Source organism: Epargyreus clarus, unplaced genomic scaffold (assembly GCF_041222505.1).
Source record: "Epargyreus clarus isolate Ecla_fem2 unplaced genomic scaffold, WU_Ecla_fem_2.2 ptg000021l, whole genome shotgun sequence".
In the NCBI taxonomy this organism is placed as follows: domain Eukaryota; kingdom Metazoa; phylum Arthropoda; class Insecta; order Lepidoptera; family Hesperiidae; genus Epargyreus; species Epargyreus clarus.
Genome location: NW_027332228.1, coordinates 16220676 through 16276803, shown reverse-complemented (window position 1 = coordinate 16276803; position 56128 = coordinate 16220676). Strand labels below are relative to the sequence as shown.

At 34.7% G+C, this 56128-nt stretch overlaps 2 protein-coding genes across 2 annotated transcripts; both read left to right on the top strand.

Moving 5' to 3' along the window:
• The first annotated feature begins 21173 nt into the window (after nucleotides 1-21173).
• On the top strand, nucleotides 21174-38445 carry LOC140750677 (salivary peroxidase/catechol oxidase-like). The gene is made up of 12 exons (XM_073084367.1): nucleotides 21174-21450; nucleotides 25865-26007; nucleotides 27853-28023; nucleotides 28648-28835; nucleotides 30143-30347; nucleotides 30848-31045; nucleotides 31747-31891; nucleotides 32834-32984; nucleotides 35738-35905; nucleotides 36233-36431; nucleotides 37344-37449; nucleotides 37956-38445. The coding sequence occupies exons 1-12, from the start codon at nucleotides 21305-21307 to the stop codon at nucleotides 38098-38100; spliced, it is 1965 nt and encodes a 654-aa protein (XP_072940468.1). The 5' UTR covers nucleotides 21174-21304; the 3' UTR covers nucleotides 38101-38445.
• Nucleotides 38446-41079: 2634 nt separating this feature from the next.
• Nucleotides 41080-50930, top strand: LOC140750894 (peroxidase-like). The gene is made up of 12 exons (XM_073084620.1): nucleotides 41080-41234; nucleotides 42191-42333; nucleotides 44569-44733; nucleotides 45794-45981; nucleotides 46556-46760; nucleotides 47138-47335; nucleotides 48018-48162; nucleotides 48610-48760; nucleotides 49073-49240; nucleotides 49766-49964; nucleotides 50460-50565; nucleotides 50849-50930. The coding sequence occupies exons 1-12, from the start codon at nucleotides 41080-41082 to the stop codon at nucleotides 50928-50930; spliced, it is 1905 nt and encodes a 634-aa protein (XP_072940721.1).
• Nucleotides 50931-56128: the final 5198 nt, after the last annotated feature.

The window sequence follows — 56128 nt, the reverse complement described above, 5'->3', positions numbered from 1 at the left end:
GTGTGCGCGCGCGCACGTGTGCGTGTGGGTGTGTGTGTGTTTGAGTGATCACTTTCTACACACAATGTCAAAGGTTTTGCGCACTTTTTTAATAAAAAAGAGCAAGGGTTCTACGAGTATATCACTAGTATAAATCGTGCCAATTATTTGTAGCTACTGATTGTCTTTGGCGCGGATTAAAAGAAAATAACCCTTTATTTGTGTAAGTATAGGCAGAAAGTATTACCTATTCACTACACTACACTTTACCTCAGAATACAGAAAATACAGAAGGCATTGGATTAGTCTATTATGTAAAGATTTGAATTTTTCAGGGTTTGGCAGTGATGGGAATTCTAATTTTATATGGTCTTCTATCCTTAAAATGATTGTATCTTATGAACCGCAATGTACATCATGTACCTATAACAATACAATGTAATGACATATCCTGTGTCAATCAATCAATCAATAATAATAATAATAATTTCACGAGAATATGCCATAAGAAGTTCAAACTAATTTCATTCATATTGCTTACATATATTTTTACATTCTCAGACATTACAGACCTCTTACTATATATGTTCCGTTAGTAATTTTCGACTTTGCATATCCTTTACAATCTAAGATATAACAACGTTGCTATACAATTAGCGTTCAAACAGTTCCGTACAATCAGACGTAATGCACCCCACGGTAATTACAAACCAGTTTTCAACAGGAAATCTGCAATTATCTTCTTATAGAACCCTCGGAGAGCTGAATGGAGCGCTGATTGCTGGGCTCAAGGACTTAATGTGGCAATTTGATATTTTCTTCCGATTCTATTGAATATGGCTTGGGTATCGGAAGAAACAATACGTAGTTTGATGATTACACTGTTGATGTTGTGCTGAGGAGGATTTGCTTATTTTGATCGACAACAGCTAGCTGATATAACACTTTGCTTGAGAAAGATTTTTAAATGTAATTTCATTGAATATGACGTATTGTCATGCAATTGTACTGGTGAGCTTGACTTTTTATATTATAGAAGAAATAAATCATCAAGTACATCTGAGTGAGGTGAGTAGCCACTGCCGCCCATAGACAACTGTAATCAATCCGAGCAGAATACAGTCTTTACTAAGGTCGGTCATACATGCGGATGGGCATATCTGAAGATTAAATTGCAAAGTCTTGGAAAAGTATTGCTCAAGTTCAAACCAGAACATACCAGCGCTTAAAAGTGATGATATAGCTATTATGGAGGCTATATTGCCTACGAATAGGTTCTAACCACCACAATAGGTTCTATCATTTTCCAATACTTACTATTAGTTGGCCTGCATTCTCCTTGGATAATTTAATTTCATTATTTTTATGCAGTTTATTTACCCTGATCTACAGTTAAATCCGTTTTTGGAAGGACTCTACTTAACATTAACTCAGGGCTATTTCGTAAGCTGATTGACGAATAAATAAGTAACCAGTATAATGTTACAATACAAATTGAATTCAAAGTACAAAAATAAAAGGCGTAATCAGATTAACCGCAACAAATCGCGTTTTCTATTTCAAATAAATCACATTAAGCGGAAAACTTTTTGTTCTACCCTTGCGGTAAACGTGGAGACAGGCGGCGGAACTCTGGGCTTCAATAAAACACTAATTCTTACCAACAGGCCACTGTCACAGTGTAACGGCATAGCTATACTTTGCTCTGAAGCTAACAATTACTGTACATTTGTGTTTTAATTTTTACGATTTTTTATAGCACGTACACACTAAGTCCAATTTTTATTTGTTTTACAAGATTGCACAAGCCAACACTCCAATGTCTTTATAGAAATAGTGCAAAGTGACTACTTGAGAGAGTCGCAATATATTCGTTTTTAGTGTTTTAGAGAAAGCAAGAATGTTTTAACAGTTGCTTTTACTTATCTTAAGTATGTAAAAATTGAGAAATGACAAATGCATTTTTATCAGCACTTACTTTAATATAGCTTACTTTATAATATAGGAGTACCAGACGAGCATGCAGTCCAGCCGATGGTAAGTGTTTAACACTGCTGTTATAACAGAAATAGGTGTGGCGATGGTGTCGCCGCAGTCGAAACACAAAGGGCTCTACTACCTTCAAAGCATTAAAAAAGCTACGCTTGTACATTGCACATGCTTAACTATCGTCAACTGGACGAAACAGGAAATTAACTTTCGTTCTCCGGCGTGACAAGTTTATTAAGAATACCTACTTTTGTTATTTATTCTTTTTATTTGTTCTTGTTATTGCCTCGCGTTGGCGCCGGTTCGGGCCAAATTTTTAATTTGCTTTATTAAAGGACAGTTTATGAATTTTGACCGTTCCCAGCGTCAGATTTCGGCAAATTTCGAATTTTTGCTCAGTAACAGAATTTACGGAGTGTTTCATTGTGATTTCTTATTTTTTCTGTGTTAGCGTATGTCGTGTGTTAGTGTATGTCATGGCATAGAATTTAAATTATGGCAATTAGATAATTACACATAGATATGTGCCCCAGTTACTGAGAGTTGTCATTATAAGTACTCGATTATTTCTAAATGAAGAAATGCATTAAAATTAAATATACCTTAAAACACAAAAATATTGACGCTATAATTTTAAACATATTTTTTTATATATATAGAGGTTGCAAGTGAATACACAGTCACTTGATGGTGAGTAGCAACTGCCACCCATGGACTTCTGAAAACAAACCCAGATAGGATTAGTCTTATCCAAGGTCGGCCACATATTATGCAGTGATATCGTTAAAAACTAAGTTAAAACATCTCGCTTCAAACCAGAACTCAGCAGCACATAACATTACTTGTATATGGTAGAAAATAATTAACTATTGGAGATTTTGAAGAGGGTATACTTTTCTACAGAAATTTTATACGAATTATTGTAACATGAGTAACATTTTGTCACTCCTTTCCATATTTTTCAAAACTAAACGGTAAAATCATCTCAAAACATAACCAACGAATGTTATGTCCAATAATGCCCAGTGTGGGTACCATTCTCAGACACATAAAACTGATTTACCGTCCTCTTCGAAGAACGACGTGTGTATTGCATTCAGTCTGCATTCTTAGTATCTTCAGGTCTTCGGTAGATCTGAAGGAATTTACTCATAGTATCTCAAAGATACGCTTTAGTACTTTTAATATGTACTCCTTATAGTACAGATGGTTTGTGGCTTGATTGACGGTACCGCTACCATATATTTTTGGTTTAGCAAAAATGTCGAAATATTTTTGATACTCAAGATTGTGGTCAACCAGAGAGTTTTTAAGGGTAGCAACGCATTTAAGGCACGGTGTCAATATTGTATAGTCTATACAATATTGACCACTTGCCATCACATGGTTTTTAATGGACGAGGACGTACCACCGCCGCATTTTTTTGCGTGGCGGTGTCACCTTTGTTGGCTATTGTTGGTGTGCATGCTGGCCGACTTACATATGAGTTCACCATCATTCTTAGTCCTTAGGCAATGGCTACGTATCTTTGAGCATCTTCAGATAGAACACGTGTTCTTTATGATTGGATTGCATCATTGCATTAGCTAACATTATTTAGGACTTCAATCTGTAGCTGATGTTTTAATAATAATAATGTATTTATTGGCAACAATGATCACTTACTCACGGATAGACTGCAAGCTCGTTTAAATATAAAATAAATCGTAAAAAAATAAATCCTTTCATTTAAAATCGTATCGTATCGTCCCATCTGAATGGTTCGCGAACCGTGAACGTGAATAACTTTGCAATACAGAAGTGGTAGTCAATTACTTTGTAGTTTCGGACAATGTATGTTTTATGAGTTGTAGGCTCAACAAAGGCTATTGAGTCTTCAATGCGAATGTTTTGTAACGTAATAATGTTGTGGCGTTCCAAGTATAGTTGTTGACGTTATGATTTATGATAGAGTTGGGAGTTGGGAGCTTATTGGTGAAGAAGGTATTTCTGAAATGACTTTTACTGCTCACAGGATATGGGCTTCCTTTTAAATTATTTGATTTGGAGAAAAGGAACGCAAAGAGGATTCCTCTAAGGTCGCCGATGCTTTGACTCTAGTTGCAAAAGTTCGTATGCGGAGATTACTTTGCAACAGGTTGTATCTGGTTTTTCGTAGTATATTATATATATAATCTATGAAACGTACGTGTAAACCTACTTACGTATAAGAAATATATTTTTTAAATTACTCGTAGTTATTTGAGCTTTGTCCGATTATTGCGACAAAGAGGTTTAAATTACTAGCACTAGGACTAGCAGTTTGACGCGGACTATAATGGTGTATGTAAATCTTAGATACCCGTTTTTCCGCGGTATTACTTTTTAAGAGATGAATAATATATATTTTTTGCAATTAAATAATTAAACTATAATCTCTATATCGATAACTTTATTCGCAAATCAGCCACTCCACTTTTTGTTAAAATGTTTTTTTTTTATTTATTTTGATATTGTTCAACGCCATTTACTTTCAAAATAAATAAAAAAATCATTTTGACAAAAAGTGGAGTTGGCTGATTTGCGAATTAAGGTATCGATATGAAATCTTATTCTATTCAGTTATTTGGGCACGATTAAATGCCAAGTATAGAAAGTTACACATTAATAATATTGTACGTATTGCATACTTCTTCACCTATGTATGTAAATTGCTTATTGTTAAAATTCAACTGTAAGTGTGCAATACAATTCTATTCTATTATATTCTACGAGTACGAGTTACGTTCCTAACAAGCACTTATTAGCACTGCGTAACAATCGCATCGATTTCTATGTTTTAGTATCGTTAACAGTGACGTGGTATCGTTTAACGAGCTCTCTTCACACGATGCACGTAATTATGAAACCACGATGTGAACTAGGTTGTTAGTACTTAGCGCTTTGTTTAGATGTGTTGGGAGAAATTGTGTTGTACTCAACTTAACGATGAGCATTTTAAAGTAAGATAAAAGTTGGTAAAACTCTCTGTGGTTCTTCGGCGGCTCCAGCACTACACCTACATTTGATAATAAATGTATTATTATATTTTTCTAATAACAGCAGTGTTGAGCGCTGCTGTGTTCCGGTTTAAAGGGTGTGCAAAGGGACACACTTCTTTTTCTTGTGGCAGTTCTTTGAGACGTTTCAACTTATTCCTCAGAGATAGCATAGTATGCGCGAGGTTGAGAATTCTTATCTTATCTGGGCTTGATTACATATGTCCAGGGGCGGAAGTAGTTCCTGCATGCTCCTTGACCACTTTTGTTTTCTTTAAAAAAACAAAAAATCAAAAACAAGGTCTAAAGAGTGCTACCCAATGATAACAACCAACACCGATGGCTTAACGTGCCCATCGAAGCAAGGAATTTAACTGTACAGTTTTATACAGTAGAAATAAGAATATATCAATAAGGCATCTACTACAGTTGTTGATCGTCACGTAGACAAAGTCGCGGGCACACGCTAGCAAATTATAATCGAGTACACTGGCCTTCTCAGAAACCGGAACATGTTAATGCTCAATAATCCATCGAGTAAGGCAACAACCTCGTTATACACTTGAACATTACATAGCTGTGCCTGCGACTTCGTTCGTATGGACTTAAAATATGACGTCGATTACGACGCCATCTGACAAGCTCACGAAGCATATCGGTAAACTGAAATTGTCCCCTCCGCGTAAACTTCATGCAATGCTACAAAAAAATATTTCTTACTTTGAATTGTAATACCTTTTGATAGAGGAGATCGATTTCAATTAAATTTAGACTAAATGTTAAGGCAAAATACGGACAATGATTATATTAACAATCTATTGAATTCAATTTATTAGTTTTGGTTTGATGCTTTTTCAAACACACAAACAAACAATCAGTCAAAAATTCTAAAAATGATAAAAATGGCTATTATTACTTGTTCTCAATTCTCCTAACTACTTTTACAAGTACATTCGATGTACAGACTTATGCAGCTTACGTTTTTATTATATATGTGTGTAATGTGTGTGCGTAATTACATAAAATTACATAAAATTACATAAAATTACATCGAGTTACACTTCAACGAACACTTCCGAGGTTCTAATTAAGCACTGAGTGCGTTTTAGTTTAGGGTTCCCACAGTAGATCCGTTAGCTAAGGTTCACTACACATGTAGCATATTCACATTCACACATAGATTTTTTCTAGAATTGAAGTAGCATGCAGCCCCTTTGATATTATGGCTTCTGCCATTCACACACATATGACACCTAACTAAAACAAAATTGGACTCTCTCTTAATGTTGGCTACAGATGCATTTCTATTCAGTACTAAATTGGAACGCCTTATATGCCTTACCATACTCTTTTTAATCAAAACAAATCCTATCTCAAACATAGAAGCGTAATTTCCCTGTAATCAAAAATGTCAAATCAACCTTTGAATTGCAATATGAACCGTCATTTTCAACGCCCCATAATAATAACATGAAAACTCCATGTGTTATTTTGTATCAAATTATAGGTTACAAGACACAGTAATGAATTCCAACCCCCTAACTCCCCCACCCCATATTTGTAGACGCCATGAAATTATAGCTTGCGGTTTTCAAAGGAAAATTGATGTCTCTACAGTAATTTCAGGGCTGTAAAAAGGTTTAATTTTACATACCGATTTTTCTTTGATCCAGCTCGAAGGACCATTTTTGTGGATGTTGTTATATGAATAATGTTTAAATAAGGAATATTTTGTAAATATAAAGTAAAGTGCATAGCCTAATTCACTAGTACGACAAATAGGGCAAAATCTTTCTATGATGGTAGAGGGTAGAGCTTTCTATGATGAGAATGTGTTCATAACTTTTTATTGTTTGTTTTATTGTTGAAAAATTGCGTGAATATGTAATTCACTCCAACTTACACATAATAATATAATAAAAAATAATTTTCTTTACATTTTTATTCAAGTCTTTTAGTTCATACAACTTTTTTCATTGCATAGAATTAACCGATTAACTTTATTCTCATTAACTATGTACTCAAGTCCGATAATCGATACGGTTCAAGTAGAATGCACGTTGAATAAAAAGGGTAGAGATGGGTAAATAGGAGGGCGGGCTGCGGGTAATTTGTGCTTACCGACGAGGTAAGCGGGCGACTGGGTAAAATGTGAACATTGGCTAACTTACTATTAATAAATTTACTAACAGTAAGTTACTTAGATTCAACTGTATGTAATCATTAATAATTAAGTTAAATCGATTGGCTTAAAACAAAAAAATACGTAAAATAAAATACGTAAAAAAAAATACGTAAAATAAAAATAAAAATCGACATTTTTTAATAGTCAAATTAACGTAGGTTTTTAAGAGTCAATCTCCACGCGATCTTCTTCATATACAGTGATTATTCCATATATTTTACCTGTGTGACGTATCGATCTGACACTCGCAGCGTTCCGGGATCGATCCACGACCAGACGAATATATAAATGATGAGTTTTTATTTTTGTTCTGGGTCTGGGTGTTCGTGTATTCATCTATGTTTGTGCCTATGGTACCGACACGACACAAGCAAATCTAATATGGGGCTGAGAATGAAGGTTTTATTTTTTGTAGAAGATCCATAGAAAAAACAAAAAACTTGTAATAAAGCGTTTCCATGCAGTAAGACGATGTGTTATATATTGGGAGGTCTTGTTCCAATTTCATATAAATGCCTAAGTTCTCACTTTAAAAGTCTCAGTTGTACGCAGACAAGCAAATAACCGTTGACGCTTGACCAGGGTTAGGGCGTGGTCACACTACAGCATAATTACACGAGAATCTAGGAAAACGGATGTTTTGATTCACATTACAAGTTAAGTCTAACACCACCCGATTAAATTGCATATAATCCGTGAGCGTGTTTTAATCATACAGTTCATACCTTTAACTGGTTTTATACCCCGCTATTAAACGGTAACTAAAACAGGAAAGACATGTTGGATTTCCAGTCTATTTATTACGTAAAAATATATAATGTTGAAAGGACTGTCTGTTAATTTCAAAATGATAATGTTTAATAATAATATTTCCATTTGTATGATGATATCAAAATGAAAAATCAAGGTTAAAAATGTCTATCTGTATGTGCTATTATTGAAAATCAAAAATTTATCGATAGATACCAGTGGATTCTTGCATTGATTTAAGTTTTGCTTAATTGCGAAGTATTCTTTGATTCCAGATCTAAATTTCATAACGATTAAATAACCTTTTGTTGTACTTATGTTTATAACAGTACCTACAGTTTACGAAAGCCTTGAAACAGTAGATAGTTTTAATAAAACTACGAGTATAAACGATTTATCAATGTCGGACCTCAAAAAATACGCAGAAAAAGTCACAGTTAGTAATGCATATATCATTTTAATTGCATTTGAAGTGTATGATTATAATCTTATATATATAATTCTCGTGTCACAATGTTAGTTACCGTACTCCTCCGAAACGGCTTTACCTATTTTCATCAAATTTTATATGCATATTCAGTAGGTATGAAAATCGGCTACTATCTATTTTTCATACCCCTAAGTGATAAGGGTTGTTCACCCTTAACATTTTTTATTTATATGGCAACACAACGTTTGCCGGGTCAGCTAGTCATAATATAAAAATCACAAAATCCACAACGAAGCCAATGACATCGATATAATTGATGCCTTGCCATAAAGCAGTGGTTTTCTAAACTGCGATTATATTTCACGTATAATCCCCATAACGGAACTGCCGAACGAAGAACAAAAATAAACAAAATGTTATTCAATCTACCCTCCAGTAAGCAATCACTCCATAGCGGCAAGACTTGAGGAGACAAGACAATAGCGGCGGGGCCATAAAACAACCGATTGACTTAACGACTAAGAAGATTTGTAATCATTACCTGTCAAATAAATTGACTTCATTGCTCTAAAGTCTGAGATAAAAGGGCAACACAATGAAATGTGACTCACAATGACACATCAGTTGTCAAATAATATTGACATTGTGTATACTAAACAGAAGAAAAAGAATATTGCATTCCTTCAAGGTGTTGTGTTGTTATTCATTTTAATCATAAGTAATGTATTATAACAAAAATAATTTTATTTATTGAAGTAAGGATTATATTTACATATTTAGGTGTAAACTACAAGGCATACAAAATATAACGTTCGTAACGATTCGTTTCATCTTTTTGTAAAATTCTATGCGGACATTAAAAATATATTGTCTCAAATATGTTTTCTTTTGAGAAGTCAAAAACATAAAATTTTACAACGTCCTCACGTTTATAGTTTTTTAAATAAGTAAAAAATCCTTACTCTTTCCTCTCATTCTCCTTTTACAAATAGTCTTTCTCTTCATTTGCTGTTGGATTATGTAACAAGTTACCCATGTCCATACGCCGTGTTGAATCACTTGATTCGTTTAAAAACCAGCTGTTAAAATATTATTCAAAATTATGATTTTCCACCTCGTTTTCGTGTTTTTCATCTACTCGAATACCGTGTCATTGTTTGTATGTGTACTTTTCTCTCTCTATTTTTGTTGCTTGTATTTATCTGTTTCCAACATATCATTGCTTTAACACTAATACTACATGTATCCCATCCTTCATTACCTATTCCTTCTCTAACTTAGACCTTAGACCGCCTATTGCATACTGCTTGAGTAGGTAGGTAGGCTACGAGTAGGTCGTATGTATGTATATTGCTTTTGTTACAATTCAACTGTATATGTGCAATAAAGAGTGTCTATTGTATTCTAAAATGAATTTCAATACAATTATGTTAACAAATTATAATTATTGTACAAACAATTCATTGCGATACATTCGTTGAGTATTATTTCCGCAAAATATTACTGTTAGGTAACGCACGCTTGTACAGACGGTCAATAAATACGTAACATAGTTGGAATTAATTGTACTCGATTTTTTATACATCAGTATAAACTAATTGTTTGTAATTAAAGTATGATAATTATAAAATAAAACATAACAAAAACGGCAAAAATATCATATATAATAATTACGAAACACTACACTTATTATTAATTAAATAAAAAATAATAATTACACTTACTAATTTTAACGAAGTAATTAGTCAACTATTAAGTGTAATCAAGTAATATTTACCTAACAGATTACCAGAGATTTGCGAGGTAATAGTGCAGCATAGATATAATCAATTGACGAAAATCAATTCTTTACAATTATCATTGTACTTATACAGGTAAACAAGGTACATAGCTATGTATTTGTATGTATGCCTAGACATACATGTATAGGCATACAAACACATAGTCATGACGATATATAGATAGAAAATAATTAACATATTATAATCATCTACATAAAATTCGCTAGTTTCCTGGCCCCGCTATCCCCCGTGCAGCGCCACGCGTCTTGACAGTTAACGCACGAGAGTGACATGTCCGAAATCGGTGCGACATCCACGGTAAACGTCTTATACGAGGGTGTAATCATCTTCATGCGATTTTCACACTAATATCATTGGAATAGTGGCGATTTTTCTGTATATTTTATTGCAAAAATTGTGTTTGTTCCTAGTACACATCTGGATACGACGTTATGTTTAACGCACTTAGACCGAATTTGGTTTGTCTAATTTAATGGTATAGTCTGGGAGCCGGATAAATGCACGTTTAGTTCTTATGAATAGCAGTTTATATGATTTCTGCGTTGTAGACTGAGAGGCGGTTTTTCTTTGGCTCAAGTTACAATTGCTTGGTATTTGGGGTAAATACAGGGGTGAAAAAGTTTTCTATTTCTGTAGTGATGGATTCGCTTTTAAATTGTTTATTGTTTGGTGCGTTTATTTTTAAGATTATTCTGGTGTTAATATGGTAGTCTGTTACAATACCTACTTAGATTAGGAACCAAAGTGGAGAATATAAAATATTTTTGACAGTAGATAAAAAATTAAAGTAATTTTTAAGACACTAGTTTAATCATTTCCGTCAAATTAAATGCCCGTTTTGAATAATATTACATTCCCCTAAAAATATAATAAAATTTAGGGCTAAACATTCATGTCAGGACCGTTCATATTGATTAAGAAAGTTCGTACTAAGTATAATTATCACACTGAAGGCCTGGTGTAAAAAATGCAACAGAGTCAGGTAATGGAGTAAATAAACCCTTCTTCCAATCCAATTATTTCTGAAAAAAAAAACTAACTCCCCAACTAACTGTAACTGTAGCAATTTTTTTACATCTTTTCATCTGTCGCGAATGTCATTTTTTAATGAAAAATAACTCAAATACACTTTCCAGTTTAAAACAAAGAGTTCCTCAACAATAAGGCGACCTAGTTAAACAGTTCTCAAGCACTGAACAAAAATACTGGCCTAAGGCGACCACCGGACAATAAAGACTTTGTTAAACCAAAAGCGATTGAATCATAAGAGATCAGCTTCTATTTATTATGATATATTTATGAAAAAAATAATAAAATACTATTCTTATAATTCGGTGCCTTGGCATAAGAATCAAAATTCATATTTGAAGCTGGACGCAATTGTTTTTTTGTCCTCTGGGCGAATATAGAACGCCTCAGAGAATAACTTTTTTGAGGGAGACAGGAGGAGTGCTTTATTACTTGTCACTTGATTCTTATTTAATCGTTTCCTTAATTCTGTATCACTTAGGTAACCTTTTCTGCCTATTTATCTAGTCTTAAGAAAAATACAATGAATCGCGATAATTTTGTTATTCTTCATTGGTGTGAGATGTGCCTATGACGGCAAATTGGCGACTCTTGCCCATTTAAAGTGTTTTACGCCGTTTGTAAGTGGCCAGCTTCAATAATAATTAAACATCGTTCGAAGTTCGTTTCGAACTTAGAACAATTAATTTTGAAACTTTTATGCGTCTTAAAATTAAGGGTCAATTCGATAATCGTATAAGGAATCGAGTAAACTAACAAAAACTGCTACGGCACTTTTATGGCTCCACTGTTCATCGTAATTGATAGCTGCCGCCACGTTTCTGCATCTTTCGTGACATGTGCTTGTTGTGACAAGACACGCTGACAGGTGAACATGTGACTGAACGGCTATTACTATAAATAGGAGGTATTTGCCTGCGGGTCACGGAAAGCAAATGTCAATACACCGTTACAGTTGTGTTCTTAAATTGTTCTCAACTGTACTTAAGTATTTATATTTAACCGTGGCTTTATGGCTCAGTTAATAGGTCTGTTCATAATTGTCTTGTCTTTTGTCTGTGTATCGATACCAAATTCGGGATTTGGGATTCAAGAGTATTTCAATATAGTTTCTTTTTGCAAATTTTCTCAATAGTAAATAATCAGTTTTTAAGTTGCCGTTTATTAAGTGCAATAATTTAGGACTTCTTTTTAACTACAATACCTATATTTTTGTTTATCATCAGTTCTGATTTAATTAATCCTTTTATGTTCCTGTACTTTTTTACTAATTGCTAACATACTCGAACAAGATAAGTTTTTATAATCGGATTATTAATTCCAATATTCCTAATGACATACGCAAACCACCAACCGTGTATGCCATCCATAAAATCCGCAACCACAGTTTAGACGGCAACTGAAATCCAACATTTAAAAGCTTTATCAGGAAAATAAATAAAACATGAGCCCTCGCAATAAGTTGCAGTTCAATCGGACGTTGAATAGGATTACGACGCACTGCGATCATCAATTAACGGATTACAATTGAACTGCCGATTAGCGCACCATTGTTTACTACAAACAATAAAGGTATTGATGAGATTGGTAAAGGAGCTGTTACAGCAAAATTTGGTAGTACATACATATGGAAGATAAAACCAATTCGGACGTAGACTTATATGAAAGTTATGAAATTGTAGTAAGAATAAAGGGGTAGTTATAACATAAATATTGTATTCAAAAATATTTATGTGTGTTTCAATTGTATTGCATCATATCCTTATATTGTTTCTAACATAGATACTTAGTATTACCAATAAGTTGTTTGATATTTTATACGAGAGAGTTAGCGAAAATGAGAGTGACAATATTCCAAACTTTTAATCTCAAAAACATTTTTTGCGCTTAATAATGATAAAAATATTGCGTACCTATAGATTAATTAGTTTAAGCTATAGGCATATAATCTTGTTACACCATAATATCCTTTTAATGCTAATACTGCATCAAAAACAGGTTCAGCAAATAGTAAATAGGGTTTCCTAAGTGTCTTACAAGTGTTTTTAAACCGTAGTGCACTTTTATGATCAGCAGTTGAACACTTTATAGGTTGTTGAGTCAACGGAACTATAATATTCTTAAAAGATACAGGTCGTTTCCGCAATGTATATAAGATCATTAAACTCAAGTGCTTATGAGTCAATTCAATTAGTATAAAATAATACAATGAAAATGTGGAATTAAATTTCGCAGTTTTATTTAATTATGTACTACATGTACTTTATGTACTACATTTAATAACAAACGATTTGATGTAGAAATCGTACATTATTATTGTATTATGTGATTCATAAAGAGTAACTTTTGAGTACATTATAATTGCTTTTTATACTATTTATACACGAGTAATACTTCGTATAATTACCATACCTTATTACAAAGGTTCCATTCTTGTAATCAAATTGCCTAAGGACTAACGCCTCCCCTATGTACTGCTACCTTATAAAAGTCTTAATTAAAAATTAATTATGTATTACATAGGTATGTGTTACTTAAAAATGTATAACATAGGTATTTCAAATTAGGTTAGGTTTTGACCGCAGTGGCAAATATTCGAGATCGTTTGATCGCATATTATCCTTGGCCCTGATTATTGCACATAATTATAATCATAAAGGTAACTGACGTGTAACCTTGCCAAAAAACGGCCGATTTACAATTTGTTGACACGTAGATGATTTAAAACATCAAAGATATGTAATATTTACTCTTTGTACCCTTTACTTCTTAATAATTATTTAAGTTAATAGATCAAAGATGTGATAAAGACAAAACTGTACACTTTGACCAGAATGTAACTAAGTAGGTTTCAAATCTACAGCGACATAATGCGACTACGAAGGTGGTTATTTCTTACGAAATCGCATTCGCTACCAAATAAACTATAACAACCTAAGCTAGAATATGCAAACAAATAGACCACACGCATATTTTATGGGAAAAGCCACAAGCCATAAAATATGTCTCCAGCCTCGGAACATTCTCGTATTTTGCCGAGTTTCTTTCTATAGGATCTCATAAATTCGAAATTTTAAATGCAACAGTGACAATCTTTCTACGCAACTAGAAAATGGTTTTACTAACGATGACTAAACTAGCGAGCGATAAAGCAAATCAATAGATAGAATTTAGGTACACCGCTGACGTAAAAAAAATACATCTAAGGACAATGTTAAATGTTGCATTGTGGATAAACACCTTTAATGCATGAACTATGATTATTTAACTATAGGTGAATATGAGCGGATTGATTTATAAAATTAAATACAGGCTACGTATAATGGAAAACAGTATAAATAATGTATTTGACTAGTAGTTATAACACCCAAATAATTATTTAGTCTATAACAAAGTATTTTTGGTACATATTCCCTACAATCTTTACGGGTATGTTCAACATATCCATCCATTAATGAAAAAAAGCATCAAAAGTCTTGTACGTACTCGTACATTGGTACCAATGGATACATAAATACGAATATAAATATCCAGATCATCTAAACTCATTACTTCTATCCAATCCATTACTACTAGTACTTGTAAAGTTGAATTACGAGTAACTTATCTTTATTGAAATGTATGTCTATCGCTTGCCGCTCGCGATGGAACAATTACCTAAGTCGCAGTGCAACGTGTTGATTTAATACGATATAACATTCGTGAATCCAAAGTGAAATAAAAATATAAATATTTTGCAGTGAATCTTACGGGCTTGAACGATTTATAGCGCGCTGATAGATAAGGGATATTGCACAGAAAAGATAGATACTTATGTTAAAGTAAAGATATGAGAAACTTTAGTCCGTTGCATTAGTAGTGGAAAACTAGAATGCCCTATTGTATAATGCTGGCTGCAGCCCAAAGATGTATGTAATTTATTAATTGTAATTAATAATGTAAAGATGTATGTAAGAGATGAAAGTTGGTGAAGCTCTCGATATACATATCGATAAGTAAACTACAATATCGCTAATATCGATTTAAATGAGAACTTTATCAAATATTGAAGTAGGAGGATTTTTACCCGTGACTAATTTCAAACATTATTAATTAACGATCTCTTTGTCCACCTAAATAGTTGTATTGCGATATAAAATATTTGAAATTGTTGTTATCGATGATATTTCCGATATAACAATATTATACTATCGGCTTACCGCATTATAGGTTTAATATCGGTAAAAATATCGATATTCTAGATTTGATATTATCGAACTTAACGTGTATCGTGGCATCTCTACATGTATCGAGTGAGGCACACAGGCACACACGCCTGCCGTACGATATCTCACACACAATCCTCGTCCTAGCAGATTAGTAGAAAAAACTTCTAACCTTGCCTTCCAAGCCGAACCGCAAACTCGAATCGTATCAGTGGTGATGCGCACAGCGGTGTGTGATGAGTAGTCACTATGCACTACACTATAGTATGGCTATTACACGTAAAATACGCTTTCTGCAGTCACAGCATCACACTAGGATTCCTTGGGTCCCCCATGGACACACAAAGTCGACTACACAAACACTCAGACCCAGTACAGCTATTAAAATTTATCATTTAGATATACATCTGGCCGGGATCGAATCCGGGACCCTTTGCTTGTCGAACCGGCACGCAAGCGGAGCGCAGCACGATGACTGGTCGACGAGTGACATTAAAACTGTAGTGAAATTTTTACATCTACCTACCTACAAGTTGATAAGAATTTATCATAATCAACCGTAGATAGGATTGGAATCTTATTTTCGGGCTATAAAATCTGCTTCCTTGAATCCTTCTTAGAATGTCTCGTGATTTTTTTATGATATACCTACTCGTAGAAGCAACAAACAAGCTTGCCGTCCACCCCATAGTAAGTATTCACCTAAAACGCTAGATAGGATTGAAGTCCCTCCTAAGATCTTACCGTATTCGAACCACGACCGTTTTACCATTTTAAACTAAATGAATTTAATTTTCACAATGAAGAAAATGAAAAATAAAAGAATTCCATGTTTTCAATTTATACTGCAGTTTTTAAAACGAAATTTATTTTCGCAGGTACTTTTTGTTTGTTAAGTGGGTAAGCATTGGTGTTAACATTTTTATTACAATTATGCTAGGTCATTTCTGAGATAACTTACAAACGCATTTATATGCAGGAAGTTTATGGGTTTTTACACTTTTTACCCTTGGCTGGTTAGCTTGCAACAGTCATGTTGTCTTATTGCAATAATAAAAATAATTCCAACAGTTAAAATTACACATATTTTTAGTATGCCGTAAATAAAATACTATATTATTTTTATTAGCAATGCTTGCTTTGTATGTAAGTATAACTTGTTATAATAAATCAGGGGTAGCAAATCCGTTGATTGAAGCGATAAATCTTATATACATACAAATAACCTTTCTTTCGTCGATAACTGCCAGAGATACAAATTTTACAAAATTATTTAATCTCGAAGACTTTCTTTTTGATGACCGATGTATCCAGGGGCAGCGAAATAAATTTTACAATTGGTAGATCACACGGAGTTTACGTAGTAGGTACAAATAAGTTGGCTACCCCTGAAGTAAATAATATATCTAATCTAACATACCGGAACTTTTATATGGTACATGCTCTCATATTGCAGAGCATTTGCATTTTCAACCTTTTTTGAGACAAATTAGGAAGAACAATTTTTTTATAATATAGAGGTAGCAGACGAGTATGCAATCCACCTGATAGTAAGTGGTTACTGCCACCCATGGACTTCTGTAACAAACACCAGATATTATTACATATTCCCGCCTGAGGTCAACCACAGATGCGCCGCTACCCCTGAGGACTAAGCTGGAACGCCTCGGAAAAGTATATCTCCCTTACCACACCCTTCAAACCAGACCACAGCAACGTTTAACACTGCTGGTATGAGGCAGAAATAGTTGTGGCAGTGGTGCTGCTGGAGTCGAACCACAAAGGGTTCTACCACCTTCTAGGTATTATAATTATTACATCTCATATCTTAACAAGCGTGGAGATATTCTACGTACCTAGTTTGTTAATTAGTCAATTATTATATTTCTTTATTTAATTAAAATATTAATTTAATACAAATTAAGGTTACACTTCACGTTAGTTATCTTTTCTTGCATAATTTGTTGCCTTAGGTTTTATTTGTTTTTCTATTTTTTTTTTCATATATTTACTATAAGTATATTCTATTCTCTTATTTACTATGAGCTATTACATCACCCAAATTAATTTTAACCGCATATTTCCAGTTTAGAATACAATTTTTAATCTTTTCATTTTAACATGTCAATTCATTTTAAGATTTTCCATTTATCTTCCACCCGTCGTTTAGTTTAGAAAATATGAAATTCCCTTAACAATCTCGTCTGCTCGGAATCCAGCTCTCATCTCTCGATTTATTCTCATAACAAGCGGTATAAAAATAGTCAGGTCGCCGTTCAGGATTTATGTCGTGTAAATTCAATTCTATTTATTTATACTTTGTTTTTATTTATGTCTCTTGGACGTGTTCTCTATTTTAAAGTTCTCGGACTTTTTATTTGGGGTTACGTATATTATTTTCTTTTTCTATAAAAAGTGTCTTAAATTTCTCTTGCTAAAGTCTTTGATTTTTGCATTATTGAAAATACTTAGGATTTTTCCAAGTTTTAGTGACTCGTTTTTAAGACTCTTGTTTATTTGCTAATTTTATTAGGGTTGAAGATTGTTTTACTTAATGTTAGATAATCCGTAATTTGTGGGACAACTTTTATCTTTACATAAATATAAAATTTGCCGTGTATGTGTCACATTTTTTTAAATGGGTTCAATAATTTTGATGAAATTGGATTTATAAAGCCTGGTCAGTTCTAATATAAGTAAACTGTTTAATTAAACTGCTTTAAAATTTTCTTTTGTCTTTTTATATTAAACACCTGTAATATAGATAGTTTCAGAGGCTTTGCTAGTCAAATAATATACCTGATAATAATTCTGTTTTAATAATCATGTAATAATAAAATATATAAAATAAAAAATCCTTATATAGACCACACGTTGCAAAGGTGCGTGGAGATTTCTCAGAAATTAGATATACTTATTATCGTGATTCCTAAACCCTGACACGCATCACGCACTTCCTCTTATTCCATCATTACTTGTTATTAATTTTGACTGCTCGTTGTTTGACCACTTGTTTTACCGCTCAGAATTGTTTGACGACCTGCATGGCGGAGCGGTCACCATAGCGGTCTGACGCACAAAGGATTCCGGGTTCGATCCCCGGCCAGACAGATATGATGAACTAAGATCTGTTCTGGGTCCGGGTGTTTATGTTTTCATCTTTGTGTGTGTGTCCATGGCACCCACAATACAAGAATTGTGATCCCATAACTTGGATTTAGCTTTATACTAATTAAATAAAATTGCGTCCTCTGATTATTACACAACAAATGTAACTTTTTATGCACTAAAAAGAAACATACACATAGTAATGCTACTTCAGGCTGTGCGGCTATATATAGTTTATTTTTATTATATTTATAAAAGTTGATTACCTATTTTTAGGAAATTATGAAACATATGTAAAACAAATAATTATCATTTACCTGAATTAACATACAATATTCATATTTTACCACATTTAGTTTTTATGTTAATTGCAGGCGTTGGAATTTAGACATTAGGTAAACTGTTTATAATAAAATTGTACTAGAACATTTTTGTAATAACTGATATTCAACAATAGTTCATACTACAAAGATAATAGCTTATATTTTATTTTACATTTAATCCCACTAAACGGTTAAATGGTTTGCACTGAATTTTGACGATAATTGAATACAGTACGACGAACAATGAGTTAGTACGAAATAATAATTAAAACATATCCGTAATTCTTTGCGTGGAATTAATATTGGTAAATTAAAATGATTGGGCCAAATTGGTTGAAAAATATGATAAGTTAATATGTTTTTCAAGAGTTCTAATAAGTTTTGCAACGTAGGACGGGGCAGGAACTGGATGGTTGACCACGAGAGGTTGAAATAAATGTTATGTGTGCTGCCGTGGTTCGTGAGGCACGTTATAGCATCATCTTATTGTATACTAGCTGTGCCCCGCGGTTTCACCCGTGTTAAAAAGAAATCTAACAATATACATAACATTAAAAATATAAGTAGTCTAAGTTAGGTCCTTATTACATCAACTACCTGCCAATAAAAGTCTCGTAACAAGACAGACGGACAAAAATTATAAAAAATGTAAATTTGGAGTATGTACCGTATGTATTCATATACATGTAGTAAAAAGCGGTTATTTCAATATTAAAAACAGACACTCCAATTTTATTTATATGTATAGATTGCACAGCAGTTATTAAATATTGTCGAAGGAATAATGCACTGTTTGAAAACATCTACCCATTACAGTCCCACTGCTGGGCACGGGTCTCGTCTCTGATTGAGAAGGTAAAGGAAATAGTTCGCCACGCTTGCTAACTACGAATTGGTAGATTTCACATACTTTTGGGAACTTTTTTGAGATCTCTAAAGTAAATAACATACCTACTACAGGTTCCCTTAAGAAGTTTACCTCGGCAGCTAAACCAAATCACAATTAATTTCTAATATTACAGAGCTTTGTATTCATGTCACTGCTATAAGTTTAAACTATCTATAGAACGTTGATATTATTTTACTACAGTCAACATATGCCTTTTTTTCTCGAGGGGGAAACCTTCAAAACTAGCCGACGACGTGGGAGCGACGCTGGGTTATGTGGGATTTTTACCGCACTAAAACCCCCCCGGTGGCCGTCGTCAATTCTTGTTGGAGAACTCCGAGATCTCCGACGGAACACAACCGGAGCCCTCCAAGCGCGATGCTCCGATCGGGCTCTACCCTGGGGGAGCAGTTTTCGCTCCTCCTACACCATGTAGTGTATAAGACGGTATGCGACTACACATACCGCCGTCCTTCCCGGGGTCGCTAGCTGGACAGTTCGAGCTCCCACTCTTGCAGCCCGCAACCCCGGAAGCCCCCTTTTAGTCGCCTCCTACGACAGGCAGGGGATACCGTAGCCCTATTCTAGTCCCGAAACTACAGGGACAACAGTCAACATGCCTACAGGTTGTTAGTGGATATAGTAATACAAAGACTGAATATTGTCAGCATCGTGATTACTTTGTAAAACTAGGCTATTCTTGACCTTTCGATATAATATCAGAAAATATAATATAGTTCATAAAAATCTATAGTTTTGATTATTTATTTTTATACAGCCAGTAATATTTTAATTTTCATAATATTGATTTCAAGGGCCAATAATTGGACTTAATGACATGTTTGTAGACAGGAATAGCAGTGATTGCCTAATGGTTAAGCAACTCGGCTTCTCGATCGAGGGGTCTGAGGTTCAAATCTCAGGCACGCACCTCTGATTTCTCAAAGTTATGTGCGTATTAGAAATTAATTATCACTTGCTTAAAAGGAAAACATCGTGAGAAAACCTGCACATTTAATAGATTTATAAAAAAAAAATCTCAAAGGTATGTGAAGTCTACCAATACGCACTTGGCCAGCGCGGTGGACTATGGCCTAATCCTTCTCATTCTGAGAGAAGACCCGTGCCCAGCAGTCGGACAATAATGGGTTGATGATGATGATGATTGTAGACAGGAAACATTTGTTTTCGAATTGCATAAAATTTAATAGTCGTATAAATAAAAGAAAACTTGATAAGTGTTAAAACATGTAAATCACATATTCTTACTTATTCCGATGACTCCTTAACTCTGAGGTTCTTAAGATTTCACGGAATTAAAACAAGGATAAATAAAGGCATTTCGAAATCCGGTCAACTGTTAAAGGTAGCGTAGCAAAAAGTTAAAACAAAGTACATTCTAAAGTCAACTGCACTGGAACTGGGTAGTGTTTTTTGCTGATTATGATAATGCCTAATAAACAAATGAGTCTTCAGTAATCATTTAAGGCCCAGATACAAATCTGTATAGCATTGACTTAATAGACGTTACACGAAACATACGTGTAATGTACACGTAGCAAGTAGTGTAATTAATGAGATTTTTATAATAGTGATAATGTTACTTTTCGGTCTTTTTGGTTTATTCTTTGTCCTCGGAGTGAATTCTCAGGCCAATAACACGGTCGTGTATTATGATACGTACACAGGCCGTTTTATTACCCTGGAAAAGTATAGGGAGCATCAGAAAAATAATAACACTTTGTAAGTACAATTTTTCTTCCCCTATTTTTATTGAGATTTTCGTAATTCAACCAAATTGAGCTGTATTGTATACATAATATAGGTGTCTTATTATTTTTTAGTTTTTACATGATTTTGATTTTATTGCGTGCGGCTATAACCATCATTTGGACCATACTATTTCGCATAGTTTGATAGTAAAGCAGATATAAATCTATTTATTTTTCTTTAAAATACTTTTATTGCGTGTATTTTACGCGATTTTTTTTTATATCCTACTTTCAATAAATTATTCAAGGCTTCAGATTTCAGATTTAAAATTATATGGAACTTGAAAAAAATATCATTGATAAATCACTATGATAATAATTGTTTTCTTAACCACATTAATTGAGCAGCCCTAAACCTTAAAAAGTGCCTTAATATAAATCTTTTATGGGTTATATATTTACACTACCTGCATGTAAGCCGTCCACGGTCAGTAGCACTACCATGAGTTGGCATAGAAACGCCACTATAGAAATTGTAAATAGAAAACTATTGTCATTTTGCTAGTGAATAACATAACTACTATCGTTACGGTATTTCTTGACAACGTCTGTCAAATTAATGACTCATGGGACCGAATTTGTATGGCAATAGGTCATAATGATATTCGCTAGCGATTTGATTTCGATAGGATTTTTACGTATCGAGTTACGCCACTACGGATTTTAGTTCTACGAGTAACCACCAGAGGCGCTGTACAATTTTTCATACATTTATTTTACGCAGTCGCTAGCGAGTAATACTTTTGTAAACTCGTGGTAGTGCTACAGATTAATTATAGAGCACAGAAAAAGTTACCTATTAAGGTAGGGTAAGTGGGGTATACCCTACCCGGTATAGTAGGCAGAGTCAGAACATAGCATTGGGCGGTATACGGCGAACAGTCATAATACGAGTAAATTGAGGTAGCTAATTATTTTAGTTTAATAGTACTTAAATGTCGTAATTCTGGTGGAACGTCCTGTTATTCTAATACTACAAAGCTCCTCTTAAACAAGTACCTGTAGAAAATAATCAGGATTTAGTTGCTTTTTAGCTTTTGAAACGGCGGTAGAAAAAATTATGGTCTGACTTGTGGTTGACAAGTCGAACTATTTTTATCTTATAACGGCATCGTTAAGTGCTGCTGTGGCTTCGGGTTTGAAAGGTGTGGTAAAAAATATATACCCGAGACGTTCAAAATTAGTTACCGGGGGTAGCAACCTACCTATGACTGACCACAGATACAACTCTTATCTGACCAGGGGGGTTCCTACCATCTCTTAAAACAATATTATTTTAATCAAACATTGAAATTTCGCACCACGACTTGTTTTAAGGAGGTCGTGGTACGAAACAATATAATGTTGGTGCAATATTGAAACAATTTTTTCCTGAACTGTGATGGTTTTTAAAAGATGGTGGTAGGGGTTGATTTCAAAAGTCCGTGAGCGGCAATAGCCATTTACTGTTATGTACACTGCAGGATCGTTTGCTACTTCTGTTAATATAGGTGTTGGCAGCATGGACGCACTATGTACTAGTTATTATTTTTATTACCATGACCTGCCATATGATGATATGACACTCTTATCTTGATGATAATCTTATATATAAAATTCTCGTGTCACAATGTTAGTTACCATATTCCTCCGAAACGGCTTTACCGATTTTCATCAAATTTTATATGCATATTCAGTAGGTCTGAGAATCAGCTACTATCTATTTTTCATACCCCTAAGTGATAATAGTTGTTTACCCTTAATTTTTTTTATTTATATGGCAACACAACGTTTGCCGGGTCAGCTAGTAGTATTATAGAACTTGGTGGTTCCTACATAATGTCATTATTTCTTTAGAGAACCTTTGTTTCCATTTTCATTATGGATTTTTAGTTAAAAGAGTTGGGTTTTATTATAGGAATTTAGGAAGTAATTATTTCATAATTATTATTGAACTTGTTATCTTATTATATATTTTAAGATCTACTTTTAGTTTTTCTTTTTCTTAAATAAACGTATCAGTTATAATTATAGTTTTTTATGAACTTAAGGTTGTTTAAAAACATCCAAAAATAAAGTTAAAAATATTGAAGGTTATCAATTTTACTGTGTAGGATATGAACATGACCGTACGAATTAATTTTAAAAATTGACGGTTTGACCGTGGACATGAATTTTTAATTTTTGAAAACATGTTTATCATATTTTGTTACACATACACGTGCCTTATTTGTGAGAAGAATACCGTATAATCATTATTAAATCTTATATATAAAATTTTCGTGTCACAATGTTAGTTAATGTACTCCTCCGAAACGGCTTAACCGATTTTCACCAAATTTTTTATGCATATTCAGTAGGTTAGAGAATCGGCTACTATCTATTTTTCATACCCCTAAGTGATAAGGGTTGTTTGCCGGGTCAGCTAGTAACATATATTTTTGACGCTGTTCAATTTAAGACTTTCAAAACTGGGCCTTTCTTTAGGAAGGGGTATTGACATCGTTTAAGATTATTTCGTTTCTATTAAAACGATGTTAATGTACCGTTAATATTACTTATTAAATATCTAACACAATATCGTGAATTTTAGACAGTATACGTTAAACCTATTTGTGGTTCGACCCCAGAGGCACCAATCAATACACTATTTTAGTATTGATAGCCGCTGCGGGGTCTGGTTTGAAGAATTTTGTATGGAGATACACTTACTTACTTAGTATACAAGGCGTTACTAAATACTAAATAGAGCCTTACATACAACCATCGTATTTTTTTTTATAATATAAGAGTAGCAGACGAGCATGCAGTCCACCTGATGGTAAGTGGCTACTGCCGCCTATGGACATCTGTAATCTACCCCAGATAGGATTAGATATTCCTACCTTAGGTCGGCCACAGATGCGCCGCTACCCCTGAGGACTAAGCTGGAACGCCTCGGAAAAGTCTGTCTCCCTTACCACACCCTTCAAACCGGAACACAGCAGCGCTTAACACTGCTGTTATTAGGTAGAAATATGTGTGGCGGTGGTGCCGCCGGAGTCGAACCACAAAGGGTTCTACCACCTTTAAAAATTATGCGACCATTTTAGTCCTCATGCTTATACTCTAAGGGTTGGTTGCATCATGTAACTTTGACATTTACAGACGCCTAACCAACCAGCAAATCCATGGTAAAAAAAATAATTAGCACCATTTTAGTTAAGGTTGAAGTTATGTCATAACTAAACTTAACTTTAACCGCTCGATTTCTCTTATTGTATTTGTCAACTCCCCTATCTGTCAATTTCGACTAATAATCGCGGTGACAGCGATACAAATGACGGTAATGACAAATCAATTGATGCAACACAGAATTCTTACATTCCATCGCTACCGTCAAAGTTACTGTTATTTAATGTAAACTTTAACCAGGCTTTCGCTGCAACCCATCCTAAGTCTTAGGCTTTAGGTAGAACCTCTGTTTCATATGGATCAGGTTAGAGATGTCCGCGGCAAGTAGTGACCACTCATCATAGGGTAGAAGGTATACTTGTCTCCTACATCAATTTTATTTGAGAAACTTACTTAGTGAAACGTTCCACCATAGTGATCAAGGGTATCAACCTCAGATGTTATTCCAATTTAATTATTCATAAATCTAATCTAAATTGTATGCGGCGAATTGTATAACATCGTCTTAATCTTCAAATGAATAGCTTTTTTAAAAACAGTTATGACAGGATGTGTAAAATTTGTTGCATACATATTCATTAACATCACTCCAAATTAAACTTGCTATTTACACAATTAGACCTAGGTATGTTTGTGTTTTCATGATTTCTAGATATAATAATACTGATAAGACAGTAACACTTGGCCATCTTGGTTAATTATTTTTTAAGGCAAGTTCTAGATATATGTATGTGTTACCTCTATTTTTATGAAAATGAAGTAGCGGATCATCTGGTGTAAGAGAACTCATAAATATTTTAATTTATATACATAATTGTAAATATTATGGAAGTTATATCTGTGGCCGGCAATATGTTACCGTTGCAACGCCTCGTGTAAGTCGGTAATGGTCAGGTAGATGTTGGTAGTTACCGTAAAATAACACATTCTTTGAACCAGAACATAATAAAACTGTCTTTGGCAAAATTCAAGATGATTTTTTCGGATGGGCTAAGATTAATTTAAACTAGAGTTGGTCGTACAAATAACCAATATCACATACTCGTAATATATAATAATATTTTAATTTTACAATCATAATTTACCTTTATTTTAATTTAGTTTTGATGTTCTAATTGATTGTAATTAGGAATCAGATTACACTAATATCATACAGGTAATGCCCGAAATTTCAGCCAAAACTTTGGATCTGATGTGTTATGAGGCAACTTATTTTTTTAAATATTTTCTAGTTGGTGCACTGGTGAATTTCTACGAGAATGTGATCTCCACGAATATAGACGTATAGATGGCACTTGCAACAATCTGAAATACCCCACGAGAGGATCCAGACACACTCCGCCGTATCGACTGCTGTCACCTGAGTATGATAGAGGTATGTTTTTTGGGAGTAGCAGATGACCATGCTGTCTACCTGATGGTAAGTGGCTATTGCCGCCCATGGATATCTGTTATCAACCCCAGGTAGGATTAGATATTCCTACCTGAAGTCGGCCATAGGTGTAGCGGCACTCCCCCGAGGACTTCTTCGGACGAGGACGCTTCGGAAAAGTATGTCTTACCACACCCTTCAAATCAGTAAAAAACACAGCAGCGTTTAACACTACTGCTATGAGGCAATGAAGTATATTGATTATTTCCTCATTTTATGTTCCCACTGCTGGATATCAGTCATCTAAGAAATGAGGAGTAGAACCACTGGGTTCTACTCCTCATTTCACTGGTATATACACTCATACACTGGTATATACCCATATTTTTATTGTAGTATTTACTTTTTTTATTGGTAGTTTTTTATTTCCTTGTAAGATAAAGATTGTGAATAGCCTTGACATTCCTTTTTTATAATCTTTAGTTTTCGACTTATAAATTATTTTTTACAAAATTATAGCATTAATGTCACTTCCGTTTCAATCTTAAAGTAATTGAAATTAATTACTCGCTTTATATTATCGTATGTAATAAATAAGTAAATTTGTTAATGAAAACAATTTTAACACTGTTTGTTTGATTTTGTAATTCTTCATAGCTGTTTGTAATCTAAACTAGATTAGCGTTTTTAATCATCAGCGTAGCAAATTGTATGATTACACATGCTCGCAACAACTTCAGAGCGGACTAGCAGTTTTGCGCGGACTATACAGTATTAAGTTCATATTAGACAAGTTGTAAATAACATTATGAGGGTTACGTTAAAAAAAACCCTTATAGGATCACTTGTGCAATGTGCATCTGACCGTCAGTTTGTCACTGCCAGTTTACTCAGAAACTACTGTACCAAGTGAGTTGATAATTTTCATCACTCAAACACGAAAATATTACCTATACAACTGAATATTGAATTGAGGAGTGTTTTTGGGGGGCGATTTTTTTATATATAAATTACCGAATGAGTAATAAATAATATTAATTACAATCTAGCCTACTATAAGACTAATGCGTAATTTTACGCTAAGTTAGTCTGCTAAATAATCATATAATGAAGGTGGCGTCTTCTGACTCTGCACTTCTTTGTCTTATCAAATAAAGGCATAGACTCTTTGTTCTTGTGATCTATTAATGTTCACTTCATTCAATCACTATTTCACTAACACTACACTGTTTAGTCCGTTTGATTCTTCTCACTAAGTCCGTCATATCGAGAAGCATATGTGTGAAATATAGGATATTAATATTTCTGAGAATTGCTTTATCAAGTGTTTCTCAAAGATCTTAGAAATATGTAGTTGTTTTTTTCTCGCAAGATTTTCTCGCTCAGCTTTTTCTTTTTTATATGTTTCATACAGCATATGTTTCGTAAGTGTTTTTAATTTAATAAAGGTTTAGCCATATTTACGAGAAGTGTAGCTACATCTTAATATTATAAAACAATAGATTATAACACATAACACTTTAACTGGATCATCGCAACATACGCAGCGCGGCGACAATGTTTTGATGTTTTATAACTGGGGGTCGAAAATGAAAAAAATAACATATCTTTCATTTACAGTGATTAATTTGTACGGAATCCTCGCAGCTTACCCGGTTTTTATAACAAATTGAAGAATGCTCAAACGTTTTGGATATGCTATGGTAAAAAAATTTACAGTTGTTATTTGACACTGTAAAAAAAAAGCAAGAAAATGTGTATTTGAATGGTATATACAAATATACATAATATGTCAAGCGGATTACAGCAAAATAGAATGCTATATTAATCTACTTATTCGTCTTCCAGCTCCTGAGTTCGACCCTCGTCGTGCGAAAGACGGCCAAGCACTGCCCCTCGCGAGATTGGTACGGACCACACTCCTCCCAGAAGGTCGCGTACCAGACCAGCACTTCACTCAACTACTCTCGTATACTCTCGTTGCACTAAGTGGTGATGTCATCGCGATTTTTGATACTGGTGAGTACTGTATATTATTGAATATTATCAGTTTTTTATTGTTCAATACGACGACTTTTATGACGTCGATCGAGTAAAAGTTATTATTTTGTTTTGCTCGAAACTAAAGCGAAATTTTGTGATTCCGTTTCAGTTTCTGTAGTCAAAATTATGTCGCATTCTTTCCATTATGCTCGATAGACTCTTCTCACAAATGAGAGGGGTCTGCAGGCTACTTCGAACGTATGTGATAGTAATCGTCTTTCAACGAAAATATTCACACCGTAAATATGTCTTTTGACAAAATTTACCGATTGCTATTCAATAATAACATTTGGTGGGTCGACGTGCCCACCCAATTATGGAACTGCCCATTAGATTTACTCCCTTAGTCACCCATCAAACTGCCGGCCACTTGACGTAACTTAAAAGAACGATTGAGGTTTAAATAAACTGTGCATAGTCGCGCGCTTTCAATTATTTATATAGTTATTTATGAACATGTATTTATTTTTATTTTATTAAAATGCATAAGTTATTAACTGCTTAATATACTTTTCATACTTATTAAACTTCGCTACGATCTTATAGCGTGACGCATACACCTCAATTAAGCGGGAAAACCAATTTTAATGAATGTTGCAGTAAACTACGTTCTATGGAAGCCTTACTGCTGTGCGCCAAGGGGGAGGACGGATCGTGAGTGCGTGCCAAATGCAATCCCCGAAGACGATCCGGTGCACCAGTTCTCTGGCATTCGATGCCAGAATATGACTCGTCCGAGGAGTTTCCAATCCGCTGGCTGTGTAAAGAATGATACTGCACCAGTTAGAGTGAGTAAATACAGTTCATTTTTCATAAAAAGCATTTGTTGATTAAAGGATAGATTCGGGAGGCAGCAACGCCGCACCCTTATGCTTATTAGCATCAGTGTTAAGCGCTGCTGTTTCATGCTTTAAAGGTGGTAAGAGAGACACACTGATCTAACTAAGAAACACACTGATCTAACTTAGAAACACACTGTTCTAACTTAGTCCTTACGGGAAGCGACGCATTTGTGACCAATCTCAGGTAGAAATTTTATCTGAGGTTGAATACAGATGTCTATGACCAGCGGTCATCATATAGCATCAAGCTCGCTTCCTTCTGCAATATTACAAAAAAATACATCACCCGCTTAAATTTTATGAAGATTTTCCCTTCCCACTGGTTGCCCTTGCTCTTGATACAAAAGCGACGTCAATACACACGAGTGGTATGACTAAAGTAGATATGACTAATATAACTGGCTTAAATGTCTGACTTGTATTCGCGAGGTTACTAAAGGTAATTAACATTTACTTCAAAACTCAGCAAAAATATCATACATTATTTCGCACATTATGATGTAAGCGCAAGTCGGTCTCATTTAAATATGATGAGGATCAGTGCGGGTTCTGGAGACAAAATATGTAACTCCTCAACCGATGGGTATAATTGACTTTTGTTTGAAGATATTTCGTGTAGGTTCTAATGAAATTGCAAAGCCAGTTCATCATTAACTATTTAGTTAGGTTAGGTTGGAACATATAAGACAATATAAAATTCATATTAGACACGTTTACATCGTTATACAACTAAATATATTGAGCGCCGACTTCAGAAATATGTACCAAACCAACATTTATTTCAATTATTTTTTACTTTGTAGTGACATAGAAGTCGGTTGTATTTTTTTGTTAAAAAAAATTTAAAGTTCATTGACCACATATTTTTTAAGAAAAATGCTTTTATGATGCATTATTAAATATAGGTATTATTTTTTGTTAATTTTATTGATTTCGTAACTTAATGTTAACACATCCTTACCATACTACAATGTCTTTTTCTATATCTTAAGCTAGTTTCGAATTAAAAAAATAATAAAATATAATATTTATTGTAAACTCAGTTAAACATCATATAAAATTCCAATAAATTAATTAATCAACTTTTTAAATTTACGATTCCTTTACATCGTCAATTAACCATGAATTATTTATATTATTTATCAATTATTACTATTTAAATGTGTCAATCAGTTCACTGTATTTATTAATATTATCAATTAATTAGTAATTGAATGCACCAAACATTTGACTAAATATTTTTTGTTTCATAGCTCGTATCTTCAACACCGGCATTTGATTTATCTAATATTTATGGGAACACGCCGTCAGCATTGAATACCAAAGGTAGACTGTTTGAAGGCGGCTTGCTGAAGTTTGAAATCGAGAATGACAAAATATGGCCTCCGAGTTCCAGAACACAGGCAAATGTTTGTTTACTGAACGAAAGGCCTCGAGAGACGAGATGTCATGATGGTCGTGAGTATGCATATTATGCTTTATATTTTTCAAATTAAAGTAGTTCTTGTCCCTAAACTCCAAAATACCATCTTTTCGATTATTACCTTAGATGAGTAAAATACATAGATTGATCACTCCTAAAGTGTAACTAGTTTTGAGAATTGAAATTGTTGTGTAAATAATGTTGCCACGTCTCCTATCTTAAATGTCCCTAAAATGTTTAAAATGCTTATTATTTTTTTTATACGTAAATGACGTAGTATTAGTTATTTATATGTATTTTTTATTTGTCAAGAATTCAAACAATAAATGATAATTTCATCATTTTGTGGCTTCATTCAAATTTAAGGCGGTGAAGTATCTTTCTATTTTACTTATCACAGGTTATTACGTTGTACTTTCCAAAACTCATCAACACCAATCAGATTTTCAAATTGTGACAATAGTAGCAATTTGCAACATTCAAGTTATTTACTTGCGAAATGAAATAATACTTACCATAAATAATTATATCACAGCGGACCAGGGCGGAAACGGTATACTGGGTACCAACTTGTTCCTGATTTGGATATGGAGACACCACAACTTCATTGCCACTCAACTGGCACAGGTCAACCCTTGCTGGGACGACGAGAAGCTATTCCAAGCAGCGAGAGACATTAACATCGCGTACATGATGCAGATATACTACTACGAGATGTTAGGATCTCTAATGGGTAAAGTTTTTAACCTCATATTTTAAGTAGCCTTTCCATTTCATAGCATATTTTGCTAGAAACAGGGTGTAGTAAGGGAGACATACTTTTCCGAGGCGTTCCAGCTTAGTCCTCAAGGGTAGTGGCGCGTCTGTGGCCGACCTCTGGAATATCTAATCCTATCTGGGGTTGATTACAGATGTTCATGGGCGGCAGTAGCCACTTACCATCAGGTGAACTGCATGCTCGTCTGCTACTCCTATATTATAAAAAAAAACAAAAGAAAAAAAATAGAACAGATTTTGTTTCGCTTCAGTTCAGATTTTCGAATAAATAACGCTTCCCTTAACATATCATTCAAAGCGGAACACGGCATCGCTTAACACTGCTGCTATTACGAAGAAACACTAGAAATAGGCACTAGATCATATAAAAAAATCATTTGTTTTATTTTTTTTTCCTTGAGCACTTCTATTGCTTCAATCTGGAGCTGTTAAATTAAAATTTGGTGAAATATTTTTTATAGCTTATGTAAAGTATTAGATAATTATCTGAAGTAGGTATGAGAAGTCTACTAATTACAAGTAAATTTACGTACCAGTAAAGTTGTAAAGTACGGCGAACTATGAATTAAAATCATTGTATCATAAAGAAGTTTATAATGGTGATCTTAATATTTTCAAATTCCGATTTTGAAATTAAATGCATTCTTTATTACATAGGTCACGCAAATCTCGTACGCGATGGAGTTTTATCAGAAAACCAAGGATTCAGATATTTATACAACGATGAAGCCTATCCTCAAATATCCTTGGAGTATCCCTTCACCCTTCGATGGGCTCATTTATTACAGGAAGCAAAAGTAAAGTAAGTGTCCAATGGCTGACAGATGTTCTTAATTTAAATAGCAAACGAGCTTGCAGTTCATCTGATGGTCACGGCCACTGTCGCCCATGAATGTACATAATGAAACCATGAGGCCAGTCCTTAGTCCTGTTTTCGGACACTAATATCGGCAACAAATGCATTGCTATTAATGAGAACAAAGTTGTAAATTGACATTATAGGAAAGACAGGTATGTGGTTGTCAATGTAATTCCGGGACCAGAATAGGGCTACGGTATCCCCTGCATGTCGTAAGAGGCGACTAAAAGGGGCTTTCGGGGTTGCGGGTGCCAAGAGTGAGAGCTCGAACCGCCCGGCTAGCGACCCCGGGAAGGACGGCGGTATGTGTGGTCGCATTCCGTTGTATACACCAGACGGTGTGGTGATATAAACTCACCTGGGCGGAGCCCGACGGGGCAGTGCGCTAAGAGGACTCCGGTTGTGTTCCTTTGGAGATCCCGGAGTCCTCGACGCAGCGCCGACGACGGCCACCGGGGGGGTTTTAGTGCGGTTAAAGTCCCACATAACCCCGTGTCGCTCCCACGGCGGAAATAAAAAATGGTATAGCTGCGGTTGTCCCTGTAATTCCGGGACCACAATAGGGCTACGGTATCCCTTGCTGTCTTTAGAGGCGACAGAAAGGAAGGGGCTTTCGGGGTTGCGGACGGCAAGTGGCTTCTACGCCACAGGGTATCTTTTGAAGGTCTCCCCCTCGAAAATAAAAAAAAACGGTATAACTGTGGTGTTTTCGGAAACGTACCATGAAAGATCGTATCAGTTAAAAAATCTTCAACAACACAGTACATCGTAATATGTTTAAGATTGCGTCGTTATTTTTTGTAGGCATTTATTCTTACGCAATTCTACAGTTTTCTTTTCTTTATAAATTGATTTGTATGTAATAAAATTTCATCTTTATTACAGAATGTATGATGCCGAGGGTTACCATCTAAAGGACATTAAGATGGTGAATTTGACGTTGAGAACTGGTTATTTGGTTGATAATCTTGAATTCATCACACAGGGAGCCTTCAGACAAGCTAGTGGGAAGTTGGATTATGTAATAGACCCAGATGTAAGTATCTAAACTTATGTAAGCATAATAAAGAACTTCATCCATTAGATTTTGTGGCCTGAACCCTTTGTGGTTCGACTCCGACGGCACCACCGCCACACCTATTTCTACCTAATAACAGCAGTGTAAGGCGCTGCTGTGTTCTGGTTTGAAGGGTGTGGTAAGGGAGACAGACTTTTCCGAGGCGTTCCAGCTTAGTCCTCAGGGGATAGCGGCGCATCTGTGGCCAACCTCAGGTAGGAATATCTAATCCTATCTGGGGTTGATTACAGATATCCATGGGCGGCAGTAGCCACTTACCATCAGGTGGACTGTATGCTCGTCTGCTACTCTTATATCATAAAAAACCTGTAGCCTTAGGCTACAGGTTTTCACTCCCACTCCTGTAGCCTTAGGCTACAGGTTTTTTTTTATGTATGTACTTTTTACGTTTGTTAAAAACGTTCACCGTTTACGTATTCGCTCATACAGCGCTCCCGTGGACTGAACGGAACTAAAATTTCACATTATGAGTTTTAAAAAGGTAATAGTCAATTTTAACGACATTTTTTTTACAAATACAAATAGAATGCATTTATTTTTACATTTTTAATTTAATTTTGATGGCGTTTAGGTCCCTTTTTGAAACTTATACTTATTTTTTGTCTACCGATATCGACTGTCTGTCTTAACGGAATTTACTTAACGGTCTTAACTTTCTGGTCTAAGATCCGAAGCTAAATCGAACTGGACCGAGCTGATAATAGAATGAAACTCATTTTATAATGAAATTAGTACATTGGGTAATACATTAAAAATGGGTTTGCTAAAAAAATCCTGGACAGGATAATTTTAATTATTTTTTGAAAAATTAAAATTTCATTGAAAATTAAATTTTGCAACATCAAGATAATAAGAAAATTCTATTCAGAGTGAATGTTAAAAACATACAGAATGTGCAGTGCAGGCTTTGGGTTGCCTATTATTTACGTGGACGAACTACTGGGTTGTCAGGTATAAACAGGTATTTCGCTGGCAACTACTTTCACTCATGATGATAATAGATAAAATTTTATATCAGTAGAAGCGCTGTTTTATTGTGAACACGTTGATATAGGGTTGTCTGCAAAATGAAAATTATTTTTTCAAAAAATAATTAAAATTGTCCTGTCCAGGATTTTTTTAGCAAACCCATTTTTACCCGACTGCCAAGGAAGGGTTATGTTTTTCGCGCGTATCTTGTATGTTTGTCTTTCTTTATTTGACCCGATCTAACAAACGGCTGGATGAATTTGAACAGTTAAGGTGTCATTATATTTGTCTCCATGACCCGAGTGTCCTTAGATAGGTGTTAGTAAAAAAAAGTCAAAATGGCGGATTTTTGGCGCGAAATAGTAACACATTTAAAAAAAAAATGTTAACCGAACCTATCGAGTAGGGTATCAAATGAAAGGAAATTAAACGGAGATTATAAAAACATATTTGTATATATATAAAACAGCAAGGTGACTGACTGACTGACTAACTAAATGACTTTTTCATTTTTCAGAAATCAACGTACAGCCTAAACCAAGGACCTTACAGCTCTGAAATTTTGCACATAGGTTCTCTATATATCGTGAATAAGTACTAAGAAAGGCCTTTTGGAAATTCTACCCTTAAGAGGGCAAAATAAGGGAAAACAGTTTTTTTTAAATACTTTAATTTTGAAGCAACTACTATAAAATTTTGTATTTGGCTTTCTACACAGGAACAAGGACGCACTTATTTATCCCCCACCGAAAAATCAACCCCGTAGAGGGCAAAATAAGGGTTAAAAGGTCATTTGAACAATCGTCAATTTTGAAGCAAACACTATGAAATTTTGTATCAGGCTTATTGGATAAAAATAATGAAATTCTACCTCTAAAGAGGTAAAATAATGACCAAAAGTTTGATTTACTGAAGTTATATATTTTATACACCGTAAATGGTGGTTTTTCGCGAAATAGTAACATGTTTTAAAAAAAAGTTAACCAAACCTATCGAGTAGGGTGTCAAAATAAAGGAATTTAAGAGGAGATTACACATACATTATATAATATATCTTATATATAAAATTCTCGTGTTAGTTCCCGTACTCCTCCGAAACGGCTTCACCGATTTTCACCAAATTTTATATACATATTCAGTAGGTCTGAGAATCGGCCACTATCTATTTTTTTACCCCTAAGTGATAAGGGTTGTTCACCCTTAACATTTTTTTATTTATATGGCAACACAACGTTTGCCGGGTCAGCTAGTACACATACATTCGTATATATACATCGAGATGACTGTCTGACTAAATGAGTGAGTAGCTGTGCCAGAGATCAACGCAAAGGGAAACCGCTGAACTTAGCGTGCTGGAATTTTACACATAGGTTCTTTATATAGCGTAAATGAGCGCTACGAGGATAAAATAGGATAATATTGTTTGAACATATTTTGTTTTTGAAGCAGACACCTACTATAAAACTTTGTATTTGGCATTCTGGATAAAAATAATTAAATGCCTATTTCTCTGCTTTTGGAAATTCTACTACAGCCTTTTTGGTGCAGTCGGGTTTTTGATTTTTTAAATTAATTACTTGTTAATGTATTACCCAATGTACTAATTTCGTTATAAAATGAGTTTCATTCTATTATCAGCTCGGTCCAGTTCGATTTAGCTTCGGATCTTCTACTATTCTATAATTATCTAAATTGTAAAACCTATATAATATTGGTCCTTTTTATTGCAAAATTCGTTCTAGATTTCAGAAAAGTCGCTTGGCCCTCATCAAAGACTTTTGGATGTTACAACTAATGATTTGGGTAAAAACCGATACTTTGGTTTTGCGCCATACGTTAAATACAAAGAACTCTGTTTTGGAAAATCTTACAAGAGATTTGAGGACTTGCTAGACTCCATTGATCCAGAGGTAAGGTTTTAAGGTGGTAGAAATGTGATTTTTAGTAATCTCTGTCTCGGCATCGGTGTAACATTGTTGTGTTGTTGTTTAAATGCTTTGATGGAAACGCTTCTTTTTAGGCCATATTATCAGGCCCGAAGAGAGGCCACGCATCTACTCGACTATGATCGATTTCAAATAGGGCTGCTTTATATTTACGGAAAACTTACCTACGAAAGCCGAAATTCATATCACTAAATTATTAATGTATTAGTGGCTATCAGGCTTAAAAAAACAATGTTTTTCTATTTTCAACTGCAATAATAACCAAATATTTATCATTATTGGAAATTGCAGCGAGTAGAACAACTAGCTGAGGTGTATAAACACTTAGAAGACATCGACTTAATAGCGGGCATGTGGATGGAAAGACCGATATATGGCGGTTCAGTACCACCCACCTTCTACTGCATAATGGTGGACCAGCTGTTGAGAACTATTGTGTCTGATAGACATTGGTATGAGAGTCCGAATAGACCTCATGCTTTTACTATAGGTAAGTTACTACTACCACTATTGTGGGTAAAACTAGACGTTGTCCCTGAAGTTCCGGGACCAGAATGAAGCTACAGTATCCCCTGCCTGTCGTAAGAGGCTACTTAAAGGGGCTTCCAGGGTTGCGGGAGGTAAGAGTGGGATCTCGAACCGCCCGGCCAGCGGCCCCGGGAAGGACGGCGGTATGTGTGGTCGCATACCGTTATGTACACCAGACGATTTGGCGAGCGTCACGCTCACCTGGGCGGAGCCCGACGGGGCAACGCGCTAAGAGGACTCCGGTTGCGTTCCTTTGGAGATCCCGGAGTCCTTTACACAGCGCCGTGGACGGCCACTGGCTTGGGGTTTAGTAAAAAGAATCCGGTAAGAATCCCACATAACTCTGTGCCGCTCCCAAAGCACCGGGTCCCTTTTGAAGGTTTCCCCGAAAAAAAGATAAAATTAGACGTGATAGTCTAATTGGTTGCATTTGCCTCTTAATTGGGGAGGTCCGAGGTTCAAACCGCACCTCTCATGTTTCTAAGTTACGTGTGTATTAGAAATCAATTATAACTTGCTATACCGGCGAAGGAAAACATCGTGAGGAAACCTACACGCCTGAGAGATCTTTAAAAAAGGTCTATTGTATTCTCTATCAGTTTTAGTCAAAATTATATTTTTTAATTTACTAGTATTTATGTTTGTCTGCGTAAATTAGTAAAAACTTTCTGTACGTATGTACATACAAAAAAGTAATTTAATACATCAACTTTTTTGCTGTCCTAATGAAGCACATAGATAATCTTAATCTTTGCAATTAAATAATCTAACAAAACATATTTCATTTGCAAATTACAGCAATTTTAAATACAATTAATCCTAGAATGTGATAGGATGACGACCTCAGTTATGATTTAATGAAATTTTTTCCCAGAACAACTACTAGAAGTACGAAAGGCTACAATAGCGAGATTCCTGTGTGATGTCGGAGATTCTGTAACTGAAATTCAGCCGAAAGCCTTCTACAGAGCCGGACCGCAGTAAGATCTAATAATTATATTTATCAACTATTTCTTCTCTTAAGTAAGTCGTAACTAGATGAAGTCACTAGCAAGTAAGGAAAGTAAAAAAATATATTGAGCATCGTCGTAACTGGACCCGGATATTTTTTCTTCTGGCTCAGGGTGTCTCAGAATACTTAATTGGAGGTCTTGGAGTCCTCCTTGACGTCCGTCATGCTAGTCCCATATGGATGTGTGGAGAAAGGTAATGGGCAACTCATGGAAGAAGTAAACTAACCACCCATAACGCTTTTGTGAAAATTTAATCTCTATTGTCTACTACCTTATTATGTTATCATACTTTCAACCGTAACCGAAATAAGGCGTTTATCTGAACTGAGTTTGCATTTTACACACCAGTTACCAATCCAATTCCCAACCGCGCCCGACTTTGCTTAACATTGTAGGTCACAAGCTGTGAGGCTATATAACCTCATAGGGTTTGAGATCTTAATTTTAAATTAAAAATAATTGTTTTATTTTAGTAACCAAATGCGCAGCTGCGAAGTGATTCCGAAAATGGACTTCAGAGCGTGGAAGGACTATAACTGCGACTCGAAGGATCAAGACATATATAATAAAAATTTAAATCTGATTAATTTAAATAACTATAAATACTTAAGTAAATAATCTTTTTCATGCTTTCAATTATTGATATCAACAAGCTTTTATTCAACTTGCTTTGTTAGTTCATGTGTAGAGGATATCTTAAAAGCTTACAACTGAAATTTAAATTAGGAACTGAAATTCAGATTGAGCTGAAAATTTTGGTTAAACGTTTAGTTTAGATGACAATGCACGATTAGGTTAGTAAAGTTATTCCAAATCCAATGACGAACGCCCGAAACCGGCGAACCGTTATTTAACGGACCTCCATGATATGGTATTCAATGAAAAGATTTTCTAATAGGAAAAGGAAAAAAGCTTGTTATTAAGAACACTTGTAACATAAATTTATTGTAATATTATTTATTCCGAAATGTGAATTTTTGTAGTTTTATTTACTTACCTAATTTACTTATAATTCAATGAATTAACGTAATGACGTTACTCCTACTTACCCCTAAAGACTAATAAGTGGGAACGCTTTGAATAAGTATGTACCCTATTTTTTTATAATATAGGAGTAGCAGACGAGCGTGCAGTCCACCTGATGGTAAGTGTTTACTGCCGCTCATGGACATCTGTCATCAACGCCATGTACGAGTAGGATTAGATATTCCTACCTGAGGTCGGCCACTGATGCGCCGCTATCCCTGAGGACTAAGCTGGAACGCCTCGTAAAAGTATGTCTCTCTTACCACACCCTTCAAACCAGAACACACCCTTAACGCTGCTGTTATAAGGCAGAAATAGGTGTGGCGGTGGTACCGCCGGAGTCGAACCACAAAGGGTTCTACCACCTTCAAAATACCTAATCACATCATTCAAAACGAAGCGCTGCAGTTCTTAACACTGCGGTTATTAAGCAGAAATAGGTGTGACGGTGGTGCTTCTGGAGTGAACCAACAAAGTATTGTATCGCCATCAAATTTGTATTTACTCATTTGCTCATTTATAATAATTAATTTGACTACCTTCTCATGTAAGTTTTGAACATGTACATTAATTGGCTTTTTAAAAATATGCAAGACATATATTTTAATAATTATCTCATACATATTAAAATTAGTTAAACTTAATCTTAATTATTTAATTTATTGTGGTAAATTGCCCAATTTGATATTATGCATAATTAAAACAAATTGTAGTAAAAAAACGTTAGAGATATGACGCAAGGGTAACTTCCTATATCCGTAGAAGCATATTTCTTGCAATAACTACTACCTATTGCTATGGCAATTATTAACAATTATTATAAAATAAATATAGTTCAAAAAACTAAAAAACACTCTTATATGATAAAATCGACTAAAAGTAGAAAATAATTTTCAATCTAAGAATCATTTAAGGAACAGTAAATAGTATAATTGTGAAAAAAGCGTGGGGTGGGCTATTTATCAGGTTCGAAACACGCCTTTGTTGCTTCCACAATTTAGACGAATCCGACGAAAACATTTCATAACCGAATTGTTTATTTTTTACGTCGACTTAAACACTTTTTCTATCAAGACAAAATGTAAAGATTTGTAGGGAAACCACCCATTAACAGTTTATCCAATATATATATATATATATATATAGTTTAACCTAACGATGGCAGACGTGCTACCTGATGGAAAGTAGTCAACGCCGCTTATGCAACACCAGAGAAGTCGCCAATGCATCGCCGGCTTTGTATGAGAGCTCTTTTTGCACCTTTTTGAAGAGCCTCATGTCATAGCGCTCCGGGAATACCTCAGGAGGATGCTCATTCCACATATTACGCATCAACACGCCCGTCCACACCGACGGTTTAGCATGCCTGCCCCCACACAGTCTCCTCTCATTCCGTGTCGTATGCGCTCGAAACTACCCACAAGATGATACACTACATCTCTCCCCTTCTTTTCATTTTTTTTATATAATATATTATGTATGTGCCAAGTGTAATTGACTAACAAAATTTAATGCAAACGCAATTAATAGCTCACAGAGAAAATGCCGTGATTGAATGTAAACACTTCTTCTTCTTAAGTTCTTGTCAGAGTGGGCGTGGTTATTATGTGGTCCTAGTGGCACGCATAACAATACGCCGCCACTCTTTTCTCTTCACCGCCTTCCTGGTGCATTAATGTAGTGGGGCATTCACTATAACCTTGATCTGATCTTGATCCACGCCTGGACAATGTGTACACAATTTAATACAAATAGGCTTGAGACAAACTGCCTCAAGTTCATATACTACATCTGGCAATGTATCTAATACCAACGTCAGGTAGGAATCTAATCTCATCTGGGGTTGATAATATATGTCTATGGATGGCAGTAGCTCCTTACCATAAGGTAGACTTTTTTAGATTTGAGCCTAACGATAAAGCAGACGTGCTACCTGATGGAAAGTAGTGAAAACGTCGCCTATGAACATTTGCACCAGAGGAGTTGCCAATGCATCGCCGGTATTGAAGGATATTTTGCACCTTTTTTTAAGAGCCCCATGTTATAGCGCTCCGGGAATACCTCAGAAGGAAGTTCATTCCACATCTTGCACGTTCGTGGCAAGAACGTCCGCGCAAACCGAACTGTGGAGGACCGCCAGGAGTCCAGTTGGTGTGGATGAAACTTCATCCTTCGGGTAGTGGTGCATGCTCGTTTGCTGTTTTTATAGTGTAAAAAACGAAAAATGTAATCCTTCCTCCAATACAAACCATAAATTTAATTAGTTATTTAGATGTCAGAGATCTAACGGGCCGCTCTGATCACCAGATAGGAGTAATCAATTATGATCATTATTTAATAAATTGGTACATAAGTATGATTATGCAGTTAAAAATTAATTGCTTTAATAAATTAAAAACATAATGACCATAATGTCTTGCGAAGATCACTAATTAAACAATTTGACTTCAAGATACTTTATTATTTCGATTTCAGACACAGGAGTTTATGGGTCTCCTTAACACTCCTATTGTACATAAAAAATAAAAAAATATTTTAAATAACTTGAACAACAATTATTGATTAAGTAAAATGTTACTTATATTTTGTATGTTTATATTAGTTCAATGTTCGTACCAATTTCCAAAAAGTCCAGTTAAATACTTGGTGTCTTATTATGATACGTACACGGGAGATTTTATCACCCAGGAAAAATATAAGGAGCATCTGAAAAATAATAAAACTTTGTAAGTATTATTTTATTAGTGTTGAAAATTTGAAGGTGGTAGAACCCTTCGTGGTTCGACTCCGGCGGCACCACCGCCACACCTATTCCTAACTCCGCTGTTTATTAGGCATAAACAGCAGTGTTAGGCGCTGCTGTTTATTATGCTGTTCCGTTTTGAAGGGAGACATACTTTTCCGAGGCGTTCCAGCTTAGACCTCAGGGGCAGCGACGCATCTGTGGCCGACCTCAGGTAGGAATATCTAGTCCTATCTGGGGTTGATTACAGATATCCATGGGCGGCAGTAGCCACTTACCATCAGCTGCACTACAGGCTCGGATGCTACTCCTACATTTTATAAAAAAAATATGGATGGAGTTTTATTTTAGTTTTTGTGATAAAATCAGCCATCACACCACTAAAATTGTAGGAGGACTATTACACGTAGTTATTTAGTAGAAATGTAGTAAGTCCAGAAATTTCGCATATAATAATAATAATTTACTTATAATTTATAGAAAGAAATTTATATTCTAAAGTTAAACATTTAAAAATTACAGCAACATAGACCATTAATCTTCTTATACTCGTATATAAAATTCTCGTGTCACAATGTTACTTACCGTACTCCTCCGAAACGGCTTTACCGATTTTCACCAAATTTTATATGCATATTCAGTAAGTCTGAGAATCGGCTACTATCTATTTTGCATACCCCTAAGTGATAAGGGTTGTTCACCCTTAATATTTTTTTTTTATATGGCTACACAACGTTTGCCGGGTTAGCTAGTATTCATATAAATTTACAAAAAAACAGATTGCAAATAAAATTAACATAGTCAATTTGTCATGCATGTTTCTGGAAAAGTAAGAGCAGTACATTAACAATTTAAATCAAGTAAAAAAAAAGGAATCTATATATTTGCGTTGAATTTTTATATTCTTCTACTTCTGTGACTTTATATTACAAAATTTAGTTGGTGTACCGGCGAATTCATTGGAGACTGCGACCCTAATGAGTTTAGACGAATAGACGGTACCTGCAACAATCTGAAATATCCCACCAGAGGATCCAGTCATACCCCCCCTTATAGAGTGCTACCAGCTGAGTTCGATAAAGGTAAGGAGATGAAGTTGTAATACATTTATTCAGATAAGATGCTCACAGTAAAGTGGTAAATTCGACATAATACATTCCTTTCGTCTATACTATAATAATATATATTATATATAATATTATAAAGAGGAAAGGTTTGATTTTTTGTTTGTTTGTTTGTTTGAAATGAATAGGCTCCGAAACTACTGGACCGATTTTAAAAATTCTTTCACCATTCGAAAGCTACATTATACACGAGTAACATAGGCTATACTTTAATTTTGGAAAAAAATAGGGTTCCGTAAGATATTTCAGAAAAGTTACTTATTTTGCGTACGCTGCCTGAACTATAAAAGATAGAACCATAAAATGTTCTAATTAATTGTAGATCTTTGGAATATAGATTTATTTTATGATGTAGATCCGCAATAAGAACGGATTTTTTGATATTCCACCGCTGAGGGGGTTAAATAGGGGTTGGAAGTTAGTATGAAAATCCGTCAATCTTAAACCAAACTCGATGAAAATTCAAATTTAGCTTACGGATTTAAAATAATAAAAATCTAATTAAAGAGTTTTTCCAAAATCAACCCTTAAGGTGGGTAAATAGGGGTTGACAGGTTATTTTAAAATTTGCCATTTTGGAAGTCAGCACTATGATAGGTAGCCATTGCCTTACTGGTTAGATATAGTGCAACTTTAGTTCTACCGTTTTTGGAAAATCAACCCTTACGTGGGTTAAATAAGGGTTGTAAGTTTGTATGAAAGTCCCCCAGTTTTAATGTAAACTGTATGAAAATCGGTTTTTGGCTTTTCGGTAGAAAATAATTAAATACCTATTTCATTGTTTTAAGAAAATCATCCCTTAAGGTCGTTAAATGGGGGTTGTAATTTTATTTCAAAGTCGTTAATTTGGAAGCAAGGACTGCAAATACTTGGCTTTCTGTTTGAGAATGATAGATTTTTTTTTACACCATTTACGAAAAACCTGCCCCTAAGTGGGTAAAATAGGGGTAAATAAGTTTGTTTGAAGCAAAGTCTATGAAAATTAATACTTGGCTTTTTGATTGAAAATAATAGGACAATTATTTCACCGTTTTTGAAAAATCAACCCTTAAGGTCATTTAATAGGGGTTGGAACTTTTTTTTATAATCTTTAATAAGGAATGTTTTGATAAAATAATAATACGTGAATCTTTTAGGTTCGAAATTAGAAACGAAATTTCCGACAGGTCTGTTCACACGTAAGCACAACTACACCACAACGTGGACGGGTACAAATGTCATATATGATAATGCGTAATTTTATTCACATGGAGCACTTTGGTATACTGATTACATCCCAATCACTTGGATACATTGCTTGCCGACATTTTGTTCCTGCCGTGGGGTATAGTTGTGGTTATACGTGGATTAGTGATGGTGAAGTGGTAGACACATAGACTTTGGATTAAAATTTTGGGCTAGAACAGAGCTAGAGTATCCCCTGCCTGTAGTAAGAGACTAAGGGGGGACTTCTGGGGTCGCGGCAATTTTGGGAGCTCTAACCGCCCAGCCAATGACCTTGAAAAAATCCACTGTATGTGAGGCCGCTTACCTTAAGCTAAGCACCAAAAGTTGTGAGAGGGAGTTTTAGTGCGTTAACAACTTGCCATACTGTTGCCACCAAACAGTTGCCATACGGTTTCCATGAATACGTTTGTGTTTTGTTTTTCACATACCAAGGGATAGTTATGATTTTTGCATAGTGGTAAGTACTTTATGGATCAGAGAATAACATGGACGGTTCCTATGAAATAGTGTAAATAATGATTATTGTATCCTACATGAAACTTATATTTTAACGAAATTTCATTACAGGCCACTAATTAAAGTTTTAGTGTATGTTTCTGAAGAAAGCTTGACCAATTTAGGTACACAGTGACGAAAAAATTATGAAATAAAGCTTTTATAAATGAAATATTAAAGCTACTTTATCGTTAAAATGGTTAGAGGTACAAATTTGCAATTACAGTTATTTGTATGTCATATTCTATTTTTGTACGCGGGCGAAGCCGCGGGTTCTGCTAGTGTTTAATATTGTAGTTTTTCGAACGAGGGCTTCCTGATATCAGAGAAATATTTTATAGGAAGTATGACGATTTATAAAACAGTGTATTTATTTTTGATATATATTTGGCGCCGCCATTCAATAGCGGTGTAGAAATATTGTGGAGCTGTTTGAAGAGAAAGGGCTTAATTTTCTATTTCCAGCACCAGAATTTGATCCCCGCCTGGCCAAAGATGGTCAGCAACTGTCACTCGTTAGGCCAATCCGGACGACCCTTTTACAAGAGGGTCGCGTGCCAGACCAACAGTTCACACAACTCCTGTCATATACCTTAGTTTCGATGTCTGCTGATGTCATCGCTATTTTTGATACTGGTAAAACCATTTACTATAATTTTATATTTGTATTTGTTCCTTAACTCTGTTCTTTAATTCTGTTTAACTCTCTTTGTGGTTCGATTCCGACCGTGCCACCGTCACACCAATTACTAATTCATAAAATAAGTGTTAAGTGCTACTGTGTCCTGGTTTGAAGGATGTAGACATACTTATCCGAGGCGTTCCAGCTTAGTCCTCTGGGTTAGCGGCGTATCTGTAGCCGACCTCAGGAATATGTAATCGTATCTGGGACTGATTACGGATGTCCATGGGCGGCAGTAGCCACTTACCATCAGGTGGTCTGAATGCTCGTCTGCTACTGTAATATTATAAAAAAAAAACTTCTAAAGCCAACTAACATGATAATTTACGGTTAAGATATGGTTGCATGAATTTTACTGCCGTCTGTTTTATAATCAAAATGTTTTTATACATAAATACATACTAAATAATATGATTATGCCGAATAGCTCTATTATGATATACTGGCCAACATTTTTATTAAAAAAATAAAATAAAAAATGTATTCTATAATTATATTTTCAAACGTTGTTTTGAAAATCTTCGACCATGTGTAATATAGATGAAAAGCAACCTACATGGATTAAGTACAAATGTATACAGTTTCTGCCATGGAAAGCAAGGGCTGATGCCACCTATCATCAGGTGGATCACTACAATACAATACAGTACAATACAAAACTCTTTATTGTACACCAAAATTAAAATTAATAAGTACAAAATTTTAAAAATAACCTATTATACAATTGGCGGCTTTATCACTAAAATAGCGATCTCTTCCATGCAACCATTTACTTGTTGCACAAGAAATATAAAATAAAAGAGATTCACTATTTTTTAAAAACATCATCATCATCATCAGTCCATTATTGTCCCACTGCTAGGCACGGGTCTCCTTCATAATGAGATGAATTAAGTCATAGTCCACCGCGCTGGCCAAGTGCGTATTGGTAGACTTCACATACTTTTAAGACTTTTAATTTTCATATTAAAAAACATAATTGACGCTATTAAAACTAAAGTACCATTATTACAGTGAACTACGTTCTATGGAAGCCCTACTGCTGCACTCCTAAAGGTAAAGCGGATCGTGAATGTGCACCAAATGTGATCCCCGAAGACGATCCGGTACACCAGTTCTCTAATGTTCGTTGTCAAAACATGACTCGGCCGCGGACGTTTCAATCCACGGGTTGTGTTAAAAATGACACTGCTCCTTTACGAGTAAGTAATAAAGGTGGTAGAGACAAACTGCTAGTCCGCTCGAAATATAGAAACGTGACGAAGACAGCGCGGTCTCCCCTGGTACTGGACTATAAAAGAGTTTTACTCTGAAGGTTATCTGGAGACACTTACAACAGGCTTTGTCCTCGCAGGTACCAAAGGGACTGTGCTAGACTTACGGCAGAAATCTATTTTATTTACAATTTGTTCCAGATGTTTGTAGATGTATATGTGACAGTTACCACTTACTATCAGGTGGACAGGTGAACTGCATGCTAGTAAGCAATGTTAATTTAGGATTCATGCTATTCGTATATACATTGTACTTAGGAATTGCCATTATTTATTTACTTTATTGTTTAACTACTTTGATTAAGTGCGTTAATGCTACACTAAATCACGATGTAGGTACTATGTGACTTCATACGTCTTTAAGGACACTGTGTCAATGTGTGTATTTGTTCAAAATATATTGGAAATTAGTTATGAATACATTTTAAGTACTAATCCTTTTCCCTGAAAATTTTAATTGGGAACATTACTTCAGATGCTTATGTTATAAATTATTTTACAGATTATTTCTTCAACACCATCGTATGATCTTTCCCATATTTATGGAAATTTCCTTCCAAAAACCAATACGAAAGCAAGACTCTTTGAAGGTGGTTTACTAAAGTTTGAGGTTGAGAATGGCAAAATATGGCCACCTAGTGTAACAGGACCAGTGAATATGTGCTTATTGAACCAAAAACCAAGAGAAACGAGATGTCATGCTGCTCGTAAGTTGTACACGATTTATCATTAATATTATTGTTAATGACTGCAATATAATTGTACATAGGAAACACTTTTCTGTAGAAATAATAAGCCTATTACTCGCTCTTATAAATTTAAATGAATTCGAAAATTTAATAATAAAGAATTTTGAAGTTTATGAAGATTGTAGGAGTGGTGTAGGTAATAAATTAGATGTGAAAGGAAATCTCCATTTATGAATATCATTTTGAAATCAATCATGGGAGAATTTAAATTAAAATTCAAGACGTGAAAATGATCTGAAACATGACTAAAAATTACCAATAACCGATACTGATTAGTATGATGATAAAGTTTAGTTAACATAAGTTTCCAATAACATTCTAATGCTGACATTTAGCGGAAGATGGCGGTAATGGTATACTGGGGAGTAACCTGTTTCTCATATGGTTATGGAGACATCACAACCTGATAGCCGCTCAGCTGGAAAGGCTGAATCCTTGCTGGGACGACGACAAGCTGTTCTTCACGGCACGAGACATCAACATAGCGTACATGATGCAGATATACCTGTATGAGATGTTAGCCGAACTAATGGGTAATTGAAAGTGGTTTATGATTTTAATAAATTTTATACAGCAAATGAGTACAATGTGATGGTAAGCGCAGATCTAGGCGGTTGTGGATAGTACTCCTTCTTGACTGACTCGAAAAAATCATGAGTTCTGAAGACCTTAAGTTCTGTGTTCTGCAACCTGAAGGCGATCACAGATGCGTAGCTACAGCTGAAGATTAAAGTGGCCACGTGAATCTGCCCTAACTCTCGAAAATCGAAGAAAATTGAGAAAATCGAAGATGAAGATGACGACCCGCGTGGCGGAGCGGTCACCATGCCGGTCTGACGCGCAGAGGGTCCCGGGTTCGATCCCCGGCCAGATAGATTTCTAAATGATGAATTTAGATTTCTGTTTCTGGGTCTGGGTGTTTGTGTATTTGTCTCTGTGTGTGCCCATAGCACCCACGATACAGGGAATCCTAGTGTGGGACTGTGAGTGTAGAATGTGTAGAAAGTGTAGAATCTTCGAGCAGTAATTGGATGGTAGTTGAACTACGAATTTATATATAAAAACCATTCACTGGGTTTCCTCTCTGAAACTAAGATATGTTTTTGCCAGATTTCCATGTTACCTATTCGGTATAGGTATAGTATTGGGTTAAAGATATTATTAACGTTACATTCACATTACACCAGATTTTTGTTTAAATGAGTTTTTATCCAGGTCACGATAATCTTATCCGCGATGGCGTTCTTTCTGAAAGTATTGGATTCAGAGATATTTACAATCAAGAATTATACCCTCAAATATCCTTGGAGTATCCCTTCATTCTTCGATGGGTTCACTTGTTGCAGGAGGCGAAAGTAAAGTAAGGATCAATAATATTATTTTATAAAAGCAAAAGTTTGTGAGGATGGATGTTTGTTCCTTCTTGCAGCAGTAACTCCTGGATCAGGATGAAACTTTCCAATAATACAATTATATATCGGAATAACATTTAGACTCAAATTAATAAGGATATTGTGTGTTTTTCTTTAATGTAACGTTAAGTATCAAGGTAGTCGCAAAATATCTTGCCCCTTTGAGAGCTGTCTTAGCGTACGCTGCCTGAATCATTAAATTTACATGCAAGTAATGTACGGTGGAATTATTTATCTTAAATAGCACTAAATAAAAGCGCGACAGCAAATTTATTTCATATTTTCATTCTTTAGAAGTAAATAAAAATAAATTTTGTTAAGTAATTTTAAGTCGTATCTGAAAATTATTCTCAAAAGTAAATAAAGAATCAATTGTGTCCATTATTATTTTGTAGGATGTACGACCCAGAAGGTTATCACTTGAAAGACGTTAAGATGGTGAATTTAACTTTAAGAACTGGTTACTTAGTAGATAACTTGGAGTATATAACACAAGGAGCATTTAGGCAAGCCGGCGGAAAAATTGATTATGTAATAGATCCAGACGTAAGTAGTAAAATATACAACAAATTACAATTAATAATTATTATGAATTATATTCAAGCATTTTTTGTATGTCTGAGATAATCTCCTAAATGCGTCGCCTAATTATTTAATGTCTAAATTACTTGACACATTAAAATAATTATTTTTAATTAATATGGCCTAGTTAATGTAATATATAAAATGTTTATTTCAGTTTTAAAATTAATTTTGTTATTAATGAAATTATACTTGACATTATTGATTTAGGAAACATTTTAAGTTATTTTGTGAAGTTATTACAATTAGACAATTTTGGATATAACTTTGTTTTAGATCGGAGAGGTAGCTCTTGGTCCTCATCAAAGAGTTTTAGATGTTACTACAAACGACTTGGCTAAAAACCGTCACAACGGCTTCGCTCCTTACATCAAATACAAACATCTTTGCTCTGGGAAAAAATATACGAAATTCGAAGAGTTACTTGATTCTATTGATCCTGAGGTACGGCATAACTTGTAATATAAATCTACATTAATTTTTGAATACCAGTGAGAAAGTTGGCAATGAAAAGGAAAAGTAAGATACAGATGATGTGGATAGGCTTCAAATTCATCATCATCATCAAACTGTTACTGTCTCACTGTCAGGCATGGGTCTCCTCTCACAATGAGACGAATTAGGCCATAGTCCACCGCGCTGGCCAAGTGCGATTTGACTTCACATACCTTTGAGATTTTTTTTTATAAATTTCTGAGGTATGCAGGTATTCTCGCGATATTTTCCTTCTCCGTTTAGTGATAATTAATTTCTAATTTCTAATACGCACATAATTTTGAAAAATCAGAGGCGCGTGCCTGGGATTTGAACCTCGGACCCCTCGATCGAAAGGCCGAGTTTCTTAGCCACTAGGGTATCACTGCGTATTTGTCTTCAAATTGATTCAAGCAATTTACCAAGTAGAAAGTCCTAAATTGTTCGAACACGGGGTTACTAAGTATATTCCATCTAGATCCGTCTTTTTTGCAGCGAGTAGAGCTATTAGCTGAGGTTTACAGGCATCTGGAAGACATAGATCTGATGGCGGGCATGTGGGTGGAAAGACCGCTGCCAGGTGGCGTAGTACCACCTACCTTCTACTGCCTGATGGTAGACCAGCTGCTGCGAACCATTATATCTGATCGGCATTGGTACGAGAGGCCTAATAGACCTAATGCTTTTACTATTGGTAAGTGATATATTTAAGAATGTCTTGATCTCAAATAGAACCACTTTCAATCTTTCCGTGGGTATCTTAGACTATCCAAAGATCAAGTCTAAAAGTTTTCTTGCGAATGTTGACTATTACAGTCACGTATAGTGAAGTGCAGAGTCCTCTTTATTTTATGGGAAGCCTGTCCATTCCTGGCCCAAGATTAATCTAAGGTCTGTAGTGGATTCCTAAGGGCGGAAGTGAAAGTGAAGTATTCCATGAAGTGAAATATCACGTTAATTTTATTTAAAATATTTAATTGTTTCTTTTATAATTATTTAGGTTCATTCAATCTCGATAAATCGTAAATTAGATTACAGAGGCTGGTTGGTAATTAACTGCACATTTATTACGACTAATTGCCGATAAGAGAAATAAATTATAAACTCGGAAGTATGAATAAACATAAGAAAAGGTTGTACATTTAGAGAAGCTAGTATATTTGCAGAAGTTTGTATATTTTATTTGCAGAGCAACTTCTGGAAATACGAAAGGCTACGATAGCAAGGTTTTTATGCGATGTCGGGGATACGGTTACTGAGATTCAACCAAGAGCGTTCTTAAGGGCTAATTCAAAGTAAGTTCCTTTTATATTTTATACATTACTGTGTATTAGATACAAGCAGGCATTTATATTTCTAAAGATTATAACCGGGACCGATTACATGCTCTTTGAAGCATGCAAGTTGGGCCGCAATTTGGGCACTAGCGGTCACCCCTCTAACTCCCGACCGCGTTCAACGTTGCTTAACTTAATGATTTTCAAAAGATGCGGATCTATATGCACTTCGTATACTACAAGACTATGTACGTTTATTCTCTTGATAGAAACTAAAATAAATCATTTTTTTTTATTTCAGGAACAAAATAGTTAGTTGTGACGTCATTCCAAAAATGAATTTTGGTGTATGGAAGGATTCAACTTGTGACATGAAGAGGTGAAATTGATATTAATAAAATTATGAATTCCTAATATGTCTATTCGTTCTAAAAGTAGTCAAAATTATTGATACTTGATTACTTACACCTTTTTGGCACCGTGGAATGACAAGAAAGTATAGCTCTTAACATTATTTCTGTAGTTAATAGTTTTATTATTAATAGTTTTATTATTAATAGTTTTATTGACACTTTTCCCACAGCTAGACCCGAGGTCGTCTCGTCGATAGTTCATGCAAAATCTTTTCACGTAACAAAATTGAAAATTGATTAAAATCAATTCACAAAGATTGTAGGTTTCCTATCTATTTAACAAATGATGGACGGCCTAAGTACTTGCTGCTTCAATTACATAGACAAGCCTCTAAGGAACGTACTGCTCGTAATTCAAAACAAATCGATAAACTCAAAAGTGCTTTTCGAAAACAAATGGAGCCGGAAATAGGGAAATGTCGGGGCATTTTAAAAATTTATTTCATCAATTGCACCCCTTGTTTTTCGAAGGAAATTGCGATGATCCCCTTCCGAGTGGAACGCATTAAGTAAACTTTCTTTTCTACTACTAAATAGAATTTGGTAATAAAGCCATGCATTATTAAATTCGAGGGTTTGTGCCTTTCCAAATATATGGGGGACGTTTAACGTAGATATCATTTTATTTCGTTTCACTTGTTTTTTTTTTATATAATATAAGAGTAGCAGACGATCGTGGAGTCCATCTGAGGTCGGCTACAACTTTACAGCTACCTCTGAGGACAAAGGAATGCCTCGGAATAGTATGTCACCCTTTTACCAGAATACAGCAGCACTTACAACTGCTGTTATTAGGTAGAAATAGAAACTTGATAAGAGAATTTCCATGCACCCATATCCCATATTCCATATTGCATCATTTTACTAGGGATTGCATCTAAAATCAGTCGTGTCTGGCAGTTGCACTAGTTGATTTTAATTGACACTTGGACACCCGTGAACCAAAACAGTCTAACCGTAAGTTAAAAAATGGCCTAGTGCGAGTCAGACTAGCACACGGGCGGTTCCGTACCATATTCATTTTATTTTTAGTATTTTTATCATAGCAGCCTACCTATTAAAGTTCAATAGATGAAGGGAAAAAATGCCCTCAGTTATTTTTATTTTTAGTATTTATTCTTATAGGGGCTAACATTATACATACTCTGTGGAGATTAAGTGTTTTTTTTATTACGGTTCACGAGGCAGAGACTGTGTAACAGACGGATACATGAACAGACAGCGCAACCTTAGTATAGTCCGTGCCAAACTGCTAGTCCGCTCTGAAGTGAGCAGATGTAGTCATACAATTTGCTATGGCGAAATGATTCATTTCTATATTCAGAGCGAACTAGCAGTTTTACGCGGACTATAATAGGGTTCCGTTTTTGGATACGGAACCCTAAAAACAAACTTCGCTTCTGTCACACCCGTCTTGCGACCGTTATGAAAACAGAGATATTTACCATTACTCACCATCCAATCTACTAGATATAAGGTACATTTTCGTGTAACTGTCAATTAAGCCCGCGACATCTTAATGTCACTCTGTCATTTGTGGATTATGCAAAGCGTGATTTCTTTTCTATTACCATAATACTGTCAGTTTACAGCTAGATTAATCTGCGTGGGAAAGGCTAACGTTTAAATAAATTTCATCTCTGTTTACCTTAATCCGTGTATTTAGGTGTTAGTAGGTTGACACGGTCATTACTTCTCTCTGTCGTATTAATGCTAAGCAATTGTGACTTCTGTGACTTTAATATTTTCTTGTTAACGGGCATAGATTAGTAAAGATTACTCACTCCTAACAAGAAAATGTAACTGTAAATGTAAATGTAACCAGATTTGACAATTGAAATTGTCACTGTCATCTATTTTCGTGTTTGAAATATATTAATAAAATGTAGTTATTAGATCACTTACGGATGAAACGATATTTCTCCGCACTTTTTTTTCGATTTCGTGTTTTTGCACCACTTAGCTGCGCATATCGACATTGTTCCGCGTAAGTTACCATCACAGCCATTGAATGGCTGACAGAATTGTCAGCGGTTTAAGCCATTTAATGGCTTCCTTCAATTACTAGGCGGTGAGATATCTATACTTATCTATGTGAACGGTATATGAGTCGTGTAATGCACGTTCACTTTAACGTCACGTTGTTTTATTGTGTCGTCTTTTGTTTCATTTGCATTTTTATTAGTGCTTCTGGATGATATTTCAAAGTATCGATTACAGTGAAAGGTCACGTCAAATAGAAGATTTTGGTTGGTCATAGCTACATGAATGTATTACACATTAAAATATTTATAATATTTATGGCGTCTTTTGCATAGGAATTGGTTGTGTCTCACGTGACGTTTTAATAAAATTATAAGGGATTTCGTTAAATATTGTAATGCCCAAACGTAAATTTTACTGTTATTTACATTTCAATGCAAATTACAAGCAAATGAAATATACACTGTAGTTAAAAACATTTATACAATAGTATGTGTAGTTAATAAAAAAATAATGATGAAAAACATGGTATTCTTATTTCAAATTTCTTGGATATTGATCATATTAATATCTAAATTGTAAATAACATAAAACTGAGTAAATTAATCTAAAATCAAGAAATGATAGATTCAAATTAAAAATATATAACCGATGTCTGATACGAATAAAGCTATAGCAAAAACTTACTTTAAAATGTAGGAGATTTTTATAAATGTTTGCAACTCGACATTTCACTTAAACAGGCTAGTGCTTAGCAAAGTATTCAGAACTATGCATCCAGATAAATAACAAATTGGATCTTTTCACCGATTAAATGCGCTGTCAGCCGTTGCACTTTAAAATTCTGTTGAGCAGAGCAGAGCAGAGAGGAAATAATTGACGCGTTATACAAACATTCATTTATGTACTTACATCATTTTTGTAACTGGCTGTTTAAAAAGCACGCATAATAATGTGGTTATCATAAAAATACTGAAAGTTTTATCGTTATGTACAACTATATTATGATGTTAACGAACATAACATCCTATTTAGCTACACTTACTCGGGTATAACGATGAATTTTACGAAACGAATATACAATATTTTCTTACCACAATCTTTCTTACCAATCAACATTGGCGCTACTAAAATATATTGTAAGCTGTACTAATTGTGGAGAGGGAGGACTGGACTCAGTAATAAAACATAAAAGGCTTCCAGATATTCCTAAATAATAATCTTATACATAATTTCTTAACTTACAGATTTTTTACCAAAAAACTGATTACGCATACAATTTCGAAGTTTATATTGAAATTTTAAACTTTTTCACGATGCTCAGTAATGAGATAATGAATAAATAATTGTTACTTACGTCGTTGATAATATTTAAATTAACTATCTTAAAATGAAGCCAACGTGCGATCTACGAATAGGCCTTGGAAGTATCAATTTCAGTTTCCTTTAAACACGATATATCTGCGCAGGAGTGGCGGTAAGCTGCCAATTAGAGGGAGCGACTGACAAATGCGCATGACACATCAGGTACACTTGGAAACAAAATATCTAGAAATACCGTATTTTTTAAATTGAATTAACTTCTTAATACAGATATTTTTAAAAAAATATATTGAATATATGATATTGTGTTTACGAAAAACAACATATTGCCTAAGGAGAAACAATCAAAATTATATATTTTAAAATGAATTATTCCAGTAGTCCGTACGAGACGGACTTTGCATTTGAAGTTAATATTAGCCTAAAATTGTTATTATATTATAATAATTCCATAATAATATAATGATGTAATGTCATCAGTTTTTGTATGTGTCAGAAGTTGTTAAAAATAATCTCGACTAATTCCACCACCATCATCATAACCAAAAATGATCCAAAAACAATTGAAGCGCATAGCACTTTCACTCCGAATGTACATGCGCACGCGCATGCAACGTTTAGCTTGACTAATGGAGGGGCAGCCGTCTTATTACATACCTACACAAATTCAGACAGACGGACGAATAAAATTTATTCCTATCTTGCGACGTGTAGACGTCAAATGTATAGACTGAGATCGGTAAGACATATTGCTTAGTTTAACTGAATTAAAATTCGGTTTATCACCACCAACGTACATTTTACTGCTTTGTAACAACGTTATCACACTATTTTCTGACTTGAATTACCTATATGGTAGAGTAGATTCACGTTTTTGATGTGTTTCACCTTAATCTTCGGGAAGAGCTTCGTCAGGAAAAACTTCTAATGGATTTGTTTACAGATATTTCACTAGTTACTTTACACACACTTTTGTATTATTTTTACTGTAAGAGTTGTAAAATAAATTATAATACATGAATTGTTTCTAGAATTAATGATGACTATAAGCAGTAACAGCGGTCCCGGAACTACAAGGAAATTGTTTCTATACCTACATACTATATCGGTAGTTTGACATCTGGCCTCTCATGCCCCCGGCATTACCTAATGATATGTGATGGCTTAGTGGATAGAAACTCGGCTTCTCATTCGGGGGATCGGAGGTTCAAATTCCAGGCTCATATTATGCTTTTCTTCAACGATAAAAAAAAATACTTTGAAATATCAGATGTGCGTTCCAAGGATTTGATCCCCGAACCCCTTCATTGAGACGCCGCGTTTTAACCACTAGGCTATGATTTTTGCAACTTGACTTAAATCACATACCCAAACATTGTATAGCTATTTGCATTTTTCACAGAATCCTGCTCGAAACTGTCGCTACTTGCTCAAACAATTAAATTTAATTAAAAACGCATCAGTCAGGCTTTGAATCTCGTTTTTGTCGTTTCAGTCGCACCCCTAGTCCTGTAATTAAAACAGGCGTTGGCTAAAGTGTTCTGGGATGTGGAGGGGAATTCTACCACATTGTTTCCTTTTTTGAACTTTTTTGGTTTATTTATAAACGAAGTAGGTACTTTGTGTTACTAAAATGTATTTAAATTACATATAAGAAATATTTCATTGCTACTTATAAAAAATCCGCTACTAGGAAGATATTTTTCGTTGAATTTTAGAGTCTATCGTTGTGCATAGGTGAGAAAAAAATTCCAAGTAGATTGAACTTTACAAATTTTACATTAATTGTCCGTTTTTTGGATGACCTATTCGTATATATAGATGAAAATTTGGACCCACGCTACGCCAATGTTTTAAATAAC

Excerpts from the sequence above, each read along its gene's own strand:
- LOC140750677 (XM_073084367.1), top strand. The coding sequence starts at position 21,305 with ATGTTACTTTTCGGTCTTTTTGGTTTATTCTTTGTCCTCGGAGTGAAT. Across the intron at positions 21,451-25,864 it reads CAGAAAAATAATAACACTTT|TTGGTGCACTGGTGAATTTC; the intron begins GTAAGTACAATT and ends AATATTTTCTAG. Across the intron at positions 30,348-30,847 it reads GACGAGATGTCATGATGGTC|CGGACCAGGGCGGAAACGGT; the intron begins GTGAGTATGCAT and ends ATTATATCACAG.
- LOC140750894 (XM_073084620.1), top strand. The coding sequence starts at position 41,080 with ATGTTACTTATATTTTGTATGTTTATATTAGTTCAATGTTCGTACCAA. Across the intron at positions 44,734-45,793 it reads CATCGCTATTTTTGATACTG|TGAACTACGTTCTATGGAAG; the intron begins GTAAAACCATTT and ends CCATTATTACAG. Across the intron at positions 48,163-48,609 it reads TTGCAGGAGGCGAAAGTAAA|GATGTACGACCCAGAAGGTT; the intron begins GTAAGGATCAAT and ends ATTATTTTGTAG.